Below are 72,089 nucleotides of genomic sequence, written 5' to 3' on the forward strand. Positions count from 1 at the left end.
AATATTTCATTTTAAATATATGCATACATATTTACAAGTAATCATATCGTGAGTCGTCGGGAACAGTCGAAGATCAGTTGAATACATGGACATCGTTTCGAAATTTTCTAGACTCAACATTACATATTTTGCTTATCGTATCGGAATCATATAAAGATTATAGTTTAAAATTGGTCGGAAATTTCCGGGTCATCACAGTACCTACCCGTTAAAGAAATTTCGTCCCCGAAATTTGATAGAGGTCGTCATGGATAACAATAAGAATGTTTTCATGACGAATATGAGTTGATAAATAGAGTTTTATCATTATTGATTAATATAGATAAAACGATTCGATTATGTGAAGCGTACGAATGAAGCTGTCACAAAAGAGTGAAATGAGGAAATTAAAGATTCGTCTTAACTTCTGACATAGTCAAGGTTGATTTCCAAAATTCAAGGAATTTAAAGAAATCTCCTAATCGGCACGAAAATGTAATCGCACGATTTATTAGCAGATTGTCGGAGTTACGGAAGAACAGAAATATCAAGGAAATATTTCCGTGATATGCTTAGAAATTAAGGAGAATGAAAGAGTTATGTAACATGACACATGATGACGTTATTGTAACACCCCAGCTTAACATGACCACAATATTGTCCGCTTTTCCCGCAGGCGCACGGCTTTTTCTTGGCGACCACACACGAGAAGCACTTTCACAGGAGGTCACCCATCCTGGTAGTGCTCTCGCCAGAGCACGCTTAACCACAACGTACTCGCACTTCTACTCAGCCTGTGATCCCAAAACGCGTTGTGTCATTTAAGCGTGAGTATTACCTTATAATCCCATGATCACTCATGTTCGTGGGCGATGTGGGATTTGCCTAGGGTGTTACATTCACCCCCCCTTAGGGACTCATCGTCCTCGATGAGGTTTGCCCCACCACCCCCAACGGCACATGAGTGGCTCTGATACCATTCTGTAACACCCCAGCTTAACATGACCACAATATTGTCCGCTTTTCCCGCAGGCGCACGGCTTTTTCTTGGCGACCACACACGAGAAGCACTTTCCCAGGAGGTCACCCATCCTGGTAGTGCTCTCGCCCGAGCACGCTTAACCACAATGTACTCGCACTTCTACTCAGCCTGTGATCCCAAAACGCGTTGTGTCATTTAAGCGTGAGTATTACCTTATAATCCCATGATCACTCATGTTCGTGGGCGATGTGGGATTTGCCTAGGGTGTTACAGTTATGATCTGTGAACCATCATCACATTCCATTAGAACTTCCAGCATGACTTACTGTAATATAATTACGTTGGCCAAGCGCATTATATTATAATAACTCATGCTTCAGTTCGCAACACGACTACAGAATTCATTCATAGTTTATACTTAGATTTTACAGGAATTTCCAATATAATGTATTATAGATAGCACGAAGAGGTATATAATTTAGGATGAGAATATTTATGAAAATATCTTCAAAAATATCGAAGATATTTTTGATGATATTTTGGAATTTCTAAGTTCGAAGGTGAATGAAGAAAGATTTTCTGCAAGATTTTAACACGACTTTGGAGCAAGATATTCTCTAAAGATTTCATCGGATCCAGAATTACCTGGATTCTTTGAATATAGGGTTTGATACTTGTATTTTTCCTTGGTCGCCTTCATGGTTAGCTCAATCCATTTTTCAATACCAAATTTTCTATCGAGCGTTCCTAACACTTCCTTCTTTATCATCAACTTTTGGCCATTAAGACCATCTACAACATGCTGCTTCGTCAGCATTTTCAAAGTTAACGAATCTGGATCATTGGTTATCAAACCGAGGTGGTTTCAGGAGAATTGTGTTTTTAGATGATTAAACGCTGATGATAGTATGGTGGAATATAAAAGGTTCCCCAGTGACAATAAAGAGTACGCATATATATAAAGGTTGTTTCGGATGAAAAGTCAGAGTTGACTTGCTGAAGCTGTGATAAAATTTGCTACTTTGGAAAGGGAGTGCAAAGTGATTTTTGGTGGTAACATCGCCAAAGGAGCTATCGCATATACGTGTTAAACCTTTACTCAGGTTCCGAGAGTTTTTCAGGTGCATAACTATATGCATTAATCTTTTCTTCCGTAGATGAAGTGCGGTTGGTTCATCTTCTTGATTGAGGTGTTTTCAAGAATCATGAAAGATTTGAACGCAGATTGTAATCGTCAAGATACAAATGAGGTTTAAAATGAGATCAAGTGGCAAACTTGAAGAAATGTTTAGTTTCATATGTTACAATCAATATTTTAATTCATTTTAATTGTCCAATATTATTAGTCCACAGTCGATAGTCCACAGTTAACAATCCAATAATTCATATATAGTTTAATATATAATATTCGAATTAATTAATACGTTTCGTGACCCGTATACGTCTCAGACTCGATCACAACTCAAACTATATATATTATTGTAGAATCAACCTCAACCCTGTATAGCTAACTCCCGCATTACTGCATATAGAGTGTCTATGGTTATTCCAAATAATATATATAGATGCGTCGATATGATATGTCAAAACCTTGTATACGTGTCCCGATATTAAAAATGCGTAAAAATAAATAACAGAAATTAAATGACGATAAATAAAGTGCGTAAAGTAAATAACAGAAATTAAATGACGATAAGTAAAATTGCGAGAATGTAAATTGCGATAAATAAAATGTAACCAGTTAGCTAGGAACAGTTAGCTAGGAACAGTTAGCGTGGATTCTTAACAATATTTCAATTAGTTAGTTCGTTTGTTTCTAACAAATTTTACTTTGTCCGATGTTTTCTTCATTATGCCACTTGTTGGATTCTGATAGATCAAAATCCAAATATGAAATTGAATGAAAATGGTTATTCTGTGGTGAACAGATACGTATATCGGTGGATGTAAGTAGGATAGTAAACGACTATTGAATCAGCTTCGAAGAATGTACATTGTAACTTATTAATGTGAAATCTGAATATTCCTCGGGTATTACCTACCCGTTAAAATATTTTCACAATTAACACTTTGTACTAAAGAATTTTTAATTACAATCTTTATGAAAACATATATACATATATATTTTCTTCAGATACAATCATGGATTTAATGAGTTAATAAGATATTAAACTCATTTGATTTATCGTTTGTACTAGATTACATAATCTCTAAAACTTTAGAAATTACATAATCGCCATGTCGAGCGAAAATAATCGATGTAGAACGATATGTAGAATGAAGATAAAGTAGATAGAACGATACGTAGAACGATGATTATGCTCGAGGTACAGAATGAGATGTTGAGGCATGTGATTGTTGATGGTGCTGGCGTTGTTATTGATGGTAACATTGGTGCCGATGATGTTGCTGAAGCTGGTAAATTTTCGCACCATATTCTCCAAATTGATTTCTCGAGCGCGATGTTCGTTGACTTCTTCTATTATTCCGGGATAATTGTCGGTCGGAACGAGCGGATGAATAAAGTTTAGAATTGTGGATAGAATATAATCGTGGTGATATATTCTGGCAACGAGAGTGAAAATGGTGTTTCGAACAGGTTCGCCGGTAAATGCTTCAGGTTCTTCGCCAAAAGGTGAATTTGGTTGGTGGAAGGGATCGTCTTTTTCTCGTATCCATTGATTAAGTCGACTACAAACCCATCAGATGAATCTGGGATGACTGATCGCTTGATTCATTCTGGTGACGCTACTTCTGGGGCTGGAGTGGGACTCCATATCGGAATCCGAGGGGCTTGATCTAATGGTGAGTTCCATTGCGTACGATTGAATAAAGGATTTTTCGATATGAAATGATTTTCGGATATCGGATGATATTCTAATTATATAGAATACCTATACATAGTATAAAAATTTCCGTAGATTACGAAGAAAAATAAGGAAACGTGTCAGATAAAGTCTATAGTAACAGATACGCTAAGATATGAATTAGCAGATACGCTAAGATATGGATTTATCGGTACACTATCTATCAAATAAGTGCAGGAAGTCGTGTCTAGACTTAGAAATGATAAGCAGATAATTTTCCACTAAGAATGATAAACAATACGTATAATATGCAGCTAAGGTCAAAGTCCAGACTTGCTAATGCATCCTAACAACTATCAGTTAGACACACTAATGCAAGACCTGGTTCACTAGGACCAACGCTCTGATACCACCTGTAACAACCCGTCCTTATCCATCTGGACGAAGTCATCAACATTTGGTCCCATTGCGATGATCGACTCCAAGTAATGTCCTTAAATTGAGCAAATGCACAGCGGAAGACTTAATTCGTACCTGAGAATAAACATGCTTTAAAGTGTCAACCAAAAGGTTGGTGAGTTCATAGGTTTATCATAACAATCATTTCAAAATATTAATAGACCACAAGATTTCCGTTTATAAATATATGTACACTCGCAAGTGTATAAAACCGTTCTGCTTATGTTGAGGCCTCAGTAACCAACCTTAAAAATAATATAATAAGTCATCTTCGCAAAGATGGATATGTACACCCGCAAGTGTATAAATAATCCTCGAAGTACTAAACATCCGCCCACTAGCTCTTATGTCTAGTGCAGCCTACAGGATGGGGGTGTTAAGCCCGATAGATCTATCTTTAGGATTCGCGCTTACATGCTCTTATAACATGTAACTAAATTACCTAGCACATCAATTCGCAGAATATCATTTTTAATCACTTGTCTCTATTTCGTAAAGCATTTATAAAAACAGCGCATGTATTCTCAGCCCAAAATATATATATTGCAAAAGCAATTAAAAAGGGAGCAAATGAAACTCACCATACTGTATTTTGTAGTAAAAATACATATGACAACATTGAACAAGTATAGGGTTGACCTCGGATTCACGAACCTATATCAGGTATATATATTAATACATATAATAATATTTAGACAAGTTTATATATTAATAATATTAATATACTTTAGTAATTTATATGTTATAAATATATTAACTATAACTATTTTATATATTTTAAATAAACAATTAATATCCATATATATGATTATATCAAAATATGTTTATCTGTTATATATAACTTAATTAATATTTTATTATAATAACATTTTATTTAAGATAGTAAGTAGTATTAATATAGTTAGGATACATGTAAAAATATATATTTTTATACAAAATATCATTTATTTATTAAAATAATAATTAAAAAAAATACTAAAATATTAATAATAATGATGTTAATAATAATAAAAATGATAATAATACTTTTATTAATAATAATACTTCTAAAAATTTTAATTTTTAATAAAAATAATAATTTTAATAATAAGAATATTACTAATAATATATTTAATGATAATACTAATACTAATGTTAATAATAATAATAATGATCTCGATAATTCCATTAATACTAAAGATAATAATCATATTTTTAATATTATTGTTAGTTTAATATTAATAATAATAATAACAATAACATCATTAATAATAATAATAAGTAATAATATTAATAATAATAATAACATCATTAATAATAATAATAATAATTAATAATAATAATATTACCTAATTAATCCCGGTTTTGGCCCAAAATAGTAAACCGAACACAAACCCATCAAGGCCCACTATCGGTAATCCAATTGTTTTCAAATGGTAACCCACGTTGCTAGTTAATTTGATCTGGCCCAATGTTTTAGGAATAATCTGTTCGAGGGTTCCTGGGTGTTAACAACGAGCAACAAAGAAAAAAAATCCCATTTAATTTCGGTTCTTTAATCGTCACAATCATATCATCGTGTTTCTTTCTTTCTTTTTTTTTAATTTGTAAAACAGAAATAGATTGGTACATCGTATATCGTTATTGTCAAGTACTATTCATCGTCTTCTTCATCCACGATCATCAATATATCATCTTCTTTATTTATCATCATCGTTTCATCGTGTATTTATCATCATTATAAACAGAATGCAGCAGTAAGAGGGTTGTTTGGTTTGGTTATCGAAACAGAAACATACTCATCATCACCTCATTTCATTCATCATCGTCTTTATTCACAATCGTGACTCACCACAGAACCCATTATCATAACCATTACAGATTATGTGTTATATTTCAACATAATTGACGAGTATCAGCTAAGAAAGTGGTGGGTTTCACCACGGGTTTCGAACAGGAATCGGGAGAGAGATATATGGTGTGTTAGAGAGAGAGTGATATATATATATATATATATATATATATATATATATATATATATATATATATATATATATATATATATATATATATATATATATATATAGAGAGAGAGAGAGAGAAGTAGTAATCACTTTATGGTGGGTTGAGTGTGGAGGTTTACGATGGTGGTTGTGTGGGAGGTCCTACGGTGGTGGTTGACCGATGTTGGGGGTGGCGTAAAAGTGGTGACCCTTGAATGGTTTTAGAACGTATAAAAGATAGAAGAGGGAGATATAAAGTGACGGTGGTCGGTGGTGTTATAGGGTGGTGATAGGTGTAGCGACCCCGACAAATCGTCAAATGACGGCGTCATCTACGTATGGTCCCATTACATGGTCGTAAGTCTTTATAACAAAGTTTGACCGAAAAGTATGTCGCATTCATTTCATAAATAAGGGTGTTTCAAAGTTTACAAAAGTAGTTTCCATAACAAGTACATAACAATGTTTAAAGTTTGTATGAAACACGTGCGACACGATTAAAAGTAGTCAAAAAGACGCTCCACGTATGCAAGTATACTCGACATCCAATGCAAGTATCAAAAAGTGTGAGCGGAAGCATATATCACCTAAGTTCAAGGACCTGAGAAAAACATAGAGAATCTGTCAACGAAAACGTTGGTGAAATCATAGGTTTAAATAAGTAAGTGAGTAAAAGTAAGTTGAACCACAAGATTTGCAACATCGATAAAGTCATAGTACATTCTAAAAGTTAATATTCACGAGCACTCAATTATCAAAGCTTAACATTCCGTCCGTTGAACCCCGTAATAATAGTGTTAGAACATACACTGTTTTCCGAAAATATATTTCACCCGTAGACGGTAGCGAACCGTCCGAAGTGAGGGTTTGTCAAACCCATATGGCCATATAACATAAGTTCTCGCTTACACCATCTGATGTAACTAATGATAATCGAATTGAGGATTTGTGTTCAAACTCGTATGTAGAATGTTTGTTTTTCCTGTACTTGTGTTCACGTAGTTTAAAAGAACGTTTATGTTTTCTCATCCCAAAAGTAAGTTCAAAAAGAGTAAAAGTGGGACTATGATCTCACCTTGTATGCACGAACCAAAAAGTACTTCGACAAGTAACGTGTGCAAAGAACAATGCTAGTCTTGACCTAAACAAATAGGTTGTATCAATAACGATAGTCACGAAGGGTCAAAGATGTTCAATTAGTCCTATGGCTCGTTACGACTCGATTATATTAACATGTGAATCAACTAGTCAAGTTTCATGCAAGTTACAAGTAAATAATCATGTTAGAAAGGTTGCATAAGTATTTGGTTAAGTTTGACAAAAAGTCAAACTTGGTCGGGTCAAAGTCAACGGAAAAGTCAACATGTTTGGGTCGGGTCTCGGAAAAATTTTCTATGCAGTTATTCATATATAAGCATGTTAAAACAAGTTGCAAGTGAATTGGAGGTCTAGAACATCCCAAACATTTTTCGTCAAATGACAACCCAAACAGCCAGTTTTAGTACAATGGGACGGCGTCCCAAATGGCTAGACGGCGTCCCAAAATGAAGGGTGGGACGGCGTCCTGATATCCTAGACGGCGTCCAGGTTCAAAAGGTGGGACGGTGTCCCTAGTATCTGGACGGCGTCCTGATCAGTTTCCAGGCCCTGTTTGCTGTATTTCCTAAGTGCACGAACCAAAAATCAAACTAACCTAATTTATGACCCGGGAACACTTAGAACATGTATCATATATCATCGGAAAGGTAAATTGACGAGGAAAACACCTAGACACATTTCATCAAGCAATTCAACACTTACAACAACCAAAAACCGTATTAAACATTCATAATCAAAGTTTCAAGTTCTAAAACGCATTTCATGATTCGGGAAACCAATTTACATGTATGATATGTGGTTTCGAAGGTAATCAAACACACATTGCAACCAAACTCTTATCTACAATATTTCATAGCATTTGGTGCATCAAAGTTCATATAAAGCTTATCAAACCCTAGTCAAGCATCACAAAAACAATAATCATGTTAATGAAGTTTCTTTAATCAACCTATACATCAACATGAAGCTAATGATGCTAGTAACACTTTTAAAACATGCACTTTAACAATCTAACAACATTTGATCATCCAAAATCAAGGATTTAGCAAGCAATTTTCATAATGAACTAGTTACACCAAAAACAACAAATCGAGCATACAAATTACATACACGACATCACAATGAGCCATAGACACTAATTAACATACTTTTAAGTCAAGAACACAAATTTAAAGAAATCTAGTGTTTTAGAAATGTTACCCAAAAGTGATGAAGTTGGTATCAAATCGAAGAGGATGAAGAGAGGATCACGAATATGTATTTTGTTTTGTTGCTAGCTCCTTATTCCGGATTTAGATGATGAATTTGTGTTTGAATGTTGAGAGGATTTGAAAGTAGTAAAAAGAGGAAGAGGAGGTGAAATGAATGGATGAAAAGGGGTTGACTCTTTGACCTAGTCAAATGTTTCAACCTTTGGCAAGTTTGGTCCCTCAACTTTAAACCGAGTGCGGGAATTACCTAAACGAGATAATTCAACGCATATTAACGGGATGTGTTATAAACATATAACGGAACTTAAATAGTTAAACGGAAAAGTAAACGGAAAAAGGCGGGATGTTACATTACCTACACCTTAAAAGAAATTTCGTCCCGAAATTTAGGTAGGCGTAGTAGTCGTTGTTTCTTCCTCGGAATCTGACGTTTCCGGGACCGAGAATAGATGAGGGTGTTTCTTTCGCATTTGATCTTCTCTTTCCCAAGTAAACTCGGGTCCCCTTTTGGCGTTCCAACGGACCTTAACAATCGGGATCCGGCTTTGTTTTAATTCTTTCTCGACGTAGTCCACAATTTCAACCGGTTCCTCCACAAAATGGAGTTTGTCATTAATAGTAAGTTCCTCGAGAGGGACGACGATATCGGGCTCGGCGAGACACTTCTTCAAGTTAGATACATGAAAAGTAGGATGGACGGAGCTTAGTTGAGGCGGAAGGTTTAAACGATAAGCAATGGTTCCGATACGCTCTAAGATTTCGAAAGGACCAACGTACCGCGGATTTAGTTTCCCACGTTTCCCAAAACGGATGACACCTTTCCAAGGTGCGACTTTTAACATGACGCGGTCACCGACTTGAAATTCGAGGTCTTTGCGTCTTTTGTCGGTATAGCATTTTTGACGACTCCGGGCCGTCCGAAGCCTATCTCGGATTTGAAGAATCTTTTCGGTTGTTTCGTGAATGAGTTCGGGCCCGGAAATTTGCACGTCACCCACTTCGGCCCAACAAAGAGGAGAGCGACATTTTCGACCATATAACGCTTCAAAAGGTGCGGCCTTAATACTCGCGTGATAACTATTATTGTAAGAGAATTCGGCGAGAGGTAAGTGATTGTCCCAAGCTTTTCCAAAATCTACAACGCAGGCTCGTAACATATCCTCTAAGGTTTGTATTGTACGTTCACTTTGCCCATCGGTTTGGGGATGATATGCGGTGCTCATGTCCAAACGCGTTCCCAACGCTTCTTGTAACGTACGCCAAAATCTAGAAACGAAACGACCATCTCGGTCGGAGATAATCGATAACGGTACTCCGTGTCGGGCTACAATCTCTTTAATGTAAAGTCGTGCAAGTTTCTCCATTTTGTCGGTTTCTTTCATGGCGAGAAAGTGCGCGGATTTGGTGAGACGGTCAACAATGACCCAAATTGTATCATAACCGCCTGGCGTTTTCGGTAGTTTGGTGATAAAATCCATCGTGATCCTTTCCCACTTCCATTCCGGGATCTCGGGTTGTTGAAGTAACCCGGACGGTCTTTGGTGTTCGGCTTTGACTTTAGCGCAAGTCAAACAATTGGCGACGTATCTAGCAACCTCCTTTTTGATGTTCGGCCACCAATATTGTTCTTTAAGGTCATGGTACATCTTATTGGCGCCGGGATGAATCGAGTATCGCGATTTGTGGGTTTCTTCTAGGATGAGGTTTCGTAGATCGCCATATCTAGGCACCCAAATTTTTCCGGCGTAATATCGAAGTCCGGTCTCCTTAACTTCGAATCGGGAGACGAGAATGTTTAAAAGTTCGCGTGCGATGTTGTTGTCCTTAAGAGCTTCATCTTGGGCTACCCGAATTTGGCTATTAAGGTTGGAGTGGATGGTGATATTCAAAGCTCGGACACGAAGAGGCACCGCTCTTTCCTTTCAACTTAAGGCATCGGCCACTACATTTGCCTTCCCGGGGTGGTAACGAAGCTCGCAATTATAATCGTTCAAGGTCTCAATCCACCTTCGTTGTCTCATGTTTAGTTGCTTTTGATCGAAGATATGTTGGAGACTTTTGTGATCGGTAAAGATAGTACTCTTGGTACCAAGAAGATGATGTCTCCATAACTTAAGTGCAAAGATGACGGCACCGAGTTCAAGATCATGTGTCGTGTAGTTTCGTTCGTGGACTTTGAGTTGTCGAGAGGCATAAGCAATGACTTTCTTTCGTTGCATTAATACGCATCCATAACCGTTTTTCGAGGCATCACAATATACAACAAAATCATCATTGCCTTCGGGAAGTGACAAGATAGGAGCGGTGGTTAGCTTAGTTTTCAAGATTTGAAAAGCGGTTTCTTGTTCGGATGTCCAAACGAATTTTCGTTCCTTGTGAGTTAACGCGGTTAAAGGACGAGCGATTAGGGAGAAATCCTTGATGAATTTACGATAGTATCCGGCGAGACCCAAGAATTGATGAATTTGAGTAGGAGTAGTAGGAGTCTCCCATTTACTAATGGCTTCGATTTTTGCGGGATCGACTTTAATGCCTTGATCACTTACAACATGACCAAGAAATTGAACTTCCTTTAACCAAAATTCACACTTGGAGAACTTGGCATATAGTTGCTCTTTTCTCAAGAGCTCGAGCACTAGTCGGAGATGTTCTTTGTGTTCCTCTTCGTTTTTAGAATAGATCAAAATATCATCGATGAACACGATAACGAATTTGTCGAGGTAAGGTTTGCACACGCGGTTCATGAGATCCATGAACACCGCCGGTGCGTTAGTGAGACCGAAAGGCATGACAAGGAATTCATAACTACCATAACGAGTCCGGAAAGCGGTTTTGGAGACATCTTCCCCTTTAACCCTTAGTTGATGATAACCCGAACGGAGATCGATTTTTGAGTATACACGAGAACCTTGTAGTTGATCAAAGAGGTCATCAATGTGAGGAAGAGGATATCGGTTCTTAACCGTCAATTTGTTTAGTTCACGATAATCAATGCACATTCGTAGGGATCCGTCTTTCTTCTTGACGAACAAAATCGGAGCGCCCCATGGTGAATGGCTAGGTTGAATGAAACCACGGTCAAGTAACTCTTGGATTTGACTTTGTAATTCTTGCAATTCGGATGGAGCGAGTCTATATGGTGCACGCGCTACGGGTGCGGCTCCTGGAATAAGATCGATTTGAAATTCAACCGGTCGATGAGGTGGAAGACCCGGTAATTCGTCGGGAAATACATCGGAAAAGTCACTAACAATTGGCACATCTTCGATGCGCTTTTCGTCGGCCTCGACTTTCTTAACGTGAGCAAGAATCGCGAAACAACCCTTGCGAAGTAGCTTTCGAACCTTAAGGCACGAAATGAGATTGAGTCCGGTGCAATTTTTGTCGCCATAGACAATCAATGGTTCACCATTCTCGATAGGAATTCGGATTGCGTGAAGATCGCAAAGAATGTGAGATTTATTTTTGACCATCCAATTCATACCGATTATTACATCAAAACTCCCTAATTCCATGGGTATCAAGTCAATTTCAAATTCCTTACCCAAAATGTTCAAAGTACACCCCCGGTAATATGTGTCGGCACTTAAGAGTTTTCCGTCGGCCACTTCGATGGAATAAGTAGTATCTAAAGGGTGTGGTGGAGTGTAAAGGGTAGGAGCCAAAGTCTTAGACACAAAACATTTATCGGCACCCGAATCGAATAAGCAAGTAACATAAGAGTTGTTGAGAAGAAACGTACCCGTGACTAGTTCATTGTCATCTCGGGCTTCCTCGGTGTTGATGTTAAAGGCTCGGCCTCAGTTATTGGGGTTGGCTTTCTTTTTCGGGCATTCGTTCTTATAATGGCCCGTTTGGCCACATTCGTAACAAGTGACCGTTTTTGGAGGATTGGGCCCCTTTCGAGCAACGGGGGCGGCGCTTGTGCAATTGTTGGCCCTATGACCAACACCTTGGCAACGGTGACAAACTAGCTTGTTACATTCGCCGTGATGATGCTTGTGGCATTTGTTGCAAAAAGGTAAGTTTCCGACATAACCCTTCTTGCCGTCGTTGTTGAAAGGCTTTTTGGTGAAGGTGTTGTTGTTGTAGTTGGTTGATGGAGTGGCTTCCCATTTCCTTTTGTTGCCACCCGACTTGTCCTCGGCCTTAGGAGCCGGCACTACGATTTCGTCAACCGTTTCGATTAATTGATGGGCCATGTTCATAGCGGCTTGATGAGTAGCGGGTTTGGATGACATCACCCCTTGTTTGATGCTTTTTGGAAGACCGAGCATGTAGAGTTCAATCCTTTGAGATTCGGGGTTAACAAGATTAGGACACATCAAGGATAGTTCGGCGAAGCGTTGATTATAAGCTTTAAGATCGTTTCCGACCGCTTTCAAAGCTCTTAGTTCTTCCTCAAGCTTTCGGGTTTCTTCGCGCGGAAAATATTCAACAATCATCTTTTCCCTTAGATCGGCCCAAGAGAGGGCATGAGCTTCATCGGTACCCACCGATTGAACATAGGTGTTCCACCATGTTAGAGCAATTCCGGAGAAAGTGTGGGTGGAGTATTTGACCTTGTCTTGATCCCGACAACCGCTTATGCTAAAGACGGCCTCGGTTTGTTCAAACCAACGAGTAAGCACAACCGGTCCCCCGGTTCCATCATAAGTGTGAGGTTTGCACCCCATGAAAGCTTTGTAGGAGCACCCTTCGCTAGAGTTACCGGCTCCTTGGTTATTGTTGTTGTGGTTGGTGTTATTGTTGTTGTTAGACGAGTGACCGGCCATGGCCGCATCCACGGCGGTGGCTATCATGCGTTGTAAGGCTTGTTCGGGAGTTTCATTGCGGCGTACACGACGAGGAGCCATTGTTCCTTCAAAACAAAAGAATACCGTTGGTTAGTATTCTAAATAATACTAACCGTGATATGGAATAAAGATAGAGAGAAAATTATCCTTGACCCGCCTTAAATTCTTTATGTCATAATGTCGGTATGTTCATATGAGTCACCGTAATATAATTTCCGGGAATTATATTACCCTAATTCATATGTGCATTCGACATTACATCATATAGTCAAGGTGGCGTGTCAATTAAATTATATAACGCAAGATTTAGATAGAATAAGAGTAGATATGAGTAGAAGAGTTAGAGTATAAATGCACAATTTGTCAGGTAATTCCTATGTCAAGTCTATATGCCGGTTGTAGTCTAGACTCACCAATGTACCCTATGACTCGGGATCGACACCAATGAACTCTAAATCCCTACAACCAAAGCTCTGATACCACTTGTAGCGACCCCGACAAATCGTCAAATGACGGCGTCATCTACGTATGGTCCCATTACATGGTCGTAAGTCTTTATAACAAAGTTTGACCGAAAAGTATGTCGCATTCATTTCATAAATAAGGGTGTTTCAAAGTTTACAAAAGTAGTTTCCATAACAAGTACATAACAATGTTTAAAGTTTGTATGAAACACGTGCGACACGATTAAAAGTAGTCAAAAAGACGCTCCACGTATGCAAGTATACTTGACATCCAATGCAAGTATCAAAAAGTGTGAGCGGAAGCATATATCACCTAAGTTCAAGGACCTGAGAAAAACATAGAGAATCTGTCAACGAAAACGTTGGTGAAATCATAGGTTTAAATAAGTAAGTGAGTAAAAGTAAGTTGAACCACAAGATTTGCAACATCGATAAAGTCATAGTACATTCTAAAAGTTAATATTCACGAGCACTCAATTATCAAAGCTTAACATTCCGTCCGTTGAACCCCGTAATAATAGTGTTAGAACATACACTGTTTCCCGAAAATATATTTCACCCGTAGACGGTAGCGAACCGTCCGAAGTGAGGGTTTGTCAAACCCATATGGCCATATAACATAAGTTCTCGCTTACACCATCTGATGTAACTAATGATAATCGAATTGAGGATTTGTGTTCAAACTCGTATGTAGAATGTTTGTTTTTCCTGTACTTGTGTTCACGTAGTTTAAAAGAACGTTTATGTTTTCTCATCCCAAAAGTAAGTTCAAAAAGAGTAAAAGTGGGACTATGATCTCACCTTGTATGCACGAACCAAAAAGTACTTCGACAAGTAACGTGTGCAAAGAACAATGCTAGTCTTGACCTAAACAAATAGGTTGTATCAATAACGATAGTCACGAAGGGTCAAAGATGTTCAATTAGTCCTATGGCTCGTTACGACTCGATTATATTAACATGTGAATCAACTAGTCAAGTTTCATGCAAGTTACAAGTAAATAATCATGTTAGAAAGGTTGCATAAGTATTTGGTTAAGTTTGACAAAAAGTCAAACTTGGTCGGGTCAAAGTCAACGGAAAAGTCAACATGTTTGGGTCGGGTCTCGGACAAATTTTCTATGCTAGTTATTCATATATAAGCATGTTAAAACAAGTTGCAAGTGAATTGGAGGTCTAGAACATCCCAAACATTTTTCGTCAAATGACAACCCAAACAGCCAGTTTTAGTACAATGGGACGGCGTCCCAAATGGCTAGACGGCGTCCCAAAATGAAGGGTGGGACGGCATCCTGATATCCTAGACGGCGTCCAGGTTCAAAAGGTGGGACGGCGTCCCTAGTATCTGGACGGCGTCCTGATCAGTTTCCAGGCCCTGTTTGCTGTATTTCCTAAGTGCACGAACCAAAAATCAAACTAACCTAATTTATGACCCGGGAACACTTAGAACATGTATCATATATCATCGGAAAGGTAAATTGACGAGGAAAACACCTAGACACATTTCATCAAGCAATTCAACACTTACAACAACCAAAAACCGTATTAAACATTCATAATCAAAGTTTCAAGTTCTAAAACGCATTTCATGATTCGGGAAACCAATTTACATGTATGATATGTGGTTTCGAAGGTAATCAAACACACATTGCAACCAAACTCTTATCTACAATATTTCATAGCATTTGGTGCATCAAAGTTCATATAAAGCTTATCAAACCCTAGTCAAGCATCACAAAAACAATAATCATGTTAATGAAGTTTCTTTAATCAACCTATACATCAACATGAAGCTAATGATGCTAGTAACACTTTTAAAACATGCACTTTAACAATCTAACAACATTTGATCATCCAAAATCAAGGATTTAGCAAGCAATTTTCATAATGAACTAGTTACACCAAAAACAACAAATCGAGCATACAAATTACATACACGACATCACAATGAGCCATAGACACTAATTAACATACTTTTAAGTCAAGAACACAAATTTAAAGAAATCTAGTGTTTTAGAAATGTTACCCAAAAGTGATGAAGTTGGTATCAAATCGAAGAGGATGAAGAGAGGATCACGAATATGTATTTTGTTTTGTTGCTAGCTCCTTATTCCGGATTTAGATGATGAATTTGTGTTTGAATGTTGAGAGGATTTGAAAGTAGTAAAAAGAGGAAGAAGAGGTGAAATGAATGGATGAAAAGGGGTTGACTCTTTGACCTAGTCAAATGTTTCAACCTTTGGCAAGTTTGGTCCCTCAACTTTAAACCGGGTGCGGGAATTACCTAAACGAGATAATTCAACGCATATTAACGGGATGTGTTATAAACATATAACGGAACTTAAATAGTTAAACGGAAAAGTAAACGGAAAAAGGCGGGATGTTACAATAGGTGATCCGGTGGTTGAGGTGGTGGGGTGGTGTTGGTCTCGATGCTAGCCGATTGTATGAAGGAAAGTGATTCTTGGATGATAATATGGGATGGGTAAATGGGTTATATAGAAATATACATATAAGTAACATGAATATAATAATAATACTAGTTAATACTAATAATGTAATGTTAAAAATTCTTAAGTGAATATGTGTTCGATCAAGACAGTAAATAGAATTAAAGTTAATAGTGATCAAGTAGTGGATTTGGTTTCAAAGTGATGTGGTGTTATTTCTCATATTACATGTATCTGTATTAATATATATATAAGAATATAATAATGAATATAATATAAAATAATAATTAAAAACGTGTGATAACAGAAACAATAACCAGCCATATTATTTTTCCTCTGCCGACACTTTGCCTACACTGTTATATCGTGTCCCTTGCTAAACAGTTACGGATAAAAATGTTCCTAAAAATCCCAAATTTTTAGATTAAATATATTTAATTATTTCACTCATTAACTGTTTGAAACCTGATCAAAAAGGTGCGTCTACTATTTATTTTTAATTTCAAATAATCTGTACGGAGTGTTAAAATTCAACTCATCAAAGTAAAAAAAATATTTTTAATAACTCTAAACTTTACATAACTTAATTATAGATCAATATTTAATTCCAACTTCTCATAAGTGTGAGTCTTAAACTTATTTAATATCGTTTATAAAAATTGACCTGGCATTCGAGCTCGATCTAAAAAAAATTATTTTTTTTTTAAATTAATAAAATAGATTCTAAATATGTTTTTAATAAAGCTAAAATTGATACAACCTATTTTCGGATCATCGTTTATTCTAAAATCACATAAGTTCATTTTTAACTCGTTTAATATCGATGAGATGATAACTGAGTGTCCTTGTCGTTTACTAATTAAATTGGAAACCACATATATATATATATATATATATATATTTAATATACTTCATTTATATATAGATATATTTTAAATAATAACTTTTATATATTATTATTAGTTTACATAATTAATTCTAACAATTACAATATATAATATTTCATTTTAAATATATGCATACATATTTACAAGTAATCATATCGTGAGTTGTCGGGAACAGTCGAAGATCAGTTGAATACATGGACATCGTTTTGAAATTTTCTAGACTCAACATTACATATTTTGCTTATCGTATCGGAATCATATAAAGATTATAGTTTAAAATTGGTCGGAAATTTCCGGGTCATCACACATGCCATACTTCATATGGTGTCTTTTTTACTTTCTTAATTGGAACCATATTGAGTATGCCTGCAGCAGACTCTAATGCATAACCCCAAAAAGACGGTGGTAGAGTAGTCAGACTTATTATAGATCAAACCATATCAAGTAAAGTTTGATTCCTCCATTCAGACTCTCCATTGAGTAATGGTGTGTGAGGTGGAGTGAATTGTAAGACAATCCCACAATTCTACAGGTGGTCCAAAAACTCTTGACTCATATACTCACTTCATCCATCAGAGTGAAGTGATTTAATAATATTTCCAAGCTGACTCTTTACTTTATTTTGAAAGACTTTTGAACATTTCAAAAACTTCATGTTTATGTTTCAGCAATTAAAACATAACCATATCTACTATAACCATCGGTTATTGTAACAAAATAAGACTTACCATATCTAGACATTGTTCTAAAGGGTCACATACATCAATATGTATTAGTCCTAAAAGATATATAGCTCTTTCACCTAAGTCAGAGAAATGAGCTTTTGTCATCCTTTCACATAAACATTACTCACATACATCAAATGACTCAAAGACATTTGATTCCAAAAGTCCATTAGAATGGATTTTGAAATGCATTGTTTGTTTATATGACTAAGATGACGATGTCATAGATTGGTCTTATTCATCTCTTGCTTGAATCGTTTAGCAGGACAAGTATACATGAAATTCTCATTTGAAGTCACACCATGCATATCAATTTCAAAAATACCATCACTTGGATAGGCATTAAGATAAAAAAATATTATCCTTAGAAACTGAAATACCAAAGTGCGTATATGAAAGTTCAAAACCAGCATCTTTCAAATCATATTGCTCATAATACTAGGAGCATAATAATATTGTTTCAACAAAACAATAAGACCACTTGGAAGAGTAAGCTCATAGTAACCAATGGCTTCAATCGAAGCTTAATTCCCAATGCCCACTCGTAAATCCAGTGTGCCTTTCTTCAGTCTATTATTTCTTCTCATTCCTTTTATATTGTTACAGGTGTGAGGCCACAACCGGTTAACAATGATCTAGGAATCACTAGAAAAAGTATATAACTGTATATGAAATATACTTGAGATTTCTAGTCTTACCAGCATTGCATTTTCTCAGCTCAGATTGGTGGATAGGACAACTTTCTTCTCCAATTGCCAATCTTTCCACAATGGAAACAATCGATGTCTTTTGTTGGGATTTCCTTCTTGGAAGGTGGATGTAACATCCCGCTGTTCACATACATAGATTAAGGAACATGCTTAATCGTATGTACGATTATATTTCATTGTCCATGTGATTAAATGACTTAAGTGCTATTTCGATGTGTACGATATCTATATATATTACACATGTATAAGGATATGTTTGACTTAGGAAGGTATTAAGTCGAGTGAGGCTTCGTGGTGAAGTCTAGATGTAAATACGAAGCAAGTTTGGGGCATACGAGTCGCGAAATCAATATTTAGTTTTGTTGTCGAAAAAACTGATCAGCCTTAGGCTATCGCCGCACCGCGAAGGCTTTTTCTGCGCCGCGAGGTTGAACCCAAAACAAGAATCGAGAGTCATGATATGCAGGTTGAAAATCTTGTGCATTCTCGCGCCGCGATGTTCCTGGTCGCGCCGGGGCATCTCAAGCAAACCGAAGTCAGGAGGCATGCTAAGAAGGCTCGATTTTCCCTTTATATGTCGCGCCGCAACTAGTGGGGCCACGCCGCGGCAGTCCTGCTGGGCTGATTTCAGATTTAGCTCATTTAAGGGGTTTTAAGGGGCAAATTGGTGATTTACACGGGTGGCCAGCCATATGACCCGAAATCTTATCCACTTAATTCATTTCTTTTCCATTTTCTTCTCCATTTTTCTCTCAAAACACCAAACCCACTTAGATTCAAAGGGAGATTTGAGAGTGAAGAATTTAGAGTTGATCTTTGGCACAAGAATTAAAGTTGTTCTCCTCGTTCTTAGCTACGAGTGGATAGTGTTGGTAAGTCTTAACTTTGTATTTTGAGTGTTAGTTAATTTATGGCTAGGTTTGGCCATTTGGGACTTGTAAGACCCATTTGGGGATTTAATGGGTGGATTTGGGTTAATTTGATGTAAGAAAACCCAAATGGTGTTAACCTAGGGTTTGTTCATGTAATTGGGGTTTTGTAAGTGTTAAATTGAGTTGCTAGTCACTAACACACTTGTAAATGATGAAAGAATGTTAAGGGGTTAAGTTTGACCAAGTTTGTGGGTATAAGTGTTAAAATGGGTCAAATGAGTTATGGTTGACCTAATTGGGTGAAACGGGTATGAAATACCCTAAGTTTGTGTTAGTTAGTGATAGTAGGCTCTAATCACTAGCTTTTAGTGATTTATGACGAGTCATGGCCATTAATGGGCGGTTTGATGGGTGTGAGTCATTTAATGTGGTTAGGACATTAAATGCTCAAGAGTGAGTAAGGTGGTGAATTCCACTTGTTGTGTATTGAATGTGTACTTATGTATTAGGTACCTTGCTTGAAGCATTCGGGAGTAATTAATCACCACCGACGTGATAAGGTGAGTGGAATAATTATATGCGTGCATATATGATGTATTTATTTGTGCGGTATGAGTTGTGAAGTGTCGACTTGTTAAGACACCACTTCTCACTTGGCGAGTGAAGTGTCGACGTGTTAAGACACCACTTGGGAGTGAAGCATCAACGTGTTAAGATGCCACTCTAAGAGATGTAACGAGTGAAGTGTCGATGTGTTAAGACACCACTCGGGGTGAAGTGTTGACGTGTTAAGGCACCACCCGGGGTGAAGTATCGACGTGTAAGATGCCACCCATGGGGTTAGTGTACAACGTGTTAAGTGCACTAATGGTTGTTATGAACTCTGACGGTCTTTTAACTACCGTTCCCTTGTTCGATTGGTTAACCATGGTTATGCGTTGTATTGTAGCATATTTTATTGTTCGAATTATATGCTATCGTTATGCTAGCTCGTGTGATTGGAAGTTTAGCTATTATACTTGCGATGGTATGATTATTTATATTGCTAGCATGTATGCGGTAAATGCGTAAGAGATTGCAAGTAAGTAGGTTGTATATGCAATCATGTAATTGTTGCACTCACTAAGCATTAGCTTACTCCTCTCGTTGTTTATCTTTTTAGATGCAGGTGCGGATAGGGGAAAAGGGGTTGTTGGGCACTAGGTGTCCCTTGGTGATGCTTGTTGAAGCTTTTGAAGTTGGCCTAGTGTTTTGGGTAGTTTAGCCCCAAACCATGCTCGAGGTGTTATTTGGATTAAAACTATCGTTTGTAAATGGGTCAAACTTGTATTACATTTGTTAAGGGCCTTCGTGCCATTTGTAAACATTTAACTTGTGATATCATTTAAATGGGTTACATGTAGCTGTTTAGTTGAGCGCTAAAGGTTTGTTATTTTAAAAAAAAAAATTATCGTATGGAATACGGGTTGGGTTGTTTCAAGTGGTATCAGAGTATGGTCTAAGGGATTTAGGCGACTTGAGATAGGTGCCTAGACTTAGACTTTATTGTGTGTGCGCTTTATGCGGGAATTGTAGGACTTCGGGTCGGATAGGGAATTGTTAGTGCATAGGTTTATGTGAACTAACCTGGCACTATTTGTTTTGTGTTGTATTTGCAATCATCAAGCGAGATAGACGTTGTACTAGTGAGTTAATGTGATGTGCTCGCGTAGTAATTACGGGTGCAAATCATGTCAAACAAGCAAATTACGACGATTGTTGAGCAAGATGTGGCGGTAGGATGTATGTATATATATATATGTGTTATGTCTTTCCGTTTCGATGTTTAACCTCTTTCGTTTTATAGAATGTAGATGAGAAACGGACGCGACACCGATAATGGGGGCACGAGTGAGGACCCCGAATTCACGGCCAAGGTTGAGGCCATTTTGAAAAGTCATCATGCATCTTTCCTAGAAGATGTTAAGAAGATGTTCCTAGATACGATTGATGAGCAATTAGTCAACGTAGTAAAGGAGAAAATTAAAGTTGTCCTTCAAGAGGACAATGTTGGAAGACGAGACTTTTTCTATAAGAATTTCAAGGATGCTAAACCTCCCACTTTTGAGGGCGAATGGGATCCACTTAAGAGTGCCCGATGGATCTCCGATATGGAGGGGGCTTTTCGTACTTGTGAATGCCCGCTTGATAAAAATACAAGGTATGGTTGTAGCATGTTGAGAGGTGACGCTAAATTGTGGTGAGATGCAAAAATCCAACTTTATGGTGAAGAACAATGTATGGATTTTACTTGGGAAGAGTTTAAGGCGGAGTTTTTCCAAGAGTACCAAACTTCGGCCGATCTTACTAGACTTAAGGACGAGTTGCGTTCCTTGAGGCAAGGGTCAATGGATTTGAACACTCTTAAATCTTTTTTCTTGTCAAAAACCCAATTTTACTCGGAGTATGTCGGGAATGATAAAATGTTGAAGGAAGACTTCTATCGAATCTTGAATGACAATTAAAAAGAGAAGATTAGTGTGAACGTGGTGAAGAGTTTTGATGAGTTGTTTGATATGGCCAAAGGTTTCGAGTCGCTCATCTTGAGAAAGAGTGGCTTTACCTTAGGCAAAAATAAGTTTGAACCCACTAGTCATTCGAACTTTTCTAACAAGAAACACAAGAGGGGCTCCGAGAGTGTTGGTAGCGTGAAAAAGGGGGCTTCCGGATATTTTACTTATGCTTGCTACAATTGTGGGCAAAGGGGACACATGGCTCGTGAGTGCCCGAAACCATCATCCACAACCAAGCTCACTTGTTTTAATTGCGGAAAAGAAGGGCATAAGAAGCTGGAGTGTCCCGATTTGCACAATGATAATGTTAAGCGACTAGAGAAAGCGGCGGGTAGGGCTAGGGGTCGCAACTATTTGATGACGAATGACGAAGCCAAGCAATCTAACGAAGTTGTCTCAGGTACTTTCATGGTTAACTCTAATCCGGCACGGATACTTTTTGATAGTGGTGCTAATTTGTCGTTTGTGTCTCCAAGATTTGTGCCTAAGTTAAATAAAGCGCTAGCTAAGTTAAGTCATCCGGTAGAAGTTGAAATAGCGGATGGTAAGATGGTGCTAGGGGTTGATGTTTGTAATGATTGTAATGTTGTGTTTGGTACCGAAACGTTTAAGATCGATCTCATTCCGATGACTTTGGGTGATTTCGATATTGTTGTTGGTATGGATTGGCTCGATCGTTATAGAGCCGATATTGCATGCCATAATAAATTCATTCGTGTGAAGATCCCAAGTGAGGGAGAGTTAATTATTCATGGTGATAAGCGAAGAAGGCTTGTGCCGATATGCACTTATGCACAGGCACGTCGTTTCCTTGTTAGTAGTGGCATGGCTTTTGTTGCCCATGTAGTTGATACTCGTGATGAGCCACCACCCATTCGTGAAATTCCGGTGGTTAACGAATTTGAAGACGTTTTTTTGGATAAGTTACCGGGTGTTCCGGTGGAAAGACAAGTTGAATTTCGCATTGAGTTGGTTCCGGGGGCTACCCCCATTGCTAAAACTCCTTATCGTTTAGCACCGACGGAAATGCAAGAGTTGTTAAATCAAACCCAAGAGTTTCTTGAAAAGGGTTTTATTAGACCGAGTTCCTCGCCATGGGTTGCTCCGATTTTATTTGTGAAGAAGAAGGATGGTAGTATGCGGATGTGCATCGACTATCGGGAGTTGAACAAAGTGACGATCAAAAATCGTTATCCATTGCCTCGGATTGACGATTTGTTTGACCAACTCCAAGGTGCAATGTATTTTTCTAAGATTGACTTACGGTCCGGCTATCACCAAGTGCGGGTCCGTGAGGAGGATATAGGGAAAACGGCTTTCCGAATTCGTTACGAGCATTTTAATTTTGTAGTTATGCCTTTTGGTCTCACGAATGCACCGGCAGCATTCATGGATCTAATGAACCGAGTGTGCCAACCTATGTTGGACAAGTCGGTAATCGTGTTCATTGACGACATACTTGTTTATTCTAAGAGTATGAAGGAACATGAACACCATTTGCGTGAATTGTTGAAGACGTTGCGGAAGGAGAAGTTGTATGCTAAATTCTCCAAATGTGAATTTTGGCTAAGGAAAGTTCAATTCCTTGGCCACATTGTGAACAAAGATAGTATTCAAGTAGATCCGTGGAAGATAGAGACGGTGAAGAGTTGGGGACGACTGACTACGCCTACGAAAATCCGAAGTTTTCTCGGATTGGTCGATTATTATCGTCGGTTTATCCAAGACTTTTCTAAGATTGCTTCTCCATTAACGAAGTTGACGAGGAAGAACACAAGACTTAATTGGGAGAACGAGCAAGAAATTGCTTTTCAATTGTTAAAAGAGAAGTTGTGTCAAGCTCCGGTGTTAGTGTTTCCGGAAGGGGTAGAAGACATGACGGTTTATTGTGATGCTTCTTTAAATGGGATCGGGTGTGTTCTAATGTAAAGGGGTAAAGTCATTGTTTACGCCTCTCGACAATTAAAGGAACACGAAAAGAGATACCCGACTCATGATCTTGAATTGGCGGCGGTGGTACATGCGTTGAAAATCTGGCGCCACTACTTGTATGGTGTCAAGTGTACGATTTATTCGGATCATAAGAGTTTGAAACATCTCTTTGATCAACGAGATTTGAATTATCGTCAACGTAGGTGGATGGATGTGGTAAAGGATTATGATTGTGAAATACTTTATCATCCGGGGAAGGTGAACGTGGTCGCGGATGCGCTAAGTCGAAAGAGTTAACATCCGGCAATACGAGTAGGATCGTTACGCATGATCATTACTAAAGATTTCCTTGTAAATCTTGGTGAGATTCAAATAGAAGCGTATGTTCACAACAAGCGTGAGGAATGAATTGTGGGACAAACGGAGTTCATTACTTTAGGCCTGTATGGTTTGTTGTCTTTTCAAGGAAGAGTGTGGGTGCCTAAGATGGGTGATTACCGACGGGTGCTACTTGATGAAGCACATAAGTCAAAGTATTCCATTCATCCGGGCGCGACGAAAATGTACCTTGATTTAAAGAAGGAGTATTGGTGGCCGGGCATGAAACGTGATGTTGTTAAGTATGTTGAATAATGCGTCACATGTTTGTAAGTTAAAGCCGAACACCAAAAGCCGTACTGTAAGTTACAACCATTAGAAGTCCCGAAATGGAAATGGGAGCACATTACCATGAACTTCATTACCAAGTTACTAAAGACGGCGAGAACCCAATATGATACGATTTGGGTGATAGTTGATCGATTGACGAAGAGTGCTTTGTTTCTTCCCATTCGGGAAACGATATCGTCGGAGACTTTATCCATGTTGTTTATCAAGGAGGTGATATCGAGACATGGGGTTCCTATATCTATTGTTTCGGATCGAGATACTCGTTTCACGTCTCGGTTTTGGAATAAGTTTCATGAAGATATGGGTACTCAATTGAAAATGAGCACGGCGTATCATCCTCAAACGGACGGTCAAACCGAGCGTACGAACCAAACGTTGGAGGATATGTTAAGGGCGTGTGTTATTGATTTCGGCGGTAGTTGGGATGAGCACTTGCCATTGGTGGAATTCTCGTACAATAATAGTTATCACACTAGTATTGGAATGCCATCTTATGAGATGCTTTATGGGCGTAGGTGTCGAACTCCTATTTGTTGGGGTGAAGTGGGGCAACGAGAAATCGGGAGTACCGATTTGGTCCTAGAGACTTACTTTAAGATTGAGATGATTTGGGCTCGACTTAAGGCGGTGCAAGATAGACAAAAATCTTATGCCGATAAAGGTAGATGAACGATTGAATTTTAAGAAGGTGACATGGTGATGCTTAAGGTTTCTCCATGAAAAGGTGTTATCCAGTTTCGAAAGCAAGGAAAGTTAGCTCCTCGGTTTATTGGTCCTTTCAAGGTTTTGGCACGTGTTGGTGAGGTTTCTTATAGACAAGAGTTGCCCGAAGAGCTTGCGGGGATCAATAACAAGTTTCATGTTTTCCATCTCCGTAGGTGTCTTGCGGATGACTCGACTTGGGTGCCGTTAGATGAGATTGCGTTGAACAACAAATTAGATTATGTTGAAGAGCCGATTGTAATTCTTGATGAGAAGGTTAAGATATTGCGAAGCAAGGAAGTTAGAACTTTCAAAGTGCAATGGTGATATCGAAAGGGTTCCGAATTTACGTGGGAATCCGAAGAGTTTGTTTTGGTCTATCTTCCGGCTTGTCATGCGGCTTGGATCGCGAGGACGCGCTCCGATTCAAGTGGGGGAGAGTTGTAACATCCCACTGTTCACATACATAGATTAAGGTACATACTTAATCGTCTGTACGATTATATTTCATTGTCCATGTGATTAAATGACTTAAGTGCTATTTCGATGTGTACGATATGTATATATATTACACATGTATAAGGATATGTTTGACTTAGGAAGGTATTAAGTCGAGTGAGGCTTCGTGGTGAAGTCTAGATGTACATACGAAGCAAGTTTAGGGTATACGAGTCGCGTCAATATTTAGTTTTGTTGTCGAAAAAACTGATCAGCCTTAGGCTATCGCCGCGCCGCGAAGACTTTTGCCGCGCCGCGAGGTTGAACCTAAAACAAGAATCAGGAGTCATGATATGTGGGTCGAAAATCTTGTGCATTCTCACGCCGCGATGTTTCTGGTCGCGCCGCGGCATCTCAAGAAAACCGAAGTTAGGAGGCATGCTAAGAAGGGTCAGTTTTCCCTTTATATGTCGTGCCGCGACTAATGGGGCCGCGCCGCGGCAGTCCTGCTGGGCTGATTTCAGATTTAGCTCATTTAAGGGGTTTTAAGGGGCAAATTGGTAATTTACACGTGTGGCCAGCCATATGACCCCAAATCTTATCCACTTAATTCATTTCTTTTCCATTTTCTTCTCCATTTTTCTCTCAAAACACCAAACCCACTTAGATTTAAAGTGAGATTTGAGAGTGAAGAATTTAGAGTTGATCTTTAGAGCAAGAATTAAAGTTGTTCTCCTCGTTCTTAGCTACGAGTGGATAGTGTTGGTAAGTCTTAACTCCGTATTTTGAGTTTTAGTTAATTTATGGCTAGGGTTTGGCCATTTGGGACTTGTAAGACCCATTTGGGGATTTAATGGGTGGATTTGGGTTAATTTGATGTAAGAAACCCCAAATGGTGTTAACCTAGGGTTTGTTCATGTAATTGGGGTTTTGTAAGTGTTAAATTAAGTTGCTAGTCACTAACACACTTGTAAATGATGAAAACATGTTAAGGGGTTAAGTTTGACCAAGTTTGTGGGTATAAGTGTTAAAATGGGTCAAATGAGTCATGGTTGACCTAATTGGGTGAAATGGGTATGAAATACCCTAAGTTTGTGTTAATTGGTGATAGTAGGCTCTAATCACTAGCTTTTAGTGATTTATGACGAGTCATGGCCATTAATGGGTGGTTTGGTGGGTGTGAGTCATTTAATGCGGTTAGTACATTAAATGCTCAAGAGTGAGTAAGGTGGTTAATTTCACTTGTTGTGTATTGAATGAGTACTTATGTATTAGGTACCTTGCTTGAAGCATTCGGGAGTAATTAATCACCTCCGACGTGATAAGGTGAGTGGAATAATTATATGCGTGCATATATGATGTATTTATTTGTGTGGTATGAGTTGTGAAGTGTCGATGTGTTAAGACACTACTTCTCACTTGGCGAGTGAAGTGTCGACGTGTTAAGACACCACTCGGGAGTGAAGCATCGACGTGTTAAGATGCCACTCCGAGAGACGTAACGAGTGAAGTGTCGATGTGTTAAGACACCACTCAGGGTGAAGTGTCGACGTGTTAAGGCACCATCCGGGGTGAAGTATCGATGTGTTAAGATGCCACCCGTAGGGTTAGTGTACGACGTGTTAAGTGCACTAATGGTTGTTATGAACTTCGACGGTCTTTTAACTACCGTTCCCTCGTTCGATTGGTTAACCATGATTGTGCGTTGTATTGTAGCATATTTTATTGTTCGAGTTATATGCTATCGTTATGCTAGCTCGTGTGATTGGAAGTTTAGCTATTATACTTGCGATGGTATGATTATTTATATTGCTAGCATGCATGCGGTAAATGTGTAAGTGATTGCAAGTAAGTAGGTTGTATATGTAATCATGTAATTGTTGCACTCACTAAGCATTAGCTTATCACTCTCGTTGTTTATCTTTTTAGATGCAGGTGCAGATAGGGGAAAAGGGGTTGTTGGGCACTAGGTGTCCCTTGGTGATGCTTGTTGAAGCTTTTGAAGTTGGCCTAGTGTTTTGGGTAGTTTAGCCCAAACCATACTCGAGGTGTTGTTTGGATTAAAACTATCATTTGTAAATGGGTCAAACTTGTATTACATTTGTTAAGGGCCTTCGTGCCGTTTGTAAACATTTAACTTGTGATATCGTTTAAATGGGTTACATGTAACCGTTTAATTGAGCGCTAAAGGTTTGTTATTTTAAAAAAAAAAAATTTATCGTATGGAATACGGGTTGGGTTGTTTCAGTGGAATAGTTTTTTTAGCAAATGATTTTTCATTTCCTTTCACAAAATATTCGGCTTATTCTTTTTCACCCTTCCATTCTATTTCTTCCTGATCATCGAACAACATCCGATAAGCATTTTGCTGAGCAGCAGCAACTGCCACAGCAGGAAGAACGGATAAAGGGTTCTAAATTTTGTTCAACTTCAATTTATGCTTGAGAAACAGTTCTCAGGTTGCATTGTCAGTCTAGGAAGTTTTGAACATTGAGTTTATCCTTCTCCAACAAAGAAAGAAGTGTGTTTTGGTTTACGTTTTGATTATTTGACATCTACATCAGATATAAGATTCAATTTAATATTTTCGATATTGAGCTTTAATAAATTAACTACCCAAGTTTTTATATTTAAAAAAAAAAAAATAATTTACAAAAGCCTAAGATCCACATAGAGATTCCATAGCCACATCTGTTGATCAGCTAGCAGTATGGAGTCTATTGGTAGGTAGCGGGTACCAATTGCATTACAAGTGCAACTCTTAGATCTTTATGGGACCTTGAGATATGCGCAGTTTAACAAACCACTATTATCTTTTGGTATGTTTGTCCTATCCATGCCTCGAACTCAGGTCTCACCTTGAATATGATTAAGTCGTCCAATTTGAAAACAGTGGAAATTCACGCTAGTCTCACTAGATCGAAAAATCCACCTCGTGGCTATAATTCAGCCTAGTCTCACTAGATCAGAAAAATAACGAGGAGTGTTTACAAGCACATTGGATGGCATGACTTAAATTTGACGGGTTTTTTTAAAAAAATTTGTGTTAACGAATAATGCATGCACACAATATTCGTTACACTTTTTGTTAAAAATCAATTTAACCAATTATATATGTCGATCGTGTATTATGCGTGTAGTTTGTTATTTAATTTCTAGTATAAAAAATAACAAATACACAAACGTGTATCGTTTTAAAACAGTTTTAAAAGATGTCGCCCATATATATTATTTGAGTTTCAAAAAAAAAACATTTAACTTTAAACTCGTTAGAGTTTAACTTTTTAAAAGCATCAATTTTAATCTTTGAAACTCGTTACTAGTTTTATTTGATGTTTTCATCAAAAACATTTAGCATATATTACAATCAATAATTAAATATAAATGCATAAAATAAAACACAATCATACCATGCCTCACACACACATAGCCTAGCCCAAAAATCCTATGCTCGATCTTATGAGCCGACATGGGATCAAGAGGTTAAACTAAGGGTAATATCGTTGCTCCCACTTGATTCAAGAATCAAGTGGAAACTTGACGAACGTCATCGTTGTTAACTTAATCGATTCGACATCTTCTAAGCCAAAAAACATGTTGTATTTTATCTTCAATCTTCATCTTGTTACATTTATTTAAATTTGAAAATACAACTAAACTATTACTTTTACAAATTGAAATAAACTTAAATACAATACTATGAAAATGAAAAATAAATACTCCATAATACAACTTTGGCTTCAAAATGGCCTTTCTAATAATACAAATAATCAACATGACATAATATTGCCGTAATCAACAATCACAACAATCTCACATAGGTCGGGGCATTACGGGCTATGTATGCAATCACAATTTTAATAACTACATTATTAAAACTTAAATATGGCTTGTCCATGATTACAATGCATGTGTATAACCATGGAATAAAACATTCAACAATTATAACAATTATTCAAGCCATGACAATTAAATCTATAATTTAAAATAGTGATATTCTTTCAATCATATTTGTGCGTTATGAGGTTAAGTCTAGATCAACCGCGTTGACTTTAAAAACCAAAAAGGTTTTGGCTTTCACCAATACACCACAAAGCTAAATCTAAAGAATAGTCACGCGACAATTAAAACGGTGTAAAAGCGGCTCGGATACCACTGATGGAAAATCGTGTGTACATTTAAATTTTATAAACGCATCAGAACATGAAAATACACATATTTTATGTAATAATAAACATCTTTTATTATTTATAAAAATAAACATCATTTATTTTATTAAAAACTTTCAAGTAAAACATTCACACGATTAACGATCCCAACAAGATCCAATTACACCAGTAATAATTGTCAACTAATAAATTCACAAAGAGGAGTTTAGATGTACCTTTCGCAAATTGATGTCCACATGTAGATTGAAACATATATTCAAAAGTATGAATATCTCTATGGTAAATCCACACAGTACGTCGAGCAACACCAACCAGATGCTAATCCCAATATAACCCAAAAATAATACCTTTGTATTATTCGACAATGAAACAAATAAAATCAAAACTATTTTGTTTATTTGTTCTTGCTACTGTTCAATGAGTTCAACATAAAATTAATACAAAACCCTTTCGTTCATAAATTCACGTTGAGTAAGTAAAAGAGAAACAAAAACTAACTTTGCTTTTTCTTTGTGGCCCGTACCCCAAAACCATCAAACCCCCTTTTCTTTTTATTGTGCTCTCACACCAGAACCAAATACATGTAGCGCGCGCGCGCGCGCGCACACACACATATATATATATATATATATATATATATATATATATATATATATATATATATATATATATATATATATATATATATATATATATATATATTGTTTTGTAGCTGTCATTCTTGAAAACCAAAACACGGACACCAAAAATTGTTTTGTTTTCTTACGAGAAAGTCAAAAGGTGAACAACCCTTTATTTATAATCTATGTCGGTGACCCATTTTGTATATCGTGTCCGTGACCTCTTTTATTTTATTTTACCTCCGTAAGAATAGCCAATATAATATTTAGTGGTTTAACGACTCATTACTCATTGAGACTTATATATTTAATTAAATCGTATTTAATTAAATTATAATTTTCGAACTATAGGTTATAATTATATATCAACAACATATAATAATTGGTGTCTAAATGCTTAAGTGTGTGACCCCATAGGCCCATATGTAAATAGTAATATAGTTATGTGTTGTGTCGGTGCACACAATTCTAACAGAACATAACATGTTTAATGATGGCACACCCCTCTCCAAAAGGTTACATTTATCAGACAACCTGTTTAAACGCGCCCGCCAAATGAAAAAATTAATTTTAGGAGGAACCACCTTGCACCAATGTGTTGGCCAATTACTCAAAGCATCGTGATTAATCAATGTACGAAAACCGCTTACAGAGAAGGAATCATTAGGTAATTTAGAGCAGATCCAACAATCCTTTTCATCATTAAGAATAATATTTCCGATACCATCAGATAGATCCGCAAGTTGTTGTGCTTCTGCTCCCGAACGAATATTACGCCTCCATGACCAATTACAACCATTATTAGTGATACGATCAAAAACCTTACATGATTGATTAAAAAAAAAACAAATTTGATTACATGTATACTATTAATTTTAACTTCTCTGTTGGACTTTCATATTTTATTAAAAAAACAAATTTGATTACATGTATACTATTACTATTACTATTACTATTACTAATATAACTAATAGACAAAATTTGTCTTATTAGTTATGAATAGTACTATTTAATATTTCATTTTTCACACACCCAACTCTCTAACTTTCATTAAAATATACAAATCGAACCCCCCATTTTATAGTACTATTTAATATTTCATTTTTCACACACCCAACCCTCTAACTTTCATTAAAATACAAATCGAACCCCTCTATTTTATACCTATATTCTAAAATATTATTTATCTCATCACTAACACTAAAAATATTGAATAATAACACTCACCACGCTACTACTATGCTACTTTTTTTTTTTGTCTCAAATGATAAAAAAATAACTTTCATAAAAGGAACAACCCTTCAATGCTACCAAAAGATGTTGAAAAATATTTTTTTTTACAAAATAGATCAACTAACTTTAAAAAAAAAAACCGAACGCTAAAAGAAGCAACTTTCACAAAGGAACAACTCTTCAATGTTAGATGTCGATTTTTTTTTCTTTTCAATATAGATCAACACTTTTTTTCTTTTTAACTCGCATTCAAAACGGAGCCCCGGCGCAAAGCGAGGACTCCACAACTAGTTAATTCTAATTATTCAACACAATCACGTGTTTGGATGGGGCCCTGCTTTGTTAGTAGTAGGTGATCTAATTTTCTAATGATTCACTACTAGGGTTGGAGTGTATGAAGTCGCAAGATTTGGTTGTCCCAATAGTTCATGTTTGTTAGTTGCATTAGTATTGTTTTTTTTTAATAGTAGATTTGATTTGATTGTTTCAAATTGATCATGTATGTCTTGTACGAATGGTTGTATTTGAAGATAACCTCAAACAGTTGGTAAAAAACTAAACATTTTTATTTAAAAAAATAAAAAGTTAATGAACTCAACCCATTGTACATGATGTGAGCTTCTATTTGAAACATGGTCGTGAGGAAGGGTGAGAAGGCGTCTTCAATGCCGAAGACAAATGGGTATTCGTGTACCGAGACATGTGGTAATCGTGTAACTTCATTTTTGTTTTTTAATTTCCCCGATATGTGGCGTCGAGTCGATTGTTGGAGATTATTTGAGAAATACGGTGCAGTAGCAGATGTGTATTTAGCCCGGAAAAGATTGTCGAGTGGTCAACGCTTTGGTTTTGTGAGATTTGAAGACATTGGAGATGTCGATTGCTTTGTAAAACTCTTAAACTCCATTCAATTAAACGGAAGGTTTATTTGTGTTTTTAAAGCTTTGGAGAGAAATAAGTGTTTTGCAGGTCAGTCCGTGAATATGGGATTGAACTCTACGAATGTTGAGTAATGTGGCATCTCGACTGTTCGCCTAGTACATCGAGGTGGAAAGGAAGATCATTTGCTGATGGTTTCGGTGGAAATGGCAAGACTAGAAATGTCGAGTTGAATGCTGATCTTAATGGTACATCGGTCCAAAACTTCGGTACGGATGCTGGTATCTCCGGCTATCATTGCGGTTGCAAGTCCGAGTACAAATATGAAAATATTCAAGATACTGGTTCGTTGCGCTCTGAATTTTCGGTGAATAAGGATTCTTGCATTAGGGTGAGTAGCGAGAAAGTGCTAGGGGTATCGATGGAGTTTTCTACGGTTAAGGAGGTCGGAAGTGGCATGGATTATCCGGCTAAAGATGTCGGATGTGGTGTGGATTATCCGGCAAAGGAAACTGTCGGTAGCCAAAAGGTAGAGGAAACCCAAGAGACTCGTGACTCTGTTTTTGGTGTGACGCTGCTTCCCGAGGTTGACGGTGAAAATTCAAAAGATTTCAAATCTGGCATATTTTGTTTCTCATGTGGGATCTCCTTGAAAAATGAGAATGACGATTCAGTGGTAGGAAATGGACCCAAGGCCTCTTGTGGATTGAAATATAATAATGTGGATTGTAATAAAAGTGGGCCAGATAACTCATCTAGTGATAATGGTGAGTCTTTGGAAAAAAGTTCTCGTGAAAAAATGGGTACTTCAGATAATTTAGTTGGGCCTGGGCCTAAGGTGGTGGCAGATTGTGAATTCCAAAGTGTGAGTGCAAATAATCAATATGAGAAAGATCGTTCATCCAATTTAACGTCTGATGATAGGCTAGAAAACAACAATGGAACTGAGATGGGTTCTGGGCCAGATTTGGTTATTGGATCTGATATTACTAAACCTATAATCCTCGCGGATATTTCGACAAAAAGTTTGGTGGTTCGTTTTCGTCATAAAAAAAAAATAAGAGTCTTTAATATGCATCATTTCATAAATCACATTCGGGAAAAACAAATTTTGAAAAGTTCAGTATATCACAATAGATTTAAATGGGTTCTTCGGACGTACGATGCGATGAAGAATATGGAGAAAGAAGAAAACGATGATGATGAAGATTTTACATCCTCTGAATCTGAATCATAATAGGCTTGATACGTTTCTTGATCCAAACTTTATTTTCATTCGTGTTACTCGTTATATTTTCATGATTTCATAGTAATGATACGCATACCCGATTAGCTCGTGCTGCGCATCACACTTGCACCATGTGCACATCCTTCGCGCTATAGCACTTCTGGCGCAAGTAAATATGCGTTAGGGTGCGCCAGATTAGTAATTGTGCGCTGCATAAAGATGACGTGTCCTGTACTTACCACGATTTCTGTACAAGGGCTGACAGCTAGCAAAAAAGCAATAGTACTGTTCCCTGGTCCCCTCCACTGAACGACCGGGTAGTGCAGACAAGAAAGCAATATGGAACACGTGGCTTCAATAAGCAAACAGCACTGTAGCTATAAATAACGGACTCGAATCACAAGGCAGGGGGCTGGTTTTTTAAGAAGTTACACACATACTATTTTAAGTATCTACGTACGAACCAATCGCGCTATCTACATAGCGCCTCTCTTACCCGCGCTACCGGACTCATAGAATTTCACTAGACATTCTGGATATACAGGTAACGTTCCTTGAACATAAACCCTATTCTCGACGCGAGCCATCGCTGACCGGACTACCCGCCGATGGTGGTTCTACGTTTAACCACCCTTGTTGAGATCCTCATCTCGCAAGGGGTTATTCACGGTACTCCGGACCAGAGAGTTAAACTTAATTGACCCTTAAGTCCCCTTTCGATGCTTTTTATATTTTGTCTTCTGTCCAAAAAGTTATTACAGATCAAGCACAAAATTCCCAATGCAGACGAATTCCATGAGAGTCTTTATCTGCTTTATTCAATTTTGTTTTTGTTTTCTTTTTATATATTTTTTTCACTGATTAATTGATTCTATCAAATTCCTTATACTATAAAACAGCCAATTATTAAAGAAAAACATTCAGCTCTTTCACCCACAAAAATCGATTAACAATTCCAAACAGAAATTAAAAAAAAAAAAACCCGCCGCCTGTTCTTATTCATTTTTTTTTTGTTGCCAAAACTTGATATCGAATTCAATTGCAAAATCCATAAATACCATCTTGTTAGGAATGTATTGAGAGATCTTTCTGCAAACTTTCGTTTTCCAATTCATCGATTTGAGCTTTAATTTTCAAGTCAAAGTTTATGAACTTAAAAGTCAAATCTGTGTTCTTGATAAAAATTCGAATTTTTTTTTTACGTATTAAGTTAAATTGATACCTTGGAAAGTTTCTAATGATGATTGTGAACTCGTTTCATGATATAAGCTTGGCCTAATTCATTCTTGAAATCGAAGTTCATAATTTTTTTTTTTAAATATAACAGCGACGGCAGCTGTTGGTTTTGAAACTGATTTTTATTTATTTTTCAAGTGTTATTAAATTTAAATAATGATTACAAATATTTACACTTTGTTATGGAATACAAAAACAAATTAGTTATTGTAATTGGAGTCATCTCTGTCGACTGAAATTAGGAAGAGTAAGGAAGAAATAATAGAAAACATAATCTGGTTAAATATTGTTTCGTGGGGTTTTTAAATCAGGAAACGGGCTCAGCCCAACTGGTTAGGCGAGTGATGGGTATTCGAGAAGTCAGGGGTTCGAGTCTGGTTCGCGACATTTTTTTAAAGCTTCTTCTAAGGTAGTCTATCTTATTATTATTATTATTATTATTATTATTATTATTATTATTATTATTATTATTATTATTATTATTATTATTATTATTATTATTATTATTATTATTATTATTATTATGATTGTTATTATTATTATTATTATTATTATTATTATTATTATTATTATTATTATTATTATTATATTCGTTAGTATTAGTTATTAACATTATTAATATAATTCTTATTATCGTTATTAATAAAATTTTTACTAGTTACTAGTATTATTATTATCATTATATCACTAAATATTATTATTAGAATGACTATTATTAAAATAAGTATCATCATTATTATTATGATTAAAATTACAAATTGATGTTATAGAAACCTTAGTTATTAGTTTAGAAATTTAACATGAAAATTTTGGATTATTGTTAACATAAGTATAATCACTAATAATATCATTACTATTATTAATATTCTTATAATTAATGTTACTATTAAAATTATTATCAATTAGATCATTTACTATAATTATTAAGACTATTGTTACAATTAAGATTATAGTTAAGTATTAAAAGTTTATGAACTAAAAATCGTATGATATTGAATAAGTAAATATGTATATAACTATAAAGTTTATACTGATTAGGATATGAATAACATAGCTATGAACATGAAAATTTATAAACAGAGTATTTATATATATGTACATACAGATATAAAATTGTTAAAATCTTAAGATATTAATATTATTATTATTGCCACTATTATTATTACTATGATTCTTATTATAATTATTATTATTATAAATAATGTCATTATTAATATTATCATTATAATCAAATACAACTTTAAATTACCATATTATTAAGTATATAAAACTATACTCATAAATAATATTACACACAAGTATGAATATCTTATATTAACAATTTTTATATAAATGCACATATAAAACAAATTAGGTATTTATATATATATATAACTATATAAATAATATTCATTTTCAAACATATATATACATATACAAATTAAATAAACAATATATAAAGTTACAATATATATTGTTCGATTACAATTATGTATATTAATAAATATACAAATGGTATAGGTTCGTGAATCCGAGGCCAACCCTATACTTGTTCAATGTCGTTCTATGTATTTTTACTAAAAAATACATTAGGTGAGTTTCATTTACTCCTTTTTTACTCATTACATTTTTGGGCTGAGAATACTTGCAAATGTTTTATTAACTGTTTTACAATAATTATATGCGTGAGTTTCATTACTCCCTTTTTATATATATTTTTGGGACTGAGAATACATGCGCTGCTTTTATAAATGTTTTACGATATAGACACAAGTAATCGAAACTACGTTCTATGGTTGAATTATCGAAGTCGAATATGCCCCTTTTTATTAAGTCTGGTAATCTAAGAATTAGGGAACAGACACCCTAATTGACGCGAATCCTAAAGATAGATCTATCGGGCCCAACAAGCCCCATCCAAAGTACCGGATGCTTTAGTACTTCGAAACTTATATCATGTCCGAAGGAGGATCCCGGAATGATGGGGATATTCTTATATGCATATTGTGAATGTCGGTTACCAGGTGTTCAATCCAAATAAATGATATTTTGTCTCTATGCATGGGACGTATATTTATGGGAACTGATTATGGAAATCTTGTGGTCTATTAAAATGATGATAATGGTTATTTATGTTAAACTAATGAACTCACCAACCTTTTGGTTGACACTTGAAAGCATGTTTATTCTCAGGTACGAAAGAAATCTTCCGCTGTGCATTTGATCATTTTAAAGATATTACTTGGAGTCATTCATGACATATTTCAAAAGACGTTGCATTCGAGTCGTTGAGTTTGTCAAGATCATTATAAAGTCAATTATAGGATATATTATGAAAGGGTATGTATGTCTGTCAACTTTAGATGTAATGAAAGATTGTCTTTTCAAAACGAATGCAATGTTTGTAAAATGTATCATACAGAGGTCAAGTACCTCGCGATGTAATCAACTGTTGTGAATCGTTTATAATCGATATGGACTTCGTCCGGATGGATTAGGACGGGTCTTCATAGTTGGTATCAGAGCGGTGGTCTTAGCGAACCATGTCTGCATTAGTGTGTCTAACTGATAAGTCGTTAGGATGCATTAGTGAGTCTGGACTTCGACCGTGTCTGCATGTCAAAAGTTTTGCTTATCATTTTGTGTCAAAAATTATCTGCTTATCATTCTTAGAGAATCACCTGCTTATCATTCTTAGTCTAGACATGTTTTACTGCATTGACTGTATGAATAGTGTATAGACAAAATTCATATATTAGCGTATCTGCTACTCCATATCTTAGCGTATCTGTTACTGTAACTTTGTCTGACAACTTCCGTAGATTCCTCCGTAACTTATGGGATTTTAGTATTATATATGCATATGTAAATTATGTATTGCAGGGTACTAATCTACATCCTATAATCTATTTCTTATCGAAAATCCTTCATCTGATCGTACGAGATGAGAACTGCAACCAGTTCGAGTCCCTCAGATTCCAATAGCTATTCCGACAGCTATTCCGACATAGATGTTCACCTAAGCTCCGAAAACAGCGTCATCGGCATGAATCAACCAATCAGCCATTATCAATTCACCTGATGGGTTCGTAGTTGACTTAATTAATGAAAACACGCAGAAGGTAATCCCTTCCACCAACCGAATTCACCTCTTGACAATGAACCTGAAGCGTTTACAGGCGAACCTGTTCGAAACACCATTTTCAGTCTCATTTCTAGGGTAATTCGACAAGATTATATTCTATCCACAATTCTGAACCTTATTCATCCGCTCGTTCCGACCGACAATCATTCTGGAGTAATAAGTCAACGAACTTCGCGTTCGAATAATCAATTCGGAGAATATGGTGCAAAATGTACCAGCTTCAGCAACATCACCGGAACCAACAGTACCATCAATAACAGCACCAGTAACATCAACAATCCATGCTTTAATATCATCATCTGTACTTTGAGTATGATCTTCGTTCTATGTATCGTTCTACCTAATTTATCTTCGTTCGACATGGCGAATATGTAATCTCTAAAGTTTTAGAGATTATTTATTCTACTTCCAACCGAAAAGCAAATGAGTTTAATATCATATTAACTCATTAAATCCATGAATACATCTAAAGAGAATATATATGTATATATGTTTTCATAAAGATTGTAATTAAAAATTCTCTTGTTCAAACTGTTAATGGTGAAAATATTTTAACGGGTAGGTAATACCCGAGGAATATTTAAATTTCACATTAATAAGTTACATTGTACGTTCTTCGAATCTGTTTCAACAGTCATATACTATCCTACTTACATCCACCGATATACAAAGCTGTTCACCACAGAATAATCATATTCATCCAATTTCATATTTGGATTTTGATTTATCAAAATCCAACAAGTGGCATAATGAAGAAAATATTTGACAAAATAAAATTTGTTAGAAACAAACAAATTAACTATGAGAAATTTTGTTAAGAATCCACGCTATCTGATCCTAGCTAATTGTTCCTAGCTAACTGATTACATTTTATTTATCGTAATTTAATTATCGCAATTTACATTCTCGCAATTTTATTTATCTTCATTTAATTTCTGTTATTTACTTTACGCACTTTATTTATCGTCATTTAAATTTCTGTTATTTATTTTTACGCACTTTAAATATCGGGACACGTATACAAGGTTTTGACATATCATATCGACACATCTATATATATTATTTGAAATCACCATAGACACTCTATATGCAGTAATGATCGAGTTCTCTATACAGGGTTGAGGTTGATTCTTAAATAATATATATACTTTGAGTTGTGATCGAGTCTGAGACGTATACGGGTCACGATACGTTATAATTAATTCGAATATTATATATTAAACTATATATGAATTATTGGACTGTTACTGTGGACTATCGACTGTGGACTATCAAGATTTGGACAATTAAAATGAATTAAAATACTGATTATAACATATGAAACTAAATAATTCTTCAAGTTTGCCACTTGATATCATCTTAAACCTCATTTGTATCTGGACGATTACAATCTGTGTTCAAACTTTTCATAATTCCTGAAAACACCTAAATCGAGAGGATGAGCCAACTGCACTTCATTTACGGAAGAAAAGATTGATGCATATAGTTATGCACCTGAAAAACTCTCGAAAACTGATTAAACGTTTAACTTATAGCTGTGTTAATTCCTTTAGTGTTATTATTACCGAAAATAACATTTTAATTCTTTTCAAATTAGTCAATTTTGTCACAGCTCTAACAAGTCAACTTCGAATTTTCGTTCTAAACAACCTTATTATAACCCTGATATATAAGTTGCGTTTCGTCAACGATACCGGAAAACCGTTTATATCTCACTACATTAGCAGTAAACTTACCAGCAACATCATTGATCCTTGACTTTATGAAAAGTTATTATATTCATTGAAATCCTATCATCTACACATCTGCATCTGATAACGAGAATTGCCGTACCAAATACCGAGAATCAGCAATCAATATTTCGAATCTCGTAGCATTTCTACATCAATAGTTATATGTATACATATAACAATTATCTCCTAGAATTACGATCTTCAATTCTGAAATTTTGAAAAGGCACCCGGTTTACGAATCGATACTCTGAATGTTGAAAAAGCTGAATGAAGCAGCAGAAACTGTAGGCAACCATAAACGACCTTAGTCGTCGGAAGTTTGATGATAAAGAATAATATGTTGGAAAAGCTCAGAAACATTGAAACTGGAAAACGGATAAAGTTAACTATGAAGGAGACCAAGGACAAATACAAGGACCATACCCTGTATTCAAAGAATCCAGATAATTCTGGATCCGTTGAAAACTTTAGAGAATATCTTGCTCCGAAGTCATGTTAAAATCTTGCGGAAAATCTTTCTCCATCAACCATCGAACTTAGAAATTCTAAAATATCATCATCAATATTTTCGATATTTCTTAGGATATTTTCATAAATATTCTCGTCCACAATTATATACCTCTTCGTGCTTCCTGTGTATCATTATATTGGAAATATTCAATAGAAAAATTTAGTACCAAAAGGCGGATTATGCGAAACTATGAAGGAAACCGTGGACAAATCACAAAGAATAAGTTTGACTTCAAAGAATCCAAAAGATTCAATGCCTGCTGAAGTCTTTAGCGAATATCTTGCTCCTTACTCTAAACCCTTGCGGACAAAAGTCTCCATCATCCTTTAGTCTTAGATATTCAAAAATATTATCGTATATCTCATTATAAATATCTTCGATATTTTTCTGAATATATTTTCATAACTAATCTTATCTGAAATCATTAATCTCTTCGTGCTATCAGTGTTACATCATATAGAAACTGTTAGTTTCTATATTCTATAAACTTGCGAGCTTAAAATATGAATGTTATTGAAGTAATGTTGGGAACTGATGCATGAGTTAGTACAATATAATGACACTTGATCAACGTGATTATATTACAGTAAGTCATGCTGAGTTCTAATGGGACGTGATGATTCACAGATCATAACATCATCATGTGCCATGTTACATAACTCTTTCATTCTACTTAACTTCTGAACATATCAAGAAAGTATATTCTTGATAGTTCTATTCTCAGTGATTCTGGGAATTTGACAAATCAAATCGTGCTATAACGTTCTTTCTTGTTTATAACATTAAATTCATTCGAAACTCCATATCTACGAATTCTGGACCATTACCTGAGATGTCCAATCATAAAAAGAAGAAACGAAGGGACAAAGCTCCAAAAGAAATAGAAAGTTGGAGTATAAATTGCAGCAAAATAGGAGAGAGTATTAACTGTGGATGACAGTGATTATAGGAGACAGGAATAGGGACATTGAAATATAAGGAAGAATATAAAGCCCAGCAACAACACCGAAATTACAAACTGTGGATATCAGTGCGTATAGCAATATAAAGACACGGGAGGATTATAAATACAATAATCCCTAGAGCATAGTAGAAATAAACAGATTCATCCTGTGGGAGTTGGAAAAGGAGAATGATTGTTACGACAGTCAGGATAAGGACAAGGATTAGAATTGGATTAAGCATTTTCACAATCTTTTGGATTTGGGAATTAAGTATATAAATGGTGAAAATAATGGAACGGAAGAGCTTAATTTATAATGGAAATATCAGACAGAGTAATCAAGGCAGATCACCGTATTTATTTATAGAGATCTTAATTTCCTTATTCGCCGGAGAAATCAAATCTTTTAAATTTCGAAGATTTTCTCTAAATCCCTTGAATTTCGGAATTCAACCAAGACGACGTCAACAACTAAGACGCACCTTATTTTTCTAAATTCAACCCTATCTGCGTCAAAAGATATGACGGAACTTTATTTATCCTCTTTTCACTCTTTTGTGTTAGCTTCAATGATACTCTTCGAATAATCGAATTATTTTATCCATATTACTCGATACTGATAAAACTCAATAGATCAACTCATATGCGTCATGAAATCATATTTATTGTTAACCATGACCACCTCACTCAAATTTCGGGATGAAATTTCTTTAACGGGTAGGTACTGTGATGACCCGGGAATTTCCGACCAAATTTAAACTTGAATCTTATATGGTTTCGATACAATAAGCAAAGTCTGTAATGTTGAAGTCTCAAAACTTTTGAACTGTGTTCATGTATACATTTAACCATTGACTATTTTCAATGATTCACGAACCATTTTATCGTAAATAGAAATATATATATAAATAACTATACATGTAATTAAATTATATATTATAAATAAAATTATTATTTAAAACTGTTTATTCAAATAAAGAGAGTAAGATGAAAATACATAGTTGTCAACGATTAACAATGTATTAAATGAATAAGTTTATGCTTTGAGTTTAATTATTTTAATGTATATAACTAATACAATCCTATAAATAATAACACTGGTTATGTAAAACCTAATTATATATATAGTAATGTGAATAGGTATATGACGTATAAACATAAATATTATTATATGTATATCGATAAAATGTATAAATATTAAATATATGTTATTATATAAACACTAAATAATACATAATATGTAATTCTAATATATAAAAATATAAATGTTATACTAATACTATTATAATTACTTTCAATATTAGTAGTAAATATTAATGTTAATATTAATATATGTATTATTAATATTATTATAATATATAATGTATTGATATAAAATTTAAAATATGTAAGTTGTTATATCATTATTATTAGTATTATTATTATTAGATATTATTATTATCTTTATCATTAATAATCATTATTTGTATCCTCATTAATAATATTATTATTGATATTATTATTAACTATTATTAATAATTATCATTAGATTTGATATTAACATTGTTATTATTAATTTTCAGTATTATTATTATTACAATTATATTTACAAATTATATATATTGATTATGTTTATAAAAAAAAAAAGAAAAGAATCAAGCAAGCCGTTTCCTATCACTATCGATGCTTTTTATATTTTGTCTTCTATCCAAAAAGTTATTACAGATCAAGCACAAAATTCCCAATGCAGACGAATTCCATGAGAGTCTTTATCTGCTTTATTCAATTTTGTTTTTGTTTTCTTTTTATATATTTTTTTCACTGATTAATTGATTCTATCAAATTCCTTATACTATAAAACAGCCAATTATTAAAGAAAAACATTCAGCTCTTTCACCCACAAAAATCGATCAACAATTCCAAACAGGAATTTAAAAAAAAAAAAAAAAACCCGTCGCCTGTTCTTATTCATTTTTTATTTTTTTTTGCCAAAACTTGAGATCGAATTCAATTGCAAAATCCATAAATACCATCTTGTTAGGAATGTATTGAGTGATCTTTCTGCAAACTTTCGTTTTCCAATTCATCGAATTGAGCTTTAATTTTCAAGTCAAAGTTTATGAACTTAAAAGTCAAATCTGTGTTCTTGATAAAAATTCGAATTTTTTTTTACGTATTAAGTTAAATTGATACCTTGGAAAGTTTCTAATGATGATTGTGAACTCGTTTCATGTTATAAGCTTGGCCTAATTCATTCTTGAAATCGAAGTTCATAAATTTTTTTTTAAATATAACAGCGACGGCAGCTGTTGGTTTTGAAACTGATTTTTATTTATTTTTCAAGTGTTATTAAATTTAAATAATGATTACAAATATTTACACTTTGTTATGGAATACAAAAACAAATTAGTTATTGTAATTGGAGTCATCTCTGTCGACTGAAATTAGGAAGAGTAAGGAAGAAATAACAGAAAACATAATCTGGTTAAATATTGTTTCGTGGGGTTTTTAAATCAGGAAACGGGCTCAGCCCAACTGGTTAGGCGAGTGATGGGTATTCGAGAAGTCAGGGGTTCGAGTCTGGTTCGCGACATTTTTTTAAAGCTTCTTCTAAGGTAGTCTATCTTATTATTATTATTATTATTATTATTATTATTATTATTATTATTATTATTATTATTATTATTATTATTATTATTATTATTATTATTATTATTATTATTATTATTATTATGATTGTTATTATTATTATTATTATATTCGTTAGTATTAGTTATTAACATTATTAATATAATTCTTATTATCGTTATTAATAAAATTTTTACTAGTTACTAGTATTATTATTATCATTATATCACTAAATATTATTATTAGAATGATTATTATTAAAATAAGTATCATCATTATTATTATGATTAAAATTACAAATTGATGTTATAGAAACCTTAGTTATTAGTTTAGAAATTTAACATGAAAATTTTGGATTATTGTTAACATAAGTATAATCACTAATAATATCATTACTATTATTAATATTCTTATAATTAATGTTACTATTAAAATTATTATCAATTAGATCATTTACTATAATTATTAAGACTATTGTTACAATTAAGATTATAGTTAAGTATTAAAAGTTTATGAACTAAAAATCGTATGATATTGAATAAGTAAATATGTATATAACTATAAAGTTTATACTGATTAGGATATGAATAACATAGCTATGAACATGAAAATTTATAAACAGAGTATTTATATATATGTACATACAGACATAAAATTGTTAAAATCTTAAGATATTAATATTATTATTATTGCCACTATTATTATTACTATGATTCTTATTATAATTATTATTATAAATAATGTCATTATTAATATTATCATTATAATCAAATACAACTTTAAATTACCATATTATTAAGTATATAAAACTATACTCATAAATAATATTACACACAAGTATGAATATCTTATATTAACAATTTTTATATAAATGCACATATAAAACAAATTAGGTATTTATATATATATATAACTATATAAATAATATTCATTTTCAAACATATATATACATATACAAATTAAATAAATAATATATAAAGTTACAATATATATTGTTCTATTACAATTATGTATATTAATAAATATACAAATGGTATAGGTTCGTGAATCCGAGGCCAACCCTATACTTGTTCAATGTCGTTCTATGTATTTTTACTACAAAATACATTATGTGAGTTTCATTTACTCCCTTTTTACTCATTACATTTTTGGGCTGAGAATACTTGAAAATGCTTTATTAACTGTTTTACAATAATTATATGCGTGAGTTTTATTACTCCCTTTTTATATATATTTTTGGGACTGAGAATACATGCGCTGCTTTTATAAATGTTTTACGATATAGACACAAGTAATCGAAACTACGTTCTATGGTTGAATTATCGAAGTCGAATATGCCCATTTTTATTAAGTCTGGTAATCTAAGAATTAGGGAACAGACACCCTAATTGACGCGAATCCTAAAGATAGATCTATCGGGCCCAACAAGTCCCATCCAAAGTACCGGATGCTTTAGTACTTCGAAACTTATATCATGTCCGAAGGAGGACCCCGGAATGATGGGGATATTCTTATATGCATATTGTGAATGTCAGTTACCAGGTGTTCAATCCATATAAATGATATTTTGTCTCTAAGCATGGGACGTATATTTATGAGAACTGATTATGGAAATCTTGTGGTCTATTAAAATGATGATAATGGTTATTTATGTTAAACTAATGAACTCACCAACCTTTTGGTTGACACTTGAAAGCATGTTTATTCTCAGGTACGAAAGAAATCTTCCGCTGTGCATTTGATCATTTTAAAGATATTACTTGGAGTCATTCATGACATATTTCAAAAGACGTTGCATTCGAGTCGTTGAGTTTATCAAGATCATTATAAAGTCAATTATAGGATATATTATGAAAGGGTATGTATGTCTGTCAACTTTAGATGTAATGAAAGATTGTCTTTTCAAAACGAATGCAATGTTTGTAAAATGTATCATATAGAGGTCAAGTACCTCGCGATGTAATCAACTGTTGTGAATCGTTTATAATCGATATGGACTTCGTCCGGATGGATTAGGACGGGTCTTCACACATACGTCCGTTAAAAGGCTAGCGCTCTAGCTCGGACGGGGATATCAAGCCCTATGGATCCATATACTACTACTCGCACCCACCAGTTCTTATAACCGGCAGTTACTAGTTACCAAAGCTAAAGGATTTTCGGTTCAACTCAGTATAGAATTTAGTATGTACTTGTGTCCATTGTTTTTAAAATAAAGTGCATGTATTCTCAGCCCAAAAATATATATTGCAAAATCATTTAAAAAGGGAGCAAATGAAACTCACCTTAGCAAAACATAAAGTCGTTCACCGAAATGTGACCGAAACTTAGAATACCAAATAACCGTAGATCTCAACCTAGAGAACATATGTTGGTCAATAATTGTCTATCAAGCTAGGTCAGGTCATAGTGTATCATAATCTTAATGCTCAAGACCGACATACAAAAGTTATCAAAAGTCATTTCAAAAAGTCAATCTGACTCAATACAATAGTTGAATGATCATGGCAATCGAAACATTTTAACATTTCACATAGTTTCCTAATTTTTGTAAAATTAAACTATAGTTTTTATATGTAGTGACCCGAACTTTTCCATGTTTATATATATTAATTGAGATTGATATTTACATGATTAAATGTTTCCAACATGTTAAGCAATCAAACTTGTTAAGACTTGATTAATTGAAATATGTTTCATATAGACAATTGACCACCCAAGTTGACCAGCGATTCACGAACGTTAAAACTTGTAAAAATGACATGACGATATATATATGGATATACATATGGTTAACATGAGATTATGATAAGTAAGTATCTCCATAAGTATATTAACAATGAGTTATATACATATAAACAAGACTACTAACTTAAGGATTTCGAAACGAGACATATATGTAACGATTATCGTTGTAACGACATTTAAATGTATATATATCATATTAAGATATATTAATATATCATAATATCATGATAATATAATAATTTAACATCTCATTAGATATAATAAACAATGGGTTAACAACATTAATTGAGATCGTTAACTTAAAGGTTTCAAAACAACACTTACATGTAACGACTAACGATGACTTAACGACTCAGTTAAAATGTATATGCATGTAGTGTATTTAGATGTATTAAAATACTTTTGGAAGACTTTAAGACATATATCAAAACACTCATACTTAACGAAAATGGTTACAGTTACTTTCCCATTCTTTTCTTTCATCAAGAATTCTAGTCGTATTTTTACCCGTATTATACACAGCTTCAAAACGTACTTACTATGGGTATATACCAATAGGAACTAGCATGGGATTCCACTCTTGATTATGTCATGTATTACTAATCAATTTTAACTTCTACCATGAGCTAGTCAACTAACTAGAACTCCTTTTAACCCCACTCACCACTCACCAATTACCACTCATCATTCACTCCATTTCACTTCCAATTCTCTTTCTAATTCTCTCTCAACACACACACACTATTATGAACGTATTTTTACAGTAGTTAATCATCATCTTCATCAAAAATCACTTCAAGAATCAAGCTATAATCATCATAGGAAGAACACTTCAAGAACACTTCAAAAATCCCTTCAAGTTTACTAATTTACTTCCAAGCTTTCTAATCCATTCCAAGTAATCATATAAGATCAAGAAACCTTTGTTATATATAGTAGGTTATCTTTCTTATTCAAGGTAATATTCATATTCAAACTTTGATTCAATTTCTATAACTATAAACTATCTTAATTCGAGTAAAAATCTTACTTGAACTTGTTTTTGTGTCATGATCCTACTTCAAGAACTTTCAAGCCATCCAAGATCCTTTGAAGCTAGATCATTTCTTGTCACTTACAGTAGGTTTACCTACTAAACTTGAGGTAGTAATGATGTTCATAACATCATTCGATTCATATATATAAAACTATCTTATTCGAAGGTTTAAACTCGTAATCACTAGAACATAGTTTAGTTAATTCTAAACTTGTTCGCAAACAAAAGTTAATCCTTCTAACTTGACTTTTAAAATTAACTAAACACATGTTCTATATCTATATGATATGCTAACTTAATTATTTAAAACCTGGAAACACGAAGAACACCGTAAAACCGGATTTACGCCGTCGTAGTAACACCGCGGGCTGTTTTGGGTTAGTTAATTAAAAACTATGATAAAATTTGATTTAAAAGTTGTTATTCTGAGAAAATGATTTTTATTATGAACATGAAACTATATCCAAAAATTATGGTTAAACTCAAAGTGGGAGTATGTTTTCTAAAATGGTCATCTAGACGTCGTTCTTTCGACTGAAATGACTACCTTTACAAAAATGAATTGTAACTTATTTTTCCGACTATAAACCTATACTTTTTCTATTTAGATTCATAAAATAGAGTTCAATATGAAACCATAGCAATTTGATTCACTCAAAATGGATTTAAAATGAAGAAGTTATGGGTAAAACAAGATTGGATAATTTTTCTCATTTTAGCTACGTGAAAATTGGTAACAAATCTATTCCAACCATAACTTAATCAACTTGTATTGCATATTATGTAATCTTGAGATACCATAGACACGTTGTAATGACCCTGGAATTTCCAACGTTTATTTATTAATAATTATTATTATTAATACGTGTGATTAAACGAATGTACGTTATTACATTTACATGTTGCCATGATTGCCCGAACTTGACTTTTAAGGGCCCGAAACGTCTTTGTGACACCCGGAACTTTCACGAATAATATTTTTAGATATTATTTACATTCATGATTAAATTTATTAATCATTTTAATTAACTAAGGCTATTAGTTAGTTACTTGGGCTTTAATTGGTTTAACTTGTGATTTATTTGAACTTGGGCTTTGTTAGTGTAATGGACTCATGTTATTGGACTTCCAAGCCCACCCTACACTAATAGTGGACTTAGTTAGCCCATACTACATGTAAGTATTAGTTTCAAAGTGTAACTAGTTAGTCATTTACAAAAGGAATCAAGTTATGTCTTAATCCCCATGCAAAGCCATCCTTTAACCACCTTTATGAACTTTTCATGCTTGTATCCACCAAACAACACCCTCCCCCCTTTGTGGGCTGCTGCAGGCCGAAATTTAGAGGCCTTGGGAGTGCCTTTTTGTGTCATTTTATGTAATACTACTTCACTTGTATAACCTCATTCAAACACACACACATACTTGCAACTCTTTTTCCTCTCTTTTCTCTCTAAACCTTGTAAGTAACTTGAGTTCTTCTTCTTCTTTTTTTCTTTGAAAAACCGATTTCCTACATGCAAATCATCATCATCATTTGTTGTTCTTTGTTGTTAACGTTACTTGTCTTGTTAATTGTTATTATTTACTTACATGTTTCAAGAATCTAACTTTCTAGTTTGATTCATCTTTTATCTTGTTTTAACAAGAACAATCAAGAACTAAACTCTCTAGTTTAGGTTCTACATATAAAGTTTCAAAGATTATAAAGTTCTTGTTGTTGAAATCATACTTGTAAGTCATGGAAGTAAACTTAAAGTTTACTTTACTTAAAGATCAACTTTGGTTGAATCTTTAAAGTATGAGCAACCCTTGAACTAATTACTTGTTTAATTAACTTGTTTCTTTATTTTATACACTTTAATTTCATGTAGTTAGTTTATATGGTCAAGTACTACAAGTTAGTCTTGATCTCATATCTCTTGAACAAATTAAGTTAACTTTGAAAGTTCAAGAACACACAAATAAGTTTTCCTTAAAAATAACTTTGGATCTAGACTTTTGAGTCTTGGATCTTCAAGATCAAACTAAGAACTATGTTCTACTACTTATGATCTTGATTAGTTAGTTTACTTTCAAGTTTGTAACTTGTTATTAGCTTTAAAGTCCATGTATGTGTTAGATCTAAGACCTTGATGCAACTTTGGTTCATCAAACTTCATACAACTCTTAAGTGAGTTGTGCTTCATGTCTTAGACTTGCACATGGGTTATGATGGTCAAGACTTGGTTAAGATGATGTAGATACATCAATGAGTTGTACACTTGAAGCTATATGCATCAAGGATGAGAACCATGATGAACATCAAGCACCAAGACCACCGGAACCCTTTTAAACTCACTGTTCTGTCCAAAACCTACTGACCTGATGCTTCTGGAACAGACCAGTAGACTTGGGCTGTTCTAACCTTGATTTTTAGATATAACTTTTCGAGTAGATAACTTTTCATATAGGACTCGTCTTAATCCGAGTTACGGTTTATGATTTATGGCCCTCCGATCGTTACTATGTCCTTTAACGTTGTGCAGAAATTTCTGACCTACTCGCACTTAGACCGTCGCCACGGTCAAACCAAGACGAGTTTGCTTCTGTAAATTTTACCACACTTAAGGGACTCATAGACGGAGCCATGGCCACTGGTCTCACCTTAATTCAGTAAGGGTAGAGGCCGTGGTGACTGATCGAAGTCAGCCTTTGTTTTAAACTACTTTCATAAACGAAACTTACTTTACGCCTTTTGTTTGATGATGAATGATGATGACCCTTAAGACCTTAAATACATACTTTTAAACCTATTAAGATGATTTACTGACTTAGTACTATTTGACTTAGGTTGAGGACTTCGGACCATTTACTTGCACACCTTTCCCGACTACTACTTTACCGCTACATATCATTGTGAGTTATAGCATTCCCTTTTTACTTTAACTTATTTTGGGAACTGAGAATACATGCGGATTTTATGTTTTACATACTAGGCACGAGTACTTAAACTTTATATATGTGTGGGTTATATAACGGCAGAAAGATTCCCTTTAGCTCGGTAACGTTTAATCATTGGTTTATGAACCGGTGAACGCGAATCTTAGATATGGATCCATAGGGTTTGACATCCCCACTCGGGCTAGTCGCGCTAGCAGTCAACGAGTGTTTAATACTTCGTAAACATACACACTCGCCAAGTGTACTTTCAGGGGGTATTTTAAACGTTAAGTTAGTTACCAAGTGCCCACGGTTAACATATACTTTATCATCCTGTTTTGAAACGCTCTTTGTAGCACTGAAATCTCGTGGCCTACCTTACATACTGTTATACTTAAACTATAGCTCACCAACCGTTGTGTTGACGTTTTTAAGCATGTATTTCTCAGGTGCTTGAGGTTGCTTCCGCTGTGTACTAGTCGTGCTGTAGAACCCGCTGCTTAGATTTGTCCACGCATGAACTACTTTACTTTGCATTCAAACATTCGTACTTTTGTACTATGACTTGTAACGACCATTGTGGTCACGTACACTTATTATTTGCTTCTACTTAGTGAAGCATGCTTTTGAAATGTAAAACATTTGATGTCGGTTATGACATCAGCTTTTGATCATGAATGCAACTTCTTTAATTACAGCATATAGTACTTAACCTTGTAATGATCCTGTCGTTGATGATTCGTACACGATGGTTTTGTACGGGGCATCACATTTGGTATCAGAGCATTGGTTGTAGGGAATTAGGTTGCATTAGTGAGTCTAAGACCGACCCGAGTAGGATTCACTAATAAGACTAATGAGTTCTATAAATTTTAGGCTTATTAAAAGTGTATTTAGGAACAATTTGTTAAGTTTTAACACTTTTTATATTTTACCCATAAATGAGAGGGACAGTTGATGTAATTTTTATTTAATAAATTAATGATCGAATTTTAGACCATAATGACCAAAATAAATAAATATAGTTACTCTAAAAAGTTGAGATTTTTCTGAAGACTTTTATCCGCCACTGTTTAACAACGGAATACGAAATGACACCCGTGTAACTGTCGGAAGATGCAAATCAAACATAGTGGCTGCCTTTGAAATTGAAAAAAACACGTTTATGATTCATGAAATAATAATTGTAATGTTACTTTATGATATTTAATTATATTAGATATATGCCTACATATCCATCACATGCACATATACATAAATGTAACACCCTAAATTTTGTGCGTCAGGAAATGTTCCTGAAAGTGTTAGAAAATGTGTGCACCAGAAAGCGCCACAAAAGGTCTACCTAACACTTATGCATTTTCTGAATTTACATCAGAATCAGGATTAGTCAGAATCAGTCCCTAAACTTCAGAATCTGTTTAGACCCATGACGCGCCGCGCACCCCATCTGGGACAGTTTTCTGCCTTTTTCTATTTTGAGTTAAATGAGGGGCTTTTTGGTCTTTTCACTTGAGGACGGATCTGTAGCCTTATTATCAGACTTGGATCTAATTTTGGATCACTTTCACATCCACAAACACTCTCATATATCTTAGAGAGAGAGAGAGAGAGTTCTAGAAAGAGATTTGGGGTTTTGGAGATGAAGAAGCTTGAATCGATTAAAAGCTCGGGTGTTAAAGTTGTTCATCTCATTCTTGGCTACGTTTTGGTAGCGTTGGTAAGCCCTAACTCCGAATTTAATTGTAAGATTCTTGTTTATATTTAGGGTTTGAGCTTATTGGAGTTCTAAACCCCATTTCTCATGAAATTGGGGGTTTTGTTTTATTGCTAGTGTAAGTAAACCCGATTATTGTGGGTTTAGGGTTTGATGATGAATTTGGAAGTATTTGTCATGGTTTGGGTGTTAAATCACTAGATTATAATGTGTTAGTGTTTCGATGTTCTTAAAGAACAAGTTTTCTAGTCAAAATGGGAGTTGACTTGGTTTGGTGTCGAAATGAGTTTTGAGTCAAGTTTTGGTGAATCAAGTGTGTAAATACTTGATTTAGGAGTTAATTGGTGTTTTGAAAATATAACCACTAGTCGTTAGTGACTTTGGGCGTTTTCGGGACTTATGTCAAAATGGGTGAATTGAATTGGGTCGAATTTGGTTATGACACTAATTTTGAATTAATTGAATGATAAGCACTTTTGTTAAGTGATAAATGGTGTTTGGTATGATTACCACCTAAGTAGTAATTTAGTGTTAAGACCTAGGTTGGTTTAAATGGTGACAAGTATAAACGAGGTTAAATTGTACTTGTTCGAATGGGTCAAAATTACCACCCGTAGTGGTAATTGGTGAAGTCCCCTTTAGGTGTCTAAATGGGCGGTTTGTGGAGGTCGGTATAAACCCTTGGTTAAGGGTGTTGGAGTCAAATTCGCTCGTAGAGAATGTATGTTGATTGTTTGTATACCTATATGCTTATTATAGGTAAAAGCTTGTTCGATTGCTTTTGGTGGAGATTTCACGCATGGTTTGTATTACTCGAGTTCGAGGTGAGTGGAGTAATTATATGCATATGTATATAATGTATTTATTTGTATGCTATGGTATGAACCAAAGAGCCGGTAGTGCCATAGTATGTGCGAGCGTGCTATGATGTGAACCAAAGAGCCGGTAGCGTCATAGTACGTGTGTTGTAGTGTGAACCAAAGAGCCGGTAGCACTACGACACGAGTTGTTAAAGTGTGAACCAAAGAGCCGGTAGCACTTTAGCGCGAGTATGACTCGGGTTGTGATGTGAACCAAAGAGCCGGTAGCATCATAACCGATGCGTATGGTGTGAACCAAAGAGCCGGTAGCACCATGACGCGAGTATGGTTAACCATATTGTGTGTGTGTGTTGTTTATATAGCGTTTAATATTGTGATTGGATATATGCTATTGGTTATGCTAGCTTACGGTATGGGAGAGTATTAGCTTTATACTTGCGATGCTATGCTAATTAGATTACTAGCATGTATGCGGTATTTGTGTAAGTGTTTGCAAGTAAGTAGATTATATATGTATATGTATAATTATTGCATTCACTAAGCGTTAGCTTACCCCTCTCGTTGTTTACCTTTTTACAGGTATTGTGTTGCGAAGCTAGCTAGTTGTTAGACTAGATGGGTAGGAGCGCTTGGGCACGATGGGGTAGCTATTTGGATATTTGGACACGGATTGGGGATTTGGTAGTCCCCGGGATTATGCTCTTGGTATTGGGTTGGGTTATAGAGTCCTAACTCGTCTAAATGTTAATTTGGATTGAAACTTGAATTTTGTACGAAAGTCGTAAAACGGCCGATGCGGGCCCGGTGTCATAAAACTCGTTTTATTATTGGAACGTGTTAGTTTTATCTAATATTATATGTTGTGAAAAGCATTTCGTCTAAAAGTGTCGGGAAGTGGGTGATCTTTAATCAAAATTTGGAAAATCCGGACAGAGGCTGTCAGGCCTTGTGCGCGCCGCGCACCCCTGCTATGTAAAAAAAAAATTTTTAATCGTGTTTTTGGTAAAACGAAGTTGGGTCGTTACAAGTAGTATCAGAGCATAATCTAAGGGAATTAGGTGACGTTAGAATAGGTGCCTAGTCTTAGAGTTATTGGCGATTATGTATTAATTGCGGGACTTGTAGGAATACGGGTCAGATTGAGATTTGTTAGTGCCTAGAGTAGGTGACTAACTAGGACTTGTGTTTTTCCAATGCAGGATTATGTGGGGCCTTATTTCGTGAGTAAATTAGTTCCTTAGATAGCTAGTGCCTAATGTAAGTAGGCGAACTTGGACGTTGTTTCAGTAATAGTCACCTAGGTTGTAGTTTGACTTGTTGTTGTGGTGTACTTGTGTACGTTTATTACTATATTATATATTGGTGTATATATACATGTATCTATTTGGTGCAGTGTCCTAGGAACAAATCTATTAGAGAGATTCGCATGTTTGGCGGTTTGAAGTGATCAAGTTAGCGGTAAGGACTTTGGTCATTCGGGTACTAGGAGTTATCGCGTGTTATTTTGTGTGAATGTAGCGTTAGTCCGGGTAAAGTACTTTGCGTGACCATGCAAAAATGGTAAGGTACGCAATTGTAATAGTGACTGATCACCATTATTACAACCGTGTATCTTGACACCAAGCATGACATGACGAGTACCGAGCGGAGGAAATGTGGCATGGTTGGGGTAGAATCGGGACGAGTTAGGAATCTTTTATTTGTTCCTAGGTTTTAGTGGTCTCGGGTGATGTGCTTGTTGTCACATCGGATTTGTTGTGAGTCGAAAATTCTTACGGTGGATTCGGTTAGTTAAGGTGAGTGAGCAAACTCATGAGTTCGGCACGTACCTAGTCACCCTAAGTAGTGGGTGCACTATTGAGATTGTTATTGGTTTTAGTTACTCATCGTAACTAGGATGACCGATTAGTGAGTGTGCGTACGACGAAGACTTGAATTCCGTAATGGAATGCGACAAGTCTAATGATTGTAGTTTTGAGTTACACTCGGTAGAGTGTGTCGTTAGAGAATCGTGTTAGGGTTCTAGTTGTGAGTCGCCTTGGAATTGGCGAATCGAGTAGTCTTAGGGTCATTAAACTCATGGGAGTGGGACCCATATGACGGTTAGTGTGTTAGCATGTTGTGGATTATAGGATAACATTCCTAACGGAATATCCCTTGTAGTTGTGGATGTGTCGATGTGCAGAAGGGTGTAAGACTTGGTGTTTTCAAGCATCTCTTTAGTACTAGATGAAAAGTTTCGTTAGGCTATATCGTTTGGCCTTGTGGAAATTGCGGGTAGCGTGTGATTGCTAGGAACTTTTGAAAAGACAATAAACCGTAAGGTTTTTCGGGTAGGTATGACTTCGGGTCATTATTATGGAGAGGTAGGTGACATCGGGTATATGGAGCCCAAAGACCGAGTTTTTGAGATTCGGCAAATCGTGGAGGGAGTTTGCATGACACGGCGTCAGGTGCCTTCTTATACCTGCTAGTGTAATGTTCAACTCCGGTGATGGTGTGATCACTTTGTTCTTAGGGTGCCGGTGAGATACCCTTGGAAGCAGCGGAGATTGTAATAGTGATCGACGGGTGATAGTAATTCGACGGTTGCGGAAGTCGAAGTTTAAGAACATTGCGGTAAATACTTCTTATGAAGTGGCAGATGAGCGCATCTTGTTACTCTTAACTGATAGATGGGTGAAGATGACTGGTGAGCCAGTGATGGAGTTCATGAACGGTTAGTCCGAAGGTTATGATGAAGTGTTGATATTGCGGTCAATGCAATTATTGTGTCGGATTGGTCACTCTTCTCCATGAGAGTGAACAATTATTGTTATAGGTTCGTTGAGTGAAGGGTCGGTTGATCTCGACTGGGATGTACGACTGATTAAGCGGAGTGGAATATGCCTAGTCATAGAGGCGTATGTGGGGTTTTGGTGGAGTTCGCTTTGCGAACGATTAAGGCAGTCGATTGTGATTTGTGGTATGAAGGAGTGAAGTCGTCGCTTGTACGACATCTCTGGTAATTTTGTATGACGGCTCTGAGAGCCTAAAGTGAATTTGTAGTGATTCAGTGTTTATGATTAGTGATGAGAATGATCATGTGTGTTGTGGAATGGTAATTCCGCGGGATGTTATCATCTTTGCGGTAAGAATGTGGAGCTAAATCCTAAGTGGGGGAGTTTTACTTTCGCCCGAGGAAGCTTCCGTGGTACTAGATCAAGTGAAGTGTAAACTTCTTATGTAAGGTGGTCGTGTAGTACCAAAGCACGGTATGAGACCAAGTGTGGAGTTTGAGATCACGGTGGTGAGCGAATGTAACTGTTATTGAGGGTGCTCTCGTGATATAAATTTGGGTTGGTGTGAAACTCGGATAGTACTGACGTGTGAGTACGAGTTCGAGATGGTGGTGAATACTGTATTTTCCCTGTCGGGAAACATGATCGTGGAAATTGTCAGTGGATTATTCCACTATATGGACTATTGTGAGGGGGGGAATTTCGATTCCGATTGTCTCACATCGAGACACGCGGATGTTGTTTGTTTGCGAGGGTGTGTTCCCTAGTGGATGTGACCCATTAGTTGCGTTGAAATGTCAAGGCCATCCCTAACGAACGGTCGAGGAAAAAGGATTCACCAGCATTGGTGGATATTTTTGTGGGTTGCGTGATGAATTTTGAATTGTTGTGATGATAATTCGCTGTTGGCGGGATTCTAGTACATGAATAGTTTCCATGCTAGTACTAGGAATCCGTATTGTATAGATGTGTTGTAGGGCTTTGAGGAGAAACCCTGCATCGAGTGATGATGTTTTTGTCCAACTCGTGGTGTGTTATTGTCGTCCTGGATTAATCCAGAGACTAGTGGTCGTGTGCGGAATGATTGATGGGAAAGTTTGTGTTCCCAGTGTGAATATTTGGGGATATCAAAATTTCTTCGTTGAAGGAATAACCCGGTCGTGGTGACTGTAAGAAGTACTAGTCGGAGGAGCGTGTCGCTTGCCCCGTTGGCATCGACTTGTAAAATTGCGAATCACTGGTTTTCTGGGGTGGAAAACAAATGTTTGCACATAAGCGGATGTGCGATCGTTGAGTGGTACGGTTCGATGCGGCATGAATCCTTCTCGATTGGGATTAATGCAAGACTTGGTTCATGACATAGTGGACATAGTAGATCGCGTTGGGTGATGTAGTTATAGATGTAGCTTGTTGCGAGTTTTAGTCCAGAGAACTTGCAGGGATACTGGTGTTTTCTGTATTTTGACGTTGAGTGTATGAGATATCGCTTGTTGCGGTAGTGCACGCTAGTGATTATTAGCGTGTGGTGAGATCTTAGAATTTACGTAAGATGTTATTGGATGTCGGCCTTGATTGTGTTTCGTCGAATACGTGATTACTACATGTGTGACTTCGCATTTGGAGACGAGAATGTTCAAAGGGGAAGTGCTTAACTTATAGTATTCGGGGCAGATCACGAGGACGTGATCCAATCTAAGTGGGGGAGAGTTGTAACACCCTAAATTTTGTGCATCAGGAAATGTTCCTGAAAGTGTCAGAAAATGTGTGCACCAGAAAGTGCCACAAAAGGTCTACCTAACACTAATGCATTTTTAGAATTTACATCAGAATCAGGATTAGTCAGACTCAGTCCCATAGTTTGGGGTTTTGGAGATGAAGAAGCTTGAATCGATCAAAAGCTCGGGTGTTAAAGTTGTTCATCTCGTTCTTGGCTACGTTTTGGTAGTGTTGGTAAGCCCTAACTCCGAATTTAATTTTAAGATTCTTGTTTATGTTTAGGGTTTGAGCTTGTTGGGGTTCTAAACCCCATTTCTCATGAAATTGGGGGTTTTGTTGTATTGCTAGTGTAAGTAAACCCGATTATTATGGGTTTAGGGTTTGATGATGAATTTGGAAGTATTTGTCATGGTTTGGGTGTTAAATCACTAGATTACAATGTGTTAGTGTTTCGATGTTCTTAAAGAACAAGTTTGATAGTCAAAATGGGAGTTGACTTAGTTTGGTGTCGAAATGAGTTTTGAGTCAAGTTTTGGTGAATCAAGTGTGTAAATACTCGATTTAGGAGTTAATTGGTGTTTTGAAAATATAACCACTAGCCGTTAGTGACTTTGGGCATTTTCGGGACTTATGTCAAAATGGGTGAATTGAATTGGGTCGAATTTGATTATGATACTAATTTTGAATTAATTGAATGATAAGCACTTTTGTTAAGTGATAAATGGCGTTTGGTATTATTACTACCTAAGTAGTAATTTAGTGTTAAGACCTAGGTTGGTTTAAATGGTGACAAGTATAAACGAGGTTAAATTGTACTTGTTCGAATGGGTCGGAATTACCACCCGTAGTGGTAATTGGTGAAGTCCCCTTTAGGTGTCTAAATGGGCAGTTTGTGGAGGTCGGTATAAACCCTTGGTTAAGGGTGTTGGAGTCAAATTCTCTAGTAGAGAATGTATGTTTATTGTTTGTATACCTATATACTTATTATAGGTAAAAGCTTGCTCGGTTGCGTTTGGTGGAGATTTCACGCATGGTTTGTATTGCTCGAGTTCGAGGTGAGTGGAGTAATTATATGCATATGTATATAATGTATTTATTTCTATGCTATGGTATGAACCAAAGAGCCGGTAGTGCCATAGTATGTGTGAGCGTGCTATGATGTGAACCAAAGAGCTGGTAGCATCATAGTACGTGTGTTGTAGTGTGAACTAAAGAGCCGGTAGCACTACGGGACGAGTTGTTAGAGTGTGAACCAAAGAGCCGGTAGCGTCATAGTACGTGTGTTGTAGTGTGAACCAAAGAGCTGGTAGAACTACGGCACGAGTTGTTAGAGTGTGAACCAAAGAGCCGGTAGCACTTTAGCGCGAGTATGACTCGGGTTATGATGTGAACCAAAGAGCCGGTAGCATCATAACCGATGCGTATGGTGTGAACCAAAGAACCGGTAGCACCATGACGCTTGTATGGTTAACCATATTGTGTGTGTGTTGTTTATATAGCATTTAATATTGTGATTGGATATATGCTATTGGTTATGCTAGCTTATGGTATGGGAGATTATTAGCTTTATACTTGTGATGGTATGCTAATTAGATTGCTAGCATGTATGGGGTATTTGTGTAAGTGTTTGCAAGTAAGTAGATTATATATGTATATGTATAATTATTGCATTCACTAAGCGTTAGCTTACCCCTCTCGTTATTTACCTTTTTACAGGTATTGCGTCGCGAAGCTAGCTAGTTGTTAGACTAGATGGGTAGGAGCGCTTGGGCACGATGGGGTAGCTATTTGGATATTTGGACGCGGATTGGGGATTTGGTAGTCCCCGGGATTATGCTCTTGGTATTGGGTTGGGTTATAGAGTCCTAACTTGTCTAAATGTAAATTGGGATTGAAACTTGAATTTTGTACGAAAGTCGTAAAACGGCCGATGCGGGCCCGGTGTCGTAAAAATCGTTTTATTATTGGAACGTGTTAGTTTTATCTAATATTATAGGTTGTGAAAAGCATTTCGTCTAAAAGTGTCGGGAAGTGGGTGATCTTTAATTAAAATTTGGAAAATCCGGACAGAGGCTGTCAGGCCTTGTGCGCGCCGCGCACATAAGGGGCTGCGCGCCGCGCACCCCTGCTTTGTAAAAATAAAAATAAAAATTTAATCGTGTTTTTGGTAAAACGAAGTTGGGTCGTTACAATAAATTGTTTTCTGTTTCTAGTAGACCAACACCCACCACTTGCACATTTAATTTATTTTCTTTCTTTCTCTTCTTGCAATTTGAACTTCACCAAACGAAGAAATCCACTTGTGTTTTACTAGCTACAAAGATCAAGTTCAACCCAAAAACAATCAAATTTCAACTTGCTAATCGATCCTCACTTCCATCACCGTGAGCACCACCGGCTATCACCTCCTTACGACCATTATCCAACACCACCATTAACCGCCAATTCCTGCTATCTCTCTCTCTCTCTCATCCTATATCTCTCTAATAATTCTGTTTAAAAACCGAACACAACCATCACCGCACTCTTGTGTTTATGTTTCTTCGAAAACAACCAAACCACGTACCATCATTTATTTTATTTTCTTCTTTCTTCTTATTCGTGACAATCAAACCCACCACCTATAACCATAGTTGTTTAAATGTTCCTGTTAAATGAAGATGACAAGTGAAGGAGATGATGAATAGTTATAATTATGGTTATTATTATGATGTACGTATAATGATGATGATGAACCTGTTTCTTTCTTGTTATGATCACAAAACAACCAGTAAACCATCGTTCAAACCCATTTATTGACAAAGTTCGTTCCTTCTGTTTATTTTTATTAGTTTATATTCAAACCACACCTTACTAAACTCATGTCACCTGCTGCTATTTCTGTTAAAACTTGAAACACGAAGATGATGAGTATGAAGTACATGATGCGACGAGTTAGTTGATGATGATGAGCGAGGATGATAACATAATAAATATAATAATCGACGATGATGGGAGGAAATAATAATTGATGACGATGTCGAGATGAGAACGATGATGATCTGAGGAGCGATCAATCGCCTAGTGAGTGCTTCCCTTTTTATTTATTTTTATCTTCATCGATTGAACCCAAAAAACAAGTTTAGCGATACAGTTTATGATAACCTAATTAATTTGGGTATTGATTAAATGTTAATTGGGTTACCGAAATTGGGCTGCCAATTGTGAATTGGTTGGGTTATCATGTTGGGTTTTTAAATGTTGGGCCATGATCTATGGAATTTTTGTTTGGCTGAACAGTTACGGGTTAAGTAATTTAAGTTCGTATTATAGATTAGAAAAACAGAGACGGAGGAGTGGTGTGGGGCGTTACTAGTTTAGCAAGAGGTCGCGGGTTCAAGCCTTGGCAGAGGCGTTTATTTTTTAAAAAAAGGCTTATACATTAAGGTAGCTTTTCTAACCTTATTATTATTATTATTATTATTATTATTATTATTATTATTATTATTATTATTATTATTATTATTATTATTATTATTATTATTATTATTATTATTATTATTATTATTATTATTATTATTATATTTATTATTATTATTATTATTATTATTATTATTATTATTAGTTAGTGTTATAGAAATATTATTATTATTATTATTATTATTACTACTATCAATAATATAATATAATTAATATTAATATCATTATAGTTATTACTAAGTATAATTATAAAGTATTATTAGTATGCAAATTATTATTAGTATCATTAATATTAGCATTATTATCATATGTATAGTTATTATTATCATTAATATCATTAAGTATCATTATTATTGATATTAGTATTAGAAGTACCATTTAACATTAATTTTAGTATTATTAATAATATGATTATTAAAATTTCTTTTAAAACGATAATTATTATTAAACTTACCATTACTACTAAAAATTCTATTTTTTGCTAAAACTATTATTTTTACTTTATCATTATATTATCAAAGTAAAGTATCATTATATTTAAAAATTTTCAAAATTATAATTTTTATTAAAACTATCATTTTATCAAAAATTAGCAAAGTTATTATTTTTATCAGTAATAAGTTAACACTATTATTGTTATTAATATCACTATCATTAGTATTATCATTCCTATTATGTTAGTATTATTACGAATAGATATTTTTACACATTACAATAATATTAATATAACATATCACTATATTTTTGTTATTAAATGATATTAACTAAACTAAATGTAAATTATATCAATTAAAATATATATATATATATATATATATATATATATATATATATATATATATATATATATATATATATATATATATATATATATATATATATATATATATATATATATATATATATATATATATATATTCTTTATTAAATATAAACCTTAATATAAATTGGTAATATTAATATGTTATAATAAATATTAGTGATATAAAGATATATAAATTAAATATATTAAACACATAAATTAACAAGTATGATTATTAATAATAATATATATAAATTTATTCAAATACGATTATATGTTTTAATATATATACAAATGATATAGGTTCGTGAATCCGAGGCCAACCCTGCATTGTTCAATTTCGTCATATGTATTTTTACTACAAAATACAGTATTGTGAGTTTCATTTGCTCCCTTTTTAAATGCTTTTGCAATATATATTTTTGGGATTGAGAATAAATGCGCTACTTTTATAACTGTTTTACGAAATAGACACAAGTAATCGAAACTACATTCTATGGTTGAATTATCGAAATCGAATATGCCCTTTTTATCATGTCCGAAGTTGTCCCGGAATGATGGCGAATTTATCATGTCTGAAGTTGTCCCGGAATGATGGCGAATTTATCATGTCTGAAGTTATCATGGAATGATGGCGAATTTATCATGTCCGTAGTTGTTCCAGAATGATGAGGATATTCTATATGCAACTTGTTAAGGTCGATTACTAGGTGTTCAACCCATATGAATGAATTTTATGCATGATGTTTATGGGAAATGGGAATATTAAATCTTGTGGTCTATCAAAATGATGAATTTTATTGTTTACGATAAACCTATGAACTCACCAACCTTTTGGTTGACACTTTAAAGCATGTTTATTCTCAGGTATGAAAGAAATCTTCCACTGTGCAATTGCTCATTTTAAAGACATTACTTGGAGTCGTTCACCGCAATGGGACCAGATGTTGATGATTTCATCCAGGTGGATTAGGATGAGGTATGACATGTGGTATCAGAGCGGTGGTCTTAGCGAACCAGGTCTTGCATTAGTGTGGCTAACTGATAGTTGTTTAGATGCATTAGTGAGTCTGGACTTCGACCGTGTCTGCATGTCAAAAGTTTTTCTTATCATTTCGTGTAGAAAATCATCTATTTATCATCCTTAGGAAATTACCTTCTTATCATTCCTAGTCTAGACATATCTTACTGCATTAATTGCATGAATAGTATATAGACAAAAATTCATATCTTAAGCGTATCTGCTTACTGTAAAATTTGCCTGACATATTTCGTAAATTCCTCCGTAATATACTAAATCTTTTATTCTATATATAGATATTTTATGTAATTAGAATATCATCCAATATCCAAAAATCATTTCATACCGAAAAACCCTTTACTCAATCATACGAAATGGAACTCGCCACTAGTTCAAGTTCCACGGATTCCGACAGCTATTCCGATATGGATTTTCACTCGAGCTCCGAAAGCAGTGTTACCGGAATGGATCAACCAATCATTTATCATCAATTCTGGATGAATTGGGGATGGATTCGTAGTTTACTTAATCATTGGAGGCAAGAAGAAGGTAATCCTTTCCACCCAACATATTATTCACTTGGCGAAGAACCTGAAGCACTTACCGGCGAACCTATTCGAAACACCATTTTCAGCCTCATTTCCAGGATAGCTCGACACAATTATATTCTATCCACAATTCTAAACCTTATTCATCCGCTCGTTCCGACCGACAATCATCCCAGAATAATGGAAGAAGTCAACGAATTTCGCGCTCGAGTAATCAATTTGGAAAATATGGTGCAAAACATACAAGTTTCAACAACATCACCGACAACAACAGTACCATCAGTAGCATAACCAGTACCACCAAAAACTCAAGTTTCAACATCACATGCCTCAACATCTCATTCTGTACCTCGAGCATAATCATCGTTCTACGTATCATTCTATCTATTTTATCTTTGTTCTACATGGAGATTATGTAATCTCTAATGTTTTAGAGATTATATATTCTAGTTCTAACGAAAAATTAAATGAGGTCAATATCCTATTTGACTCATTAAATTCATGATTACATCTGAAGATAATATATATGTATATATGTTTTAATAAAGATTGTAATTAAAAATTCTTTTGTACAAACTGATTATGGTAAAAATATTTTAACGGGTAGGTAATACCCGGAGAAATATTTAGATTTCACATTAATAAGTTACACTGTACATTCTTCAAACCCGATTCAACATTCATTTACTATCCTACTTACATCTACAGAGGTACGAATCTGTTCACCGCAGAATAACCATTTTTATTCAATTTCATATTTGAATTTTGAATTATCAGAATCCAACAAGTGGCATAATGAAGAAAACATTGGACAAAATAAAATTTGTTAGAAACAAACAAATTAACTATGAGAAATTTTGTTAAGAATCCACGCTAACAAAATCCTAGCTAATTGTTCCTAGCTAACTGATTACATTTTATTTATCGCAATTTATTTATCGCCATTTATATTCTCGCAATTTTATTTATTGTCATTTAATTTCTGTTATTTATTTTACGCACTTTAAATATCGGGACACGTATACAAGGTTTTGACATATCATATCGATGCATCTATATATATTATTTGGAATAACCATAGACACTCTATATGCGGTAATGATTGAGTTAGCTATACAGGGTTGAGGTTGATTCTATAATAATATATATACTTTGAGTTGTGATCGAGTCTGAGACATGTATACAATGGGTCACGAATACGTATTAATTAATTCAAATATTATATATTAAACTATATATGATTTATTGAATTACTAACTGTGGACTACTAAACTACCAACATTGGATAATTAAAATGAATTAAAATATTGATTATAACATATGAAACTAAACATTTCTTCAAGTTGCCACTTGATTTCATCCTAAACCTCATTTGTATCTTGACGATTATAATCATGATTCTTGAAAACACCTCAATCGAGAGGATGAACCAACCGCACTTCATCTACGGGAGAAAAGATTAATGCATATAGTTATGCACCTGGAAAACTCTCGGAACCTGAGTAAACATTTAACACGTATCTGTGCTAGCTCCTTTGGCGTTGTTATTACCAAAAATAACTTTACAATTTTTTTTCTTTTCAAAGTAGCCAATTTTGTCACAGCTCCAGCAAATCAATTTCAACTTTTCATTCGAATAAACTCTAATATAACTTTGATATATAAGTTCGCCATTCGTTATCATTACCGAGGAATCGTTTATATCCCACCACATTAGCAATAAATTTACCAGCAACTTCATTACTCATTGGCCTAAGTCTCTCCGAAGAACCATTATATTGTTCGTTAAAACCCTATCATGTACTTATCCTCATCTGATAACGAGAATTTCCATACCAAGTACCAGGAATTTGTAATCAGTATTTTGAATCTCGCAGTGTTTCTACAGTAACAGTTATATGTATACATATAACATTTATCTCTTAGAATTATGATCTTCCATTCTGAAATTTTGAAAATCACCCAGTTACGAATCAGTTCTCTGAATTTTGGAAAGTGCTGATGAAGCAGCAAAAACCGTAAATGACCTTAACCGTAGGAAAGTTTGATGATAAAGAATAGTATGTTGGCAAAGCTCAGAAAAGTTGAAACTGGAAAATGGATTGAGCAAACCATGAAGGAGACTATGGACAAATCACAAAGACTAAACATGCCTTCAAGAAATCCAAATGATTCAGTATCTGCCGAAGTTATTATCGAATACCTTGCTCCTGACTCTAAACCTTTACGAACACATCTTCATCATCATTCATCGATATTAGAAATTCTAAGATATCATCGTATCTTTTATTATAAATATCTTCGATATTCTGAAGATATTTTCATAACTATTCTTATCTGAAATCATTTATCTTTTCACGATATCAGTGTTACATCAGAAAGGAAACTGTTTTAGTTTCTAAATTATGAGAAATTCGAACTTAAAATATGAATGATATTGAAGTAGTGTTGGGAACTGAAGCATGAGTTAGTATAATATAATGACACTTGATCAACGTGATTATATTACAGTAAGTTATGCTGAGTTTCTATTGGAACGTGATGATTCACAGGTCATAACGTCATCATGTACCATGTTACATGACTCTTACATTCTATCTAACTTATAAACATATCAAGAACATATTTCTTGATAGTTATATCTTTTCCCGTAACTTCTGGTAATTTAACCAATCAAGATCGTGCTATTATGTCCCTTTCTACTTAGAACATTAGGATTATTTGAAACTCCATACCTATGAATTATGGACCATTATTCGCTTGATTTAAAGTCGGGAAGAGAAAATAAAAGAATGAAGATCTGAAATAAAAATGGGAGTATAAATCACAGTAAATTGAAGAGAGTATTAATTGTGGATGTCAATGATTACAGAAGGACATAAGCAGAGACATCGAAATATAAGGGAAGATATAAAACCCAACAACAACTTAGAAATTACAAACCGTGGATATTAATACGAATAGCAATATAAAAATACGATATAATTGAGAATAGTATCACCCCAAGGTAATAGTAGAAGTAAACAGATTTTTCTGGCGGAAGATTGAAAAGAAGGATGACAGAAATGATAATTAGAAAAATATCAAGGATTAGAATGGGATTAAGCATTTTCACAATCTTTTGGATGTGTGAACTAAGAAAGAAAGTATAGTGATGGTGAAAATAATGGAACGGAAAAAGTTTAATTTATAATGGGAATATCAGACAGAGTAATCGAGGCAGATCACCGTATTTAATTATAGAAATCTTAATTTCCTTATTCGCCGAAGAATCAAATCTTTCGGATTTCGAAGATTTTCTTTAAATCCCTTGAATTCCGGAATTCAACCATGACTAGTCAAAAGTTATGATGAAACATGTCTTTCTCATTTCACTATTTAGTGATAGCTTCATTCGTACTCTTTGAATAATCGAATTATTTCATCCTTATTACTCAATGATGATAAAACTCTATTTATCAACTCATATTCGTCATGAAAACATTTTTATTGTTAACCATGACCACCTCACTCAAATTTCGGGACGAAATTTCTTTAACGGGTAGGTACTGTGACGACCCGGGAATTTTCGACAAAATTTAAACTTAAACTTTATATGATTTAGACACGATAAGCAAAGTCTGTAATGTTGAGTCTCAAAATTTTGAACTGTTTTTCATACAATCAATTTAGCTTCAACCAATTCCGACGATTCACGAACTATTACATATAAATAAATAAATACATATGTATTTAAATATATAAATATATATAATACTTTGAAATATAGTTTGATTTAATATATGATTTAAATTATAAAATAATATAAGAGATAATAAAATTTATTATATAAAATAATATATATGTATACATAAAAAGTATATTAAATATATTTTTTGATTTCGAAGTTATTTAGTAAACAACGGTAAAGCACAATTGTCATATTGTTTGATAATAAACGAGTTAAAAAGAAACTTATGTAATTTTAAAATAAACGGTGATACAAAAAATGAGTTCTATAAATTTTAGGCTTATTAAAAGTGTATTTAGGAACTATTTGTTAAGTTTTAACACTTTTTATATTTTACCCATAAATGAGAGGGACAGTTGATGTAATTTTTATTTAATAAATTAATGACCGAATTTTATACCATAATGACCAAAATAAATAAATATAGTTACTCTAAAAAGTTGAGATTTTTCCGAAGACTTTTATCCGCCACTGTTTAACAACGGAATATGAAATGACACCCGTGTAACTGTCGGCAGATGCAAATCAAACATAGTGGCTTCCTTTGAAATTGAAAAAAAAAACACGTTTATGATTCATGAAATAATAATTGTAATGTTACTTTATGATATTTAATTATATTAGATATATGCCTACATATCCATCACATGCACATATGCATAAACTATTTTCTGTTTCCAGTAGACCAACACCCACCACTTGCACATTTACTTTATTTTCTTTCTTTCTCTTCTTGCAATTTGAACTTCACCAAACAAAGAAATCCACTTGTATTTTACTAGCCACAAAGATCAAGTTCAACCCAAAAACAATCAAATTTCAACTTGCTAATCGATCCTCAGTTCCATCACCGTGAGCACCACCGGCTATCACCTCCTCACGGCCACCATCCAACACTACCATTAACCCCCACTTCCTGCTATATCTCTCTCTCTCATCCTATATCTCTCTAATAATTCTGTTTAAAAACCGAACACAACCACGTACCATCGTTTATTTTATTTTCTTCTTTCTTCTTATTCGTGACAATCAAACCCACCACCTATAACCGTAGTTGTTTAAATGTTCCTGTTAAATGAAGATGACAAGTGAAGGAGATGATGAATAGTTATAATTATCATTATTATTATGATGTACATATAATGATGATGATGAACCTGTTTCTTTCTTGTTACGATCACAAAACAACCAGTAAACCATCGTTCAAACCTATTTATCAACAAAGTTCGTTCCTTCTGTTTCTTTTTCTTAGTTTATATTCAAACCACACCTTACTAAACGCATGTCACCTGCTGCTATTTCTGTTAAAACTTGAAACACGAAGATGATGAGTATGAAGTACATGATGAGACGAGTTAGTTGATGATGATGAGCGAGGATGATAACATAATAAAGATAATAATAGACGATGATGGGAGGAAATAATAATTGATGATGATGTCGAGATGAGAACGATGATGATCTGAGGAGCAAGCAATCACCTGCTGAGTGCTTCCCTTTTTATTTATTTTTATCTTCATCGATTGAACCTAAGAAACAAGTTTAGCGATACAGTTTATGATAACCTAATTAATTTGGGTATTGAACAAATGTTAATTGGGTTACCAAAATTGGGCTGCCAATTGTGAATTGGTTGGGTTATCATGTTGGGTTTTTAAATGTTGGGCCATGATCTATGGAATTTTTGTTTGGCTGAACAATTACGGGTTAAGTAATTTAAGTTCGTATTATATATTAGAAAAACATAGACGGAGGAGTGGTGTGGGGTGTTACTAGTTTAGCAAGAGGTCGCGGGTTCAAGCCTTGGCAGAGGCGTTTATTTTTTTAAAAAAATGCTTATACATTAAGGTAGCTTTTCTAACCTTATTATTATTATTATTATTATTATTATTATTATTATTATTATTATTATTATTATTATTATTATTATTATTATTATTATTATTATTATTATTATTATTATTATTATTATTATCATCATCATCATCATCATCATTTATTGTTATTAGTTATTGTTATAGAAATATTATTATTATTATTATTATTACTATCAATAATATAATATAATTAATATTAATATCATTATAGTTATTTCTAAGTATAATTATAAAGTATTATTAGTATGCAAATTGTTATTAGTATCATTAATATTAGCATTATTATCATATGTTTAGTTATTATTATCATTAATATCATTAAGTATCATTATTATTGATATTAATATTTGAAGTACCATTTAACATTAATTTTAGTATTATTAATTATATGATTATTAAAATTTCTTTTAAAATGATAATTATTATTAAACTTACCATTACTACTAAAAATGCTATTTTTTGCTAAAACTATTATTTTTACTTTATCATTATATTATCAAAGTAAAGTATCATTATATTTAAAAATTTTCAAAATTATTATTTTTATTAAAACTATCATTTTATCAAAAATTAGTAAAGTTATTATTTTTATCAGTAATAAGTTAACACTGTTATTGTTATTAATATCACTATCATTAGTATTATCATTCCTATTATGTTAGTATTATTACGAATAGATATTTTTACACATTACAATAATATTAATATTACATATCACTATATTTTTGTTATTAAATGATATTAACTAAACTAAATGTAAAATATATCAATTAAAATATAAATATATATATTTTCTTTATTAAATATAAACCTTAATATAAATTGGTAATATTAATATGTTATAATAAATATTAGTGATATAAAGATATATAAATTAAATATATTAAACACATAAATTAACAAGTATGATTATTAATAATAATATATATAAATGTATTCAAATACGATTATATGTTTTAATATATATACAAATGATATAGGTTTGTGAATCCGAGGCCAACCCTGCATTGTTCAATGTCGTCATATGTATTTTTACTACAAAATACAGTATTGTGAGTTTCATTTGCTCCCCTTTTAAATGCTTTTGCAATATATATTTTTAGGACTGAGAATACATGCGCTACTTTTATAACTGTTTTACGAAATAGACACAAGTAATCGAAACTACATTCTATGGTTGAATTATCAAAATCGAATATGCCCTTTTTATCATGTCCGAAGTTGTCCCGGAATGATGGCGAATTTATCATGTCCGAAGTTGTCCCGGAATGATGGCGAATTTATCATGTCCGAAGTTGCCCCGGAATGATGGCGAATTTATCATGTCCGAAGTTGTCCCGGAATGATGGCGAATTTATCATGTCCAAAGTTGTCCAAGAATGATGAGGATATTCTATATGCAACTTGTTAAGGTCGATTACTAGGTGTTCAACCCATATGAATGAATTTTATGCATGATGTTTATGGGAAATGGGAATATTAAATCTTGTGGTCTATCAAAATGATGAATTTTATTGTTTACGATAAACCTATGAACTCACCAACCTTTTGGTTGACACTTTAAAGCATGTTTATTCTCAGGTATGAAAGAAATCTTCCGCTGTGCAATTGCTCATTTTAAATACATTACTTGGAGTCATTCACCGCAATGGGACCAGATGTGGATGACTTCGTCCAGGTGGATCAGGACGAGGTATGACAAACTTAACGTAAATATCACCCCGTAAAAGTACACTTGGTGAGTGCATAAGTTTACGAAGTATTAAAAACCCGTTAAATGCTAGCGTGACTAGCCCGAGTGGGGATGTCAAACCCTATGGATCCATATCTAAGATTCGCGTTCATCGGTTCAAAAACCAATGACTAAACGTTACCGAGCTAAGGGAAAATTTTATGCCGTTATATCACCCACACATATATAAAGTTTAAGTACTCGTGCCTAGTAAGTAAAACATAAAAAGCGCATGTATTCTCTGTCCCAAAGATAGTTGAAGTAAAAAGGGAGCTATAACTCACAGTGAAAGTGCGGTAAAAGTCGATACGAGATAAGTAAGCAAGTAAGTCGGTCCGAAAGGTCCTCTACCTAAGTCAAAAGTTACTAAGTCAGTAAATCATCCCAACGGGTTTATAAGTACGTAATTTAAGTCTTACGTGTCATCATCATCAACATCATACGTAACAAGTAAAGTAAGTTTTCAATCAAGAATAGAGATCAAAATAAAGCCTGACTTCGTTCAGCTGCTACGACCTCTATACAAACTGAAATGATGTGAGAATAGTGGCCAAGGCTCCGTATGTGAGTCCTCTAACTGTTGACCAATTTTCAGAACCTAACTTGTCTTCATTTGACCGTGGTGACGGTTTAAGTGTGAGTAGGTCAGAAATTTCAGCACAACGTTACAAAGGCGTAGTGACTTTCGGAAGGCTATAAATCCTAAACCGTAAATCGGATTAAGACGAGTATTAAATAAAAAGTCATCTACTCGAACCGAAATATTTGGAAATCAAGTTTTACAGAAACCTAGGAGCCTGGTCAGACCCTGAAAAACAGAAAGCAAGTGCTCCAGTGGGTTTCTTGGTTTTTGATGCTCATCACGGTTCTCATCCTTGATGCGTATGAGCCTCAAGTGTACAACTCTTGATGTTTTAGCATCACTTTAACCAAGGTTTAACAATCAACACACAAATTTAAGACTAAGAAATAAAACACAACTCGAGTGAGAGTTTGAGCAAGGTGATGAACCGAAGTTACATCAATTTCTTAGTTTCAACACAAGTACAATTTCTATTAAGATATAAACTTCAAAATCAAACTAAATAAGAAAGAACTTAAGTTATGGAACTTAAATCTTAGCTAAATATTAAAGACCATAGGCTAAAAAGTCTAGATCTTATGTTCTTGGTGAAACCCTAAG

This window comes from Rutidosis leptorrhynchoides, chromosome 7 (assembly GCF_046630445.1).
Source record: "Rutidosis leptorrhynchoides isolate AG116_Rl617_1_P2 chromosome 7, CSIRO_AGI_Rlap_v1, whole genome shotgun sequence".
Classification (NCBI taxonomy): Eukaryota; Viridiplantae; Streptophyta; class Magnoliopsida; order Asterales; family Asteraceae; genus Rutidosis; species Rutidosis leptorrhynchoides.